At 36.6% G+C, this 72089-nt stretch overlaps 1 protein-coding gene across 1 annotated transcript; it reads right to left on the reverse strand.

Moving 5' to 3' along the window:
- Nucleotides 1–601: 601 nt before the first annotated feature.
- On the reverse strand, nucleotides 602–58162 carry MTPN (myotrophin). Its single transcript, XM_008526273.2, has 4 exons — nucleotides 57709–58162; nucleotides 22394–22507; nucleotides 21436–21519; nucleotides 602–3791 (listed from the first exon to the last, which is right to left on the reverse strand). The coding sequence occupies exons 1-4, from the start codon at nucleotides 57778–57780 to the stop codon at nucleotides 3705–3707; spliced, it is 357 nt and encodes a 118-aa protein (XP_008524495.1). The 5' UTR covers nucleotides 57781–58162; the 3' UTR covers nucleotides 602–3704.
- Nucleotides 58163–72089: the final 13927 nt, after the last annotated feature.

Here is a 72089-nt window from a genome sequence, read left to right on the forward strand (position 1 = left end):
TTTATTTTAGCATCTGCACACATCTTTACTATCATTAATGAACCATTTCAAAAGCAAACTACACAATAGTCTTAGGGTGTTGACAAGATTACAATAGAATCAAACTAATTTTATATAATCTTGTTCAGTTTTTTGAGGCTCAAAGTGATTTAATGTTAAATCAGAATTATCTGTCCTGAAAAGTACATCCTGAAACACTGCTCATGGTCAAGTGAGTTGGGAGAAGTGAGCCTCCAAGGAATGTGCAGCAGCTTAGATGAGCACACGAAGGGATCAGAGGTCTACCATGACCCTATTTTCTTTAACACCCATTCAGATTCCAGTGCTCTAGGATCTCCTGGCTACACCCTGCTCCCAGTGATGGCACTAAGCATCTACGGTAAAGCAAACTGTGTCAGGAGACTGATACAAAAGCAAAACTTCCCAATGAGTAGTATAGTTTATTTCAATTAAATCTTTCCTATGTCTTTTTTTTTCTAGAAGTGGGATACAGGAGGAAATTTAGATTAAAAGTTTGAGTCAGAGTACTGATAGAGTTGTAGAGAAGACTGAAGAAGGCACGCGATAGTAAATGAGGGAGAAATGCTGCTGACACGTTACCTGTAGCACAATTCAAGTTTATTCCATTTGTTCTTGCAACACAAAACTTAAACACAGTATTATTTAGCATTCTGATGTACATGAACCAGGATAATATGAGAAACTCAATTGTGTCAAAAGTATTACATTGTGGAAAAAATGAACTCAAATATATCAAAATGCACAAAGCACTAGTCTTCTTCCATTACTGCTTAGAAAGATAGGATTGTTTCTCCATTTACAAAATAGAATCAGGACAATTTAAATTTTTTAAATTTTGCATGCAAAAACACTGCAATTGCTTATGTAGGAGGGCACTCTCACCAGCTTCTTCTATACACAATCGAGTATACAATATTGCATGGAAGAAAACAGCAGCTCAGATGAAGTTTCAGGAAAAAAAAATCAAACAGGTACATATAGATTTAAAATCCATTATTTGGGGGAAAGAAATCAATGAATAAAGGGCCTACTTCCTTGCAGCTTCCACACGTTGCACCCACCTACCTCTCCTTCTTGCCCCACTGCGTTTAGAAGGTGAGCTCCGCATAGGAGAACTCCTTGAGTATCCGCAGGTGCTGTATTTGAACTAGAAGTCTACAGATACCAGTCTGAAGCTGCAAGGGGAAAGGTGTTAGAACACTAATGTAAACAGGTAAACCACCTGTGTTTACTCGATATAGTGCATACGAAATGACTGACTGAATACAAAACTACAGAACATGCAAGATTTTTTCTGAGATGTTAACTACTACTTCAGTGGAGAACGAAACTCATCTAACCTTTCACTAATGCATGTAGTACCAAAAAGCCGACATGGTTTTAGCTTCCTTTACTCAAAATATGAACATTAAGTGTTGTGAATTTCTCTGCCAAGTGGTTCAGAAATACATTATAAATAACCTAGTTAAAAAAAAAGAAGAAATTGTAAACCATCTTGGTCAGTCTATTCTATGTTTATGTTATTTTCTCAAGCAGTCGCCTCATAATTATGGGGTTTATGAAATGGCTGAGAAAGAAGAGGGAAGGCGAAGTAGCCTCTACTGCGTTACAAGGAACACGGGGATAAAGTGGACAGAGAATCACATGGTCTCCACAGCAGGGGGCTGCAGGAAGCAGACCAGGTTTAGGAATGTTAGGAAGATGCACTCTCTGCAATAGCCAACTGCAACAAAACACTTTGAAAGGAAAGGTAAAAACGGCAGAGGGTAAAACCCAAGGCTTTTCAATAGCGTTATGCCAAGACGTGAAAACAGAGATATCAAAACACCTCGTCACCACGTCGCTAGTTGCAGACAGACAGAGTGCCCTCCATCTTCAATGAGGACAGCTCCCTGTTCAGTTGAGTGATGTAATAAAGTACTGATTACTGACTTTTAATCCGACTGTAATAGGCTGCATTAAGACGGCAGAATTAGCCAAATATATCAAAGTATTTAAACCACCATTCTGTGATTGTTTTCTTGGACTCAGGAAACTTACAGGGTTACGCTAGTTCTAAGTGAAAAAGCCATAAAAAACGGGTTCATGGGGAAAAATACACACATACACACAAACCCACACAGCAACCAATCAGCAACGGATCAATAAGATTTGTTATGAGCCAGCTGATCGTTCTTGATACTAATTTAACCCTGCTGTAGAATGCTACGTTGCCTTAAAAAATCATCAATTCTTTATTATCTACCATCTGAATACAGGTCCCTAACCCACCCTCCCCCCTTTTTTAAAAATTTGAGGTACATTCAATTACTGCATGACGTGGCTAAGGAAAAACCCTAATATTTTTAGTAAGCTTATATGGATGGCAAGTTAAAGGAATCTTAATATTTTAAACGCGAGATAAATTTAAGGGGACATATTTTAATTAGTTGTACTGCTCATGAAATAAATGTTTAAAAATGTGTCGAAGTATTTTCTGCTGGTCATAAGAACACCATTTTAGGGCACTGTATTTTAAGAACACAATACATTTTGAAGGTGTCACATTTCACGCAATGCATGATATAGAAAAGAAACAAATATATTACGCAGGTGGCATATATTCAGCAGAAGCCTATCAACAACTCAGAGGAACCTGGTAACAAGCATATTTTTGAAGGGATGGGGTTAAATTTGTCCAAATAGTAAATGTCACCCCAATGATAGCTTTGGTGCAATAAGTAATCAGCATCCAAGCCGGGTGTGAGAGAAGCATTCCAAAGAATGTTCCTTGATTCTCCAAACGTAACCAAGGCCAATCCATTCAAATAGCAAATGAAGAAAATCCATAGGTACTAAGACAACTGTTCTCTCTTTATAGGATACTAACGGGCTTATGGCTATGAGTCTATTTTTAAATCCCCTTTTACTACCAGCAGGAGTTTGAAAGTGTTTCAATGTTATATAAATGTCTGAATCTAGAGGAGAAAAAATATGCATACTGGAATGATTTCTCCTTTAGACTTCCAAAATTTAAGATTTTATAAATAAAACTAGTCAGTTTTATCTAAAGACACATGAAACCCACGTGAAAGGGGAGAGGAAATCCGAAGTTCAGCCGTCCAGCAATTTGGGAGTGTGCCTCCTCCCCTCGACTGAGCTTCCACAGGGAGCTGAAAGTCACCGAGGGGGACTGGTCGTCAACCACAGGCAGCGCTCTTCACTACGCCGAGAGATCCCAACAGAGTGCGTCTTAAGGCAGAAGGCTACAGCTAATTGCTTATCTCAGCACCCTAAGTTTACATCACAGCAGCCACTACTGCTCGCACAGCTGGGGCTACCAAATATGTATAGTTGGCTTTGTAGAGTCAGATCTAATAAGTTAGCCAGGGAGCTGAAAACATCAAATGGTACTGGTATATTTTGTCTTTGCTCTCCCTTGGGTATAAAGTGTATATTTTACTGGAAATGGAAAAGAGGCTGACTTGATCAGGAATCCTAGTAAAAGCCTGGTCATGGTTTTTTCCTCTTCTCCAAAACATTGTTTTTTCTGGTAGTCTGATTTGTTATGAATTTCTCTCTCCCCTCACCCCTCTTAAAGTATTTAGCTGAAGAAGCTGGCAGATAGAGAGTGACAGACAGACAGGCAGCAGTGTGAGGCCACAGGAGAGTCATTCTTCCAGAGCTGTCAGCCCATCCGTCCATCACTGAAGAAGAGCTTTGATTGCCTGGTTGTCGGTGGCTTCGAAGGCAGTTAGTCCATCTGGACCTTTCACAGTCTTATCAGCACCCTGGAAAGGAAAGGAAAGGAAAGGAAAGAGCCTTTATCAATAAATGAGCCCACAACTGAGATAAGAGAACGGAAAACCAGCTTACTCAGCATAGACTAATGTTTACATAGAGAATTAAAAACTCCTGTACTAAGGGAGTCCATTCTATTGACTAAAAACCCCAAACAGTTGGCAAGGTTATGGATCAAGTTATAAAAATGCCAGATTATTTTTCAGGCACTAGAAAGTGTAAACTACAAACAGAACTTGCCAATAACATAGGCAAATGACTGGCTTTTATTTACCCTATTAAACTTTAAAAAAGAATACCCCTATGTGTATTATAAAAAAAAAAGGAAAATCACTTTTGCTAAAGAAGAAAGTATTATTTTGATGGCATTATTTCTTTCTTTGCAGCATTTCTACAATCCAGAACTTATAGACCTTTTATTCTAGACAAATTCCTAAACGTGTAATAGCGGTCATTAGACTTACAAAAACCTAGCAGTAAGGGACTGGGATATGGGCTAGGACAGGAGTGTCCCTACTATACTCTAGGGAAATACTCTCCGTTTGCGCTCAAGGCTTCCCTGGGAGAATGCTGTTCTGTTACTTCTGTTACATGTTTCTTACAACATGGCATTTTACTTCTGAGAATGCGTACATACACCTCTGTGTCTATCTATGTTTCCATCTGTCTTCCCTTATTAGATGAAAAGCTCTGTGGGAGTAGGAACTTTGTCCTATGATTAACCTTGTCCATAATATTCCTCACTGTGTCCCTGATACCTAGAAAAGTGCCTAGTGCATGGTAGGTGAATCTGCTCCCAAATCAGGTGTGAACCTCTTTAACTCCCAGAGACAGCAATGTTCCACCAGCTGAGGGTTCTTTGCGAGCTCCAGTCCAAACAGGATTTATTCATCAAAAAGCCTCTAGTGTCTTGCTCTCCTGCTCTTGCCAAATCTCCTTATTCTTCTGTTCCTAGGGCCTATCAAACGGTCATTAAACTTAACATAAATGGTCCTTTAGAGACCAACTCCACTCAAACTCACCAGTCTCTTCTCCCATTAATCTTCCTATGCTCTAATCCCATGGAATTTCTCACTATTCCTGAACACACTATGTGCCATGCCTTTATACATGCTGGGTTCCATATGGAATGCTTTACCCCCTTTCTCTGGCAAATCCATTCAACCATTCAACAAGTATTTACTGACTGTTTGATGTGTAGACACTGTATAAGAGCTTGGAGAATCAAAGAAAAACAAGAGAGAGTCTGCTAGTCCGGCTGGTGTGGGAGACAGACAAATCAATCAATATGACACAGTGGGAGGAGAACAATAATAGCCTTATGCACAGTGATGACTGGCCTGTAAACTAGAAGGGGATGTGGTAGGAGGGTGTAAGAAAGAAAGGCTTTCTGGATGAGGTGATGCTGGAGTTGACTCTTGATGAGTAACTATAAGTGATTAGGTAAACTGGAAGGACAAGATCACAGACATTCTAGGAAATGTTAAATTATCACAAAGGTCTCCTTAACATGACTATAAGTCTCTATTTCCTCATTTTCTAATTAAATTGAACTGTTTTATGGATGACATGGAACTCAGTCAAGTGGGAGAAAAATCTGAGAACATCAATGTACTAAGTCCTCCAACATAGGTTAAGTGACAATAATTGGCATCACTGTATTCAAAACAAATTCTTACCTATTTTGATAGCTATTTTTGACTAGCATTGTAAACTATAAGTCTGCATTAACAAAAAGTTAAATATCATAGTGAACATCTGTTGCTTTTTAGCTGCCAGAGCTCATTTCCCTTCTTTTGATAGCAGCATCCTAATTTCATTTTGGGGAATCATTTGTCCTTACAGTGTGGAGTTCTGGGACTATAACTCAAGGTGCCATGTACTTTCCTTGTCAAGTGTCACAGATTTATTTGACTCAAGCACGATGCTCACTTTTGGATTTTGAATCTTGATTGCAGAGATCAGGAGCGAGAACAAGAAGTTAGAGCTCATTATTTCTGTGGTATTACCTAGATGAGACGGTTGAGAAGTTCCTGCTAACTAGAGTCCTACAGTTGCTATAACTCTGGCCCCTTCTGAGTCTGGCTCTCCAGCTTTCCTGTTGACCCTATGACTAGGTTCAATATTGTCAAAACTTCCTTTTCTACTTGTTAGAGTCAATTTCTGTTATTTACAACCCCCCAAAATCTAGCTGATGAAATATGTTTAGAATTTATATAAATCATCTTTTTTCTAATTATAATACAAACCCATCACAGAACTCAGAATATACAGAAAAACATAAAGCTCCTAATTCTGTAAGCCAGATACAACTTACAACAGTTTAGTGTTTCTATTCTTTTGTTCTAAATATGTATATGTATGTACTTCTTTGAAAAATAAATGAGTAACCAAAAGAGAACTAGAGAGACTACATATCAGACAAAAGAAACTTTAAGAAATACTATGAAAGACAGAGGGACATTTCATAATAATAAAAGGTTCAATATTTGAATTTCAAAAAAACTAAGAAAACAATTCCATTTATAATAGCATCAAAAAGAATAAAATATTTAAGAATAAATTTAACAAAGTCAAACCACTTCTAAAAAAGAACTGGTTTTGTCAATGTGGATAACAATATTGAATGAAAATGACTTTTTGGCACTTGATGCAATTATCAGAGAACTTAAGCATATTTGGCCTCATCCTTTCCCTGAGGAACCATTTCTAATCATTTGTTATTAGTTCCAGTGCTTCTTCCCATGGCTCTAAGTAATATACTCGTCCTACTACTGGAGTTAACTTTAGATATTACCTTCTGACTTCCTGCTGCTGCTGCACAGATGGGGCTTTGGCTTACCACCACCACCTTTTGCAGACCCTCACAATTTCTGAAAATACCAGTTTCTGTTTCTTTATAAATTTAAATGATGTATTTATTTAACTCTATATTTCTTGTTCCATCAATTTTGACAGTACCTCATCTCTCTACTTTATAAGATACTTTCTCATCACTCCCTCTACCTCTTAACTTGCCAGCTTTTCTATTTTGTCAAGATTAACTTTTATATTCTGTTCTGTAAAAACTGTTTTATTCTTTTTTTTTTACCCCCTACAGTCACCACGCTGTACACTGCATCCCCAGGACTTAATTTATAACTGGAAGTTTGTACCTTTTGACTACTTTCACCCATTTTCCCCTGCCACCCACCCCCTGCCTCTGGCAACTACCAATCTGTTCTATGTTATCTATGAGTTCAGTTTTTTTTTTTTAAAAAAAGATTGCACATATAATAGAGGATTTGTCTTTGATTTATTTCACTTAGCATATTGCCCTCAAGGTCCATCCATGTTGTTATAAATGGCAGAATTTCCTTCTTTTTTTAGCTGAATAATATTCCTGTGTGTGTGTGTGTATCACATCTGCTTTATCCATGCATCTGTTGATGGACATTTAAGGTTGCTTCCATGTTGTGGCTACTGGTAATAATGCTGCACTGAACACGGGGGTGCAGATTCTGTTCGAGTTAGTATTTTTGTTTCCTTCAGATAAATACCCAGAGGTGGAACTGCTGGACCATACAGTAGTACTATTTTCAATTTTTTGAGGAACCTCCATACTGTATGCCATAGATGCTGCACCAATTTACATTCCCACCAACAGTGCACAAGGGTTCCCTTTTTTCTACATGTTTGCCAACACTTATTTCCTGTATTTTGGTAACAGCCATTCTAACGGGTGTGAGGTGATAACTCACAGTGGTTTTGATTTGTACTTCCCTGATGATGAGTGATGTTGAAAGACCTTTGCATGTACCTGTTGGCCATCCGTTCTATCTTCTTTGGAAAAATGTCTATTCAGATCCTCTACCCATTTTAAAATCAGACTTTTTTCTATTAAGTTATATGAGTTCTTTATATACTTTGGATGTTAACCCCTCATCAGATATACGATTTGCTAATATTTTCTCCTATTCTGTAGACTGCCTTTTCATTTTGTTGACAGTTTCCTTTGCTGTGCAGAACTTTTTAGTTTGATGTAGTCCCACTTGTTTATTTTTGTTTTTGTTGCCTTTGCCTTTGGTGTCAAATCTGAAAAATCATCGCCAAGACTGATGTCAAGGAGCTTACCGCCTTTGTTTTCTTCTAGTTTTATGGTCTCAGGCCTAACGTTCAAGTTGTTAATCCATTTTGGATTGATTTTTGTGTACGGTGTAAGATAGTGGTCCAATGTTCCCAATACTACTTATTGGAGAGACTAGCCTTTCCACATTCTATATCCTTGGCTGCTTTGTCATAAACCCACACATATATGGTCAATTAATTTATTTCTGGGCTTTCTTTCCTGTTACACTGATCTGTGTGTCTGTTTTTATGTCAATATATTGTTTTGATTCCTATAGCTTTGTAACATAGTTTGAAATCAGGAAGCATAATGCCTCCATCTTGGTGGTCCTTAAGATCGCTTTGGCTATTTGAGGTCTTGTGCGGTTCCATACAAATTTTAGGACTGTTTATTCTATTTCTGTGAAAAATGCCATTAGAATTTTGATAGGTATTGCAGTGAGTCCTGTTTTGGGCAGTATGGACACTTTAACAGTATTAATTCTTCCGATCCACTAGCACAGGATATCTCTCCATTTGTGTATTCTTCAACATCTCTCATCAGTGTCTTATAGTTTTCAGTGTACAGGTCTTTCATCTCCTTGGTTAAATTTATTTCTAGGTATTTTTTTTTTTGATGCAATTGTAAGTGGGACTGAGTTTTTAATTTCTCTTTCTGACAGTTTATTATTAGTGCATAGAAACACAACTGATTTTTGTATACTGACTTTGTATCCTGCAATTTTACTGAATTTTTTGATTAGTTCCAACAGTTTTTTGGTAGAGTCTTTGGGGTTTTCTATATAAGATCATGTCATCTGCAAAGAGAGACAGTTTTACTTCTTCTCTTCCAATCTGGATGCCCATTATTTTTTTTCTTGCCTAATTACTCTGGCTAGGACTCCTAGTACTATGTTGAATAAAAGTGGTGAGTGGGGATCCTTGTTTTGTTCCTGATCTCAGAGGAAAAGCTTCCAGTTTTTCCACTGTTGAGTATGATGTTAGCTGTGGGCTTGTCATATGTGGACTTTATTCTGGTTCCCTCTATACCTAGTTTGTTAGGAGTTTTTTTTTTTTTTTTTAACATGAATGTATGCTGAATTATGTCAAATGCTTTTTCTGCATCTATTGAGATGATCAAAGGATTTTTATCCTTCATTTTGTTAATGTGGTGTATCACACTGATTTGCAGATGCTGAACCATCCTTGCATCCCTGGAATAAATCCCAGTGGATCATGGTGTATGATCCTTTCGAAGCGTTGTTGAATTTGGGTTGGTGATATTTTGTTGAGGATTTTTGTATCTATGTTCATCACGGATATTAGCCTGTAATTTTCTTGTCCTGCAACATCCTTGTCTGGTTTTGGTATGGGGTAATGCTGGCTTTGCAAAATGAGTTTGCAAGTGTTCCCATCTATTCTATTTTTTGTGAAGAGTTTGAGATGGATTGGTATTAATTCTTTAAATGGTAGAACTTACCAGTGAAGCCATCTGATCCTGGATACTGATTGATTCTTACAGTTAAAATACATAAACAATGCTTAAATTACTTCTAGGTAAACACTGTTCACTGTAGCACCTAGCAGACTATTATGATTAGTTTTCTTTCTATTGTTCTGATATCGCAACCCTCCCAAATGACAGAATCAGGAGATCAACATCCACAGTGCCAGCCTGAGCTTTCCTAAGTCCTGTTCATTCATTTATCAATAACAACTTTTGATCCTATTTGCTATGGTTTGGTTAAACTGCTATAACAAGGAGAATCTAAAACACGGTAGATTAAACTGAGTTAATTTATTTCTCTCTTATACAACAGTCTAATGCTAAGTCTATCAAGGTTGGTAGGGTGGCTCTGTCCTGTGAGGTCATTTAAGGATCCAGGTCCGGGTTCTTCCACGTTACTGTTCTTATCTATTTGGCTAAAGCTAGCTCACCTCCACAGCTGCTTTCAGCCTGCTGGATGGGAGAAAAAAGTCTGCAGCAAGTGGCTTCACATTTTAGGTGATGATCTGGAAGTGGCACACATTATCTGAGCACATCCCATTAGCCCAAGCTTAGACACACAGCCAGAGCCACTGCAAGGGAAACTGAGATACAAGGACTAGATAGGCTGCCAAGTGCCCAACTAAAACTTGGGGTTCTCTTTCTAAAAGGAAGAGTGAAAAATGGACATGGAAGACAATCTGCAGCCTAACCTATACTGTCCTGAAAGTACTTTGTAATAAGTCACTAATGTCCTCTAAATGGTAAGTTCAATCAATGAGTCTTATTCCTAACTCATTATAGCACTAACTCTAACGACAATATTATCTCCAAGTCCTCCTGTTTGTCTAGCCTGCCTCTTCTTTCTCCTGCACCAACTCCCTCCACTCCCCCTTCCTCCCCTTTACTTTCTCTCTGGCTTTCTTTATACACTGGTATTCTCCATGCTTCTGTTCTGTGGCAGACCTCACTACTTGCTCAATATGCTTTTGCTTGATCATCTCATCTATGTTATGGTTTAACCTCCAACTTCTATCCTCATCCTGAACATCTACCCTGAACTTTAAGGCCATGTATTATATATATATATATATATATATATATATAGCCTCTGAGACTTATCTACTTTAAGTCTCACAAATATCTCAAACTCAACCTTTCCTAAAATGAATCCATAATCTTTTGCTACAAACTTGCTCTTTGTCTAGTATTTTCTATCATGGTAAAGACCACCACCATCTTCCAGAAAATGTGGAGAAACTATGCAGTTTTTCTTGTTTTACTTCCCACATAATCAGTCACCAAGTCTTCAGATCACAATTTTCTTAACATTTCTCACCTGTTCTTGCTACTGCTACTGTCTTGGTTCAGGATTTTCATATAAAGATTCTAATGCAATAGTTTCCTATCTTTTTTCATTTCTTACACCACTCCAATTCAGACTCCATATCTGGGTGATCTTGGTAAAATGCAAGTCTGATCATGCTATTCACTTATCTAAAAACCTTTAAAGGCATTCTCACAGAAGAGAATGAAGATAAATAACATAATACATAAGGCACAATCTGCTCACTACCTACCTCTCTAGTTATATTTCTTGCTAAATCCCTATTAGCCTATGTTGTAGCAGTGCTGAACAATTTTTTAGCTTACTCTAATGCATCATGGTCTCTCTTTATTGTCCCTGTGACTGTTCTCAAATTGTTGCTTCTGCTTGGATTGATGCCCTACCCTAATTCTCTATTAGATTCTTGGACATTAAGTTGCTAAGATTCAGCTCAAGTGTCAACTGCTTTATTAAGTTATATTTGTGGTACCTGTAAGGACATTCTTATTTATAACACACTATCCCCTTGACTACCAGGATCACACTTGACCTCAACTTCCTTCAGATCCATACTGTGTTACATATAAACTCTTACCACAGCAATCAAAACACCTGAATGCACTTCTTTTACATATCTGTCTCCCTTTTTTAGACTAAATATGAAGACAGCACGAACCAAGCTTATTAGTCTTTGCATTCCCAAGGCCTAGCACAGGGTCAATAACAGGCAATCAATAAATGTTTATTAAATTAATTGATAAAGATAGGGACTACACATACATGATAAGGGACTAGATGAAACAAATTATTCATAAAAGACAAATTACTGTGAGTAGATCAACAAAACATTGCCATTGTGAATAGGTTGCTCATTAGCACAATATATAAGATATTTAATTATTTTCAGGTAATTTCAACACTAAAAACCCTTCAGTTTGGCATCTGACTAGGATCAGGACTAGGCTCATCTGCCTATATTTAGAGCACGATTCAGGTGATAAAGTTTCCTGGAGGAGGAAAAGGTTGCTAGGGGCAAGAGGCCCAAGTAGATATAGGCTGTTTGTTATTCTAGGGAGTCAAAGGTTTAAGGCATTAAAAGTAATTTCTTGATGTTCAAAAGTCATAGTTTTAGGTAATCAAGTGATAGTAAGTTGTAGAATATGGGGAATGCTAAAAAGAAAAATCACCTTATGCTATCTCTGCCCTTGAAGAGAACTGTTTAAAATGTAGCTAAAAAGATAAGATATAAAAGCATGAAACAACAAGAATATATCTTTGTCTGCTGTTACCTTTATCTACTTCTTACTTCAGATAGTCCAATTCTGGTTTCTATCACCAGTTCTTAATATGTACAAATAGGTCAAGAATACTGGATTGGTAACATTGTAAAGATGAAACTCTTAAAAGTGTACCAAGATTATTTCACATTATCTTGACAAAAGGCTTTTGTGGTGAAGATGCTGATTATACTTATACTGATCAACTGTCAGTATACCAAGCAGCTTTGTTTCAACGCAACATTTATAAATTCAATAAAAAAAAAGAGCACTTGTAAATACTTATATGTACACAGACACACACACAATATGTCTTGATGCATTTTTTCATATATGGTGCTAGACACTGTTTTACAACCTTAGAATAAATATCACCATTACCTCAGAAATAAAAATTTAGCACTCATGGTTTGGAACAGTCAACTCACTTTTGAAAAGAAAGCAAGTTAGAATCAAATATAAAATGAATGCCTCAATGAATATAGTGCACTTCCTTTTTATCTGATATTAAATGTCTCATAAGGACACTTAAAATGTAAAGGAACAACGAAATCCTTTGTCCTCTCCCTTTAACCACCGAATTAACTCTTAGTTGTTACATTTTCTGTGAAGCCCTCCTGGAATTCCCAGGTAGTTGGCTCCCCCTTCTCCTGTATGCTCCTGCCATGTTGCTGATCATACCTCAAGGCAGAGCTTGGCTCACCCAATATCCAGTGCAACCCCCTTCTTTGCCTCTACAACAGAAGTTGAAAAGAAATTGAGTCCCTAGACTCCCTTAAAAGTACAGGCGGCCGTCTGACACAAATCTGGCCTCTCCCGTGGAAGACTTTCCTTTTCCAACAAAGCTCCAGGAGGAGAACATCCTTAGCTCTTTCCCCTTCTTCCTGCCCAAAACACAGACATGATGCTGGAGGTTCGGCAGTCATCTTGTAACGGCAGGACTGGGGAAGATGGGGAGAAGGGAGTGGGAATAGTGACGACACACTGTAGCCAATTGCTCAGCCTTAGACTGCGTACCCTCAGACATCTTGTTATGAGCCAGTTTCTTGTTTAAATCCCTGTAGTTGGAGTTTCTGTTACAGCTGAATTCCATCTCTCCTACAGCACTTCCTGTAGTCTATAATTGTCTGTTAACAGGCCTGTCTCCCCGAAATTAGGCTGAGCTCCATGAGGTAAGAGGCCTTATTATATTCATCTCTGTACCTTTAACACCTAGGATAATGCTTAGTATACGGTAGGTGCTCAATGAATATTTTGTTAAATAGGTGAAAAGAATTCACATCTGGGTCACAGTGCAGATGACTATTTAGTAACATAAATCTTACCCTTAGTGATCACATGCATCCAAATCAAAAGGAAAAACTACCTTGTCTCCCATCTTGTGTATGTGTGTACCACATACATATTACGATGTTTATCACTGTACTAGAAAGAAAATGGCACAATATTTATTTTGAATTAATTTATATGCATTTTAGCATAGTTTTGAGAAACTGTAAAGAACTCCATTATCTCATGATTTGGGGCCATGGTAGTAGGATAAAATGTTCAGAACCTGAAATTTTCAACAGTTTGAATATATGCTTAATATTACCATTACCAAAGAACTTACTGATACAATTCAATTTTAGAGTCTAGTAAAAACAGTGACATTAAAAAAAATCATTCAAATATCTACAGTTACACATATTGTGTAATTTTATTCACTGGTGCAGGATTTCACAGCATATTTAAGGCCATACTCAATTTACACATTGATACAGGAGACACAGTAAAGAGAATTTCTGAATACCCCATAGCGTCTAATACAATGCTCAACACAGGTAATGTTATATTCCTTATATTTTTGTAACAGTTTTGAGCTGTTAACATAATATTGCAGATATATCATCTCCTTCTATCTTCACAGCAGCCATGTGAAGTAGGCAGTGCTATCTCTATTTTTATAGAGATTCTTAAGCTCAGAGAGGTTAAGAAACTTGCCCAAAGTCAGTCAGTAAGTTAGAAAACCTAGAGCCTTCTGACTCCAAATCTTGTGTTCTTTGCTATCGTTAGTTAAAAATTACCTATGGTTTCCCCGCTAAACATGTTAGGATGAGACTCAGATTCTAGAACTTATTACCTTTAGATATTCTCAACTGTTTTGTGCCTCTTAGAGGAAAATGAAGAACTCCGTACAATTGTACATACTATGTATCATCTGTTGAGCCCTTTCAAGCTAATGAAGATTTTCACAGACATCCAATTCACAAGTCAATTCAACAAATATTTACCAAGTTTCTATTAAGTGCCAGACATACTTCTGGTGAACAGTTTTACTGGAACACAGCCACGGTCATTTGTTTACATGTTGTCTCTGGCTGCTTTTGTGCTACAACGGCACAGCTGAGTAGTTGTAACAGAGACCATGCAGCCTGCAAGGCCTGAAGTATTTATTATCTGGTCCTTTACAGAAAATGTTTGTCATCTCCTATTCTAGGGCATTAAGGTGAATGAGAGACTGGTTTTCTGCATATTTTCACCATCTAGAGGGGACAAAGGAAAGGATCACATAGGCAAATATAATTCAGTGTGGTAAGTACTAAAAACAGAGGGACAGACCATTATCTTCTTTGATCCTCAGAATAATCCTAAAATGTTAATACTATTAATCCCACTGAGTTCAGATGTTAAGTGATTTACTGGCTATTAAGTTTCGGACTAGGCCTGGAATCTCGCTTTCTAACTGCAATGCCCTGCTCCTCCATCTGCACCCCTCCGCCTCTGAACAACGTGCTAACCAGCCACCGGTGAATGACACACATGAAGGCTGGCATTTGCTGACAACTTGTACTTACCTGGTGGGCTAAGCGTTCTTGTTTTAATCTCTTTCACTTTAAAACAAAAAATTGATTCTTATAACCTCAATTAACTCTTGAAAGGCAGGCAGCCACCCCAACTTATTCACCAAACAAAAGACTAACAAATGAAGACACACACGGGCAATGAGACGTATTCTAAATTTCTTTTCATTTTATTTCTTATTTGCAAATAGTGACTATAGCTCACTTTTAGTTGATTTGTTCTCCTGCTACCCCTTGTGAAAATATAATTTTAACGTCTCTCCTGGAGTCATATCTAGCATCACTTCAAGATTTCACAGAAAAATCATCATGGAAATACGGGGATGGCATGGCATAAAGTATAAATGAGGCTTCAAATCACTTCTCTCCAAAGACACTCAGATATGAAGCTATTACATTATTTATGAGGTGGCAAGTCATAAGTGTTAGATGAAAAAACTTGTCTACATTTGAAACATTTTCATAAAACTTATCTTTCAGGGAGCCTTCACTCTTGGAACAAGTCTCCCCTTTTCTGAGAAATATACCTAAGTTACCTGCATCAATCCTAACTGGTCTTAGTATTTACTGAGAATTTATGATGAGCTCAGTATTGCAGCAAATGACTTGCGCATATTATCTCATTTAACAACTTGACTATACTGACAGGCAGTATAATGTAGTGGTTACAGACAGAGGCTCTGGAACCAAAGTGACTGAGTTTGAATTCTAACTTCCCTTCTTACCGGCTGTGTGATCCTAGCCAAGTTTTCTAACCATTCTGTGCCTCAGTTTCCCCAATGGTAAAATGGGGGATAAAAATCATATCTACTTCATAGTATTACCATGATGATTAAATGAGTTAATATATGCAAAGCACTTAAAGTAGTACTTATACACAGGAAATTAAATGTGAGCTATTTTATCCTCTCATCAACTCTATGCGATAAGTACTGGCCTTGTGTTGCATAAGAGAAAACTTAGGCTTAGATGTTAAGGACTTGGTCAAAGCCACAAAGCTATTAAGAAGCAGAACTGAGAACTAAACTTGGAGGTGTGTGGTGCCAGAGCACCCGGCACATGTCACTAACAAAAACGATCTAAGGGCATAAAAATGAATGAGCTTACAATGGACATATTTGTGTCCGAGACTTACGAAACATATCAAAAGAATATAACAATTGCTTTTTTCAGTTATTTAGATGGTAAATTTTGTAGCTATGTCAATTCTGGCAGCCCATTTAAGATGCAGTTTCTTTTTAAAATCAGTTCAGAAAGGCAGTGCTGAGTTCTGAGGGTCATCTGTCCTAAAAAATTTTGGAAACCAAACTTGCCCATATTAAATGGAACAGAAGTTGGGCATTCCAAGTAATCATAAAATGTGTGCTTGAGCACATTTAAAGCTATTTAGATTTTACTGGGGGTGAGGTAGTAATTCGAGTGAAAAATGTTGGTTCTACCTGCAAGCACACCTACTTGAATATGCTGAGAAGGGGTGACTGCCTCACCCATATCTCTACATATTCGATTCTCAGTTCAAGCAGCAAACTGCACCATAGACACTTGGAGGGTTTGACGATGCTGGTATTTGAGAGGGGTGCTCAAGTTTTACCATTAACGGGCTGCTTGATTCTTTTTCCTAATATAGCACAGATAATTTAGCAAAAACATGAATGTTATCAGCTAACATGGTTTTCCGTATTTTCTTAGCAGACTGATTTTTAGTATTTTTTACTCTCTAGTAATTGTTCATAAGACACTAAACATTTTGACTTACGTTTTTATAAAAGGCAGGCAGTTGAGGAAAGCTTTGTTCTGCATCTCACACATTTACCCTACTCAAACTAGGAGCAGTTAACTTACAGAGTGGTCTCAAACAGCTGAGTCACTACAATCAGCGCTGTGCAATAAGCAGTGGTTACACATTTTTGTTGTAAGGTTTCAGTAGACTGCCTAAGGAGATAAATTCTTTGACAAAGTGTGAAGCAGAGAAAGAATAGAAAACAAAAAAAGCAAAGTTTCCTTTAGACTTTTTCCTCTCAGATATATAGCTGAGAATGCTAAACATCACTAAAAACAAATGACAGTTTGTAATAACAATTTAAGTATGTTGTCACTTTATTTTCGTAATCTAAGAATAAAACAGTAATTACAATGTTTTAAAACTTTCTTTAACTTTCACTTCACAAGATTTTGATTCTCTCATGCTGGGGTACAACTTTTTCTATTTACTTAAAATAATTCTTTTCTTATAGGCTGTTGTGGTCATTTTCTTTTCTTTTCTTTTTTTTTTTTGAGGAAGATTAGCCCTGGGCTGACATCTGCGGCCAATCCTCCTCTTTTTGCTGAGGAAGACTGGCCCTGAGCTAACATTTGTGCCCATCTTCCTCTATATGTGGGACGCCAGCCACAGCATGGCTTGACAAGCAGTGCGTAGGTCCGCACCCGGGATTGGAACTGGCGAACCCTGGGATGCAGAAGACGAATGCGTGAACTTTTAACTGCTGCGCCACTAGGCTGGGCCCGAGTGGTCATTTTTAATAACAGTATATACTACGTAAGGGATGGAATGTGAACACACACTAGAGTAAATGCCATAGCTTATGTGTCCACATTCTAAGTACAGTAAGCAATCTAAAAGAGTGACAATACAAGTAAACATTGAAATATTTCACCTTTCCCCAGAATACCCTACACTGGATTATTTAGAAATGGTTGTCTTCAGGATTAGGGTAAGGATACTCATTAAAATTCCTTATTATTATATAAATTATAAAGGATTACATAAATTACAAGGATTTTAATAAGTATTGTTATAGAAATTTTTATATTAAATACTATATATACATCTAATTTAAATATTACAGGAAATGTCTAATATGATAGGGTATTAATCCTACAGGCAAACTACTATTATTTCTCTTAGAGAATTGTTTCTTTCTAGAAAGAAACATGCATTGATCTATTTCTTTCATTACTAGCTTACCAATGAAAAGTCAGACCAAATAGCTTTCACCTACAGAAATATCTATGTTCCATTTCTCATAACTGTCCCTGACAGTAATTCTGAAAAGGACTCAAGTAGTAGAAAGAACATGGGCATCTGAGTCAATCTTTGAACAAATCTTGATTCTATTATATTCTGTTTGACTTCAGATAGTTAGTTGTCTGAGACAAATGGTTTCCTTATCCATAAAATGGAGATGACTATACCTGTGTATTTGGGTTGATAGAAACTAAAGGAGATTATACAAACAAAGTGCTGGGTACATATTAAGATTTTCCAGATGTTAGTTTCCTCTTTTGCTATATGGACCATCAAGAATTAAATGTTTTAAATTCCTATTCGTGTCATAAACTTCATCTCCCATTGCATTAAATTAAAAACAAAACAAACTCGTCCAGTAAGTGATACAGCATATGACACAGAATGTGATTTCAAATATTCTAGCAATCTCCTTTCGTTTTGCAATTTTTCTTTTTTTCCCTATTAGCTGCGATCATATTGAGATTTTTAAATTCTCATTTATTTTCACTTTTTTCCTATGCTAATGATGTACCAGTTGGATACTATATTAGAAGTGTCAATGCATCTAGTAAACTTCTTTAAGTACTTTTAAAATTAATTCATAATAGTCTATAAAGATTCTACTTTTGATAAAAGGCAGAACAAATAAGATTTCATAATATAAATATTGATTATAATGTAAAAAAATGCATTAGAATAGCTTATTTTAGCAATTAAGGATTTTTGAAAGACCACAATCAATTTCCAAAAAAATCTGGCTAACCAAACTACGGACTAGCTATTAAAGAAGCTTATGTAATAATAAAACCTGGGGCTGGCCCCATGGCCAAGTGGTTAAGTTCGTGTGCTCCACTTAGGTGGCTCAGGGTTTCAGCGGCCTAGGGTTTCACTGGTTCAGATCCTGGGCATGGACATGGCATTCATTGCTCATCAAGCCATGCTGAGGCAGCATCCGCTATGCCACAACTAGAAGGACCCACAACTAAAAATACACAACTATGTACTTGGGGGGCTTTGGGGAAAGAAAGGAAAAATAAAATCTTAAAAAGAAAAATCAAAGTAATTTTGAAAAAGCAGCACTAAATTTTACTATGCTGATTTCATAAAGGTAAAAAAAATCTTTCATCTAAAATAAATAACAGCTCTACATGGTTACAATTGACCAGCCATCTCTGACTGTCACTTAGCCACAAAAATCAAGGCTCAGACATAAAAATCAAGGCTCAGACATAAATAAAAGAATGATATTATAGGCACAAGTAAAAGAAAAAATAAGCTAGTTAAAAGTCAAACAACTCAACTTACAATGAATAATTTAGCAACAGACACACATTTACAGAGACCTTTCTATGATAACATATTAGGGTATAATATACACGCAAATCAATACAGAAGATTTTTTCTCTAACAATGAAACCATATAACCACAAGGTCTCAATGACCTGCAGCATCATGTTTTGGGAATAAGGAATATAGAACAATGGTCTGGGTCCTCTATAGCACAGGAATAATTATTGTTTGTTTTGCTTGTCCTACGAGGAAAGACATACTATAAAGAAACTATATATAACTATAACTATATAACTATAACTATATATATATATATATACATAAAACTATCTCCATAGTTAGAGATATGCTAAAACGAAAGAGCATGTTTGGGGGCATTTTATTCAGTAAATGACTAGAGCTCCAAGCTAAAAAGGATCCCATGGAGGTTTTTATTTTCAGAGAATAAAACCCTTGGCTGGGTAGAAAAGGTCAGGGAAAGAGGGGGGAAAGAAGAGGAAGGAAGGAATAATTCATTTCTTTGTTTTTATTCTGACTTATGAATTTATTTTCTAATTGAGATATAACTGGCATACAACATTTATTAGTGTAAGGTGTACACCACAATGATTCGATAAACGTATATATTGTGAAACGATTATCACAGTAAGTTTAGCTAGTTAACCTCTATCACCTCACAACTTTGTTTTTCATGTGATGAGAATTTTTAAGATTTACTCTTAGAAACTTTCAAACATACAACACAGTATGGTTAACTGTTTCTTTTATTATACAATAAGCAGATAGGCTGAGACCAGGGGAATTAAGTTGATGCTCAGGAAGAGAGCTGAGAGACAAAAAGAAAGCAGATGCTGGTCACGTGGCTTAAGCCCAGGCTCAAGCTGCGCCTCAACTGTAGAGCTATATGAGTCGACAAGGTCTCTTAACTGTTGAAGCCCATCTGAGCTGGGTTCAGTTACTTGCAGTACAAGTAGTACTAACTAATAAAGTACTGGAATTATATAAATCTTTCATGAACTGTAAATCAATATTTGTAGCTGTGACAACCAGTTTTTAATAGGGTAAGCAAAAATATTCCCCTAGGGATGAAATTACCTGGCGGTTCTCAAAGGTACTTTTAAATCTTTTCATGAGTGTGTGGGAGGGATGGACAGGAAGGAGAAAGACACGACGCCTGGAAATCTTGGTGAGCACATCCTACCAGATTCTGGATTTACTACAGCGGCAACAGTATTTCCATTTATTTTGGCTTTTGGAGAACTACATCATTCTTATCAGTATGGTGTGTAGTATCTAAAAACTACTATTGCTATAAACCAAAAAAACTTCCTCAAATCCCCCAAAATGTGCAAAACCACCATCACCACACATTTAAAGAAATGCAGTAATTGTGTTTAACATGGAGCCATGGGTAAAAAAACTCTAGTTTTAAAAGACCTAAATAAACTGGTTTCAGAACAGTACCTTTAAAAAGTTGTCAATATAAGTGTTAAGAGACAATGTGCGACCTCCTTTCTCAATTTTCTCAATCTTACTAAAGCTTACTCTATGAAGCATAAAATCCTCTTCAGACTTAGTTATAATAAAAGCTACTATTTACTGAGAATTTATTATGTGTCAGGACTGTGGCAAAATGCTTTATACACATTTATTCATTTAACTTCTATTTCTTTCTTGCTTCTTTTAACAGGGCTTATTTTAAAATCCCAAATGAAATGTTATGAACAGCACTTTCCAGAGTACGGCCATGAAATGATAAGCCTGGGATTAATATTGGTGCCTTATTTTATGAAGATTTCTTGTCTTCCAACATTGTAAAACTCCAAATTTACCAGGATCTCAAGCACATCAAGACAGCAGATGACTTGGAGCGCCCTTACTTAAAGCAAACTGCCTCTAATAACCTTGGTCAGTATGTACTACAGAAAATGAAGCTTACGAATTTCAAGCCAGGGCTACTCAAAGTGTGGTCCATGAAACTGGTACCAGTCTGCAAACTGTTACTAGTCCAGGACAAATTTTCTACATCACTAAGTACAATGCTAGTTCAGCTAATTTGTTTTCTCATAGCAAGATATTCCCAATGAAGGAGACTTGATTTATATTCTAGCCCAAGCTCCTTACTCGTCAAGAACTGGTAACAAACAGTTTGTGGACCAGCTATTTTGAATAACATGGTTCTAAATCTCAGTTGTGGATATTGCCTCTAGTTTTCTGTCCTTGATGATACACAAACTTTAAATAGATTAACAAACAAATACTTAGTTTAAACAGTCATCCAGCAATGGAAACAGCAATAAAAATCAAATTCATCTCACCTTTGACAGAAGCAATTTCACACAGGAAACATGGCCTTCATAGACAGCAGACAGAAGAGGGGTAATATGATGTTTATCTGGAGCCTATGAAGTGAAAAACAGATATAAACTAGTGTACCCATTTTTCATTTCTTCTTTCTTTCTAGATCTAATTAAGGAACGCTTGTGACTATTTCAAAATGAGTGTTTACCTATTTGCCTTGCTATACAAAATGACTTCACAGCTCCAAGTTTCTAGTCGCCTGGAAAGCTGCCAGAGGCCCAAGCCTATAAGCATGTTCTCCCTGGGAACCAGAGGGAGCAAGGATTTGACCCCAGTCAAATCTTGGCTCTGCCACTTACTGTGTGACTAGTTACTTAACCTCTCTGAGCCTTAACTCCACACTATTGTAGAAATGCCAAAGAGGTCCAGGAAGGGAAGAGAGGGTAGAATATAGCCAATGAAGAGGTAAAAGACTGCCAGAACTGGACCAGGTGACATGGTGTCCTGTGAAATGTAAAAAGTTCATCTCACTTGCTATCATAGTTACTTAAACATTTTTCCAAAACTCTGAAATGCAGAAGCTATAAAAGCCAAGAGTCAGGAGATGACTACTCCTGTCTGACCACTTGCCTACTGACTTTTGTCCAAAAATCCAGTTTAGATTTGTCATATTGACTGCAGAGTCCTATGCTCCATTGAGTGATAGCCATCTGCTACCTATAGATAGTGCTAACTCTCAAGTTGGTTTAGTAGAACTTGAAACGGAAACTTCCTAACCTACAGTTTAAAAAAGTCAGTTTGTTCTGCTTATTTAAAAAAATCTGAACTATCTATTTCTAAGTTACAGGAAATTTAGTATAATTTCAGACTGTTGTCTTATTTAAAATGAGCTTTTATTTTACAAATCTATTAGAAAACAATTACCCAAAGCATCCAATAGAAATTTTTTCTAGAATGACAATGTTTTTTACATACATTAATATCTGCTCCTTTCAGCAGCAGAAATTCCAGGATTTCAAGCTGCCCACAATCTGCTGCATAATGAAGAGGCTTCCTTCCACCTTCTAGTGTCCGGTTGACATCTTCTCCCTAATAAGAGAAGCCAAGGGAAAAGAACATTTATATAGATGGTAGACTGAAGGTGGGAAATGAGACACCTGATATTTTTACTTTCTTAAAGTCTTAAGAGTTTCATGAAACAATTACCATTTCTGGCAAAGTGAAATAAGTAACCAAGAACTTGAAATTAGATTCTGGACAATAGTTAGCACACAGTATGATAGTAATTCAAATCATGATTAGTCAAGCTGAAAAACGATACACAATAATGCTAAATGTAATGAAATACATTACTGTGCTCTATTTCTAAGGAGTTCAATCAGCACAATATCAAGAAGTGGCCACAAAAGACTGGTGAGCTCAAATACTGAGATTTTACGGAGATCATATGACATATATTTTCATTCTTTAAAGAAAGCATCACTACTTTGATGGAGGTAGACATCACCACATAGTAATCAGTACCAGCTATGAAGAATTTATTTCATACATTCACTCATTAAACTTTTGCCAAAGCACTACTGTATGGCAGGCACTATGCACAGAAGGCACAATGGTGAGCAAAATCAGACATGGCTTCTGATTGCATGCAGCTCACCATCTAGTGTGGGGAGGCAGATAATCAAATAATAACATGATTAAACATATAATTTCAAAATATAACTGCTATAAAGGAAAGGAACTCAGTACTATACAAATACTTATCAGAAGAACATGATTACTTTGTTGATGGATAAGGGGGTAGGTATGGTCAGAAAATAAACTTAAGACCTCAAAAAATAGTTCTCATTCATTGAGGATTAACAGAGATTCTAACAATAACAAATACAACTACCCTCTCTACTGACCAGCGACTACAGGTTTGGGACTGTGCTACACACAGTATCTCTAATCTTTAAACCGTCCTAAAAGGAGAAAATCGCCATTTAATGTATGAAACGTCTGAAGCTGAAAGAGGTTAACTAACTTTTTAATGTGGCTTAGTAAAAGAATAGAGATCTAAACCCATTCTGTTTCTATACCACCACGTTGCTTCCAATTCAGTATTCACCCCTTCTTTAAGGAAAGTTCAAATTTTACAGAGCAGCAAAACATCTGAAACAATTTATTTTCTCAACTATTATATTATTCACTTATCTTGGCTTGGTCAACTATCCTGAATCAAGATGTTCAGAGCCCTTCATTTGGCCATTCCGAGCTGTTCTTTCAAATGTAATCTATATGGATATAGAAGGAAGGTGTATAACATGCTCAAGATCACTGGAGACTGGGTTAGAGCTCCAACTCTATCACTTAGTTATGGGACCTTAGACTACTTACTTTCTAAATCTTAGCTTCCTTATCTGTAAAATGGGAATATAAATAGTTATACCTCACTTTAGAACTTGAAAAGGAAACTTCCTAACCTACAGTTTAAAAAAGTCAGTTTGTTCTGCTTATTTAAAAAAATCTCAACTATATATTTCTAAGTTACAGGAAATTTAGTATAATTTTAGACTGTTTTCTTAGTATATGTTACTATATGTAACATAGTACCCGACACAGGATAAAATATTTAATAAAGGTTAACTATTATTTCTGTGGATTTCTTATGCTGGCTTATACTGGTTCTAAACAGCTATCCAAAATAGGCTTAAGGCAGGTTTTTGCACAACAGCTGAAATAAAGATACAATTTAATGACAAATTTACATAGTAAGGGTGATTTGGTGTACCACCTTAGTCTTTATTCACAACTGCATAAATGTGAGTCTTTGAGGGGAAGAGAGAGATTGCTTAAACAATTCACAGATAAAACTAGTTTTCCTTTCATTTTTAATATTAACTAGAGAGGATTAACTGGATAAGTCTGTTCAGTGAAGCAAAGCAAAGAATTACCTGTAGTAAGTAATCTATAAGATTATCAAAAAGATATTTTCCTGAATCAAAATATGTGACATCTTCCTTCCCTACTTCGTATGAGCATGCAAAATGCATAGGAAATGGAGCTGTTGTAAATTTAAACTTTCTCCTTTATCCCTGCAGACATTGCCTTCACAATTCTTATTTTAGCAGACAAAAAATGACAATACTGGAAAGGCTTTGTGTGACTGACAAGAAAGAAGGAATCCTCTTCTTCAGGGCCTTAGCAAAAGCAGTACTGTAGAGAAATTTATACTACTAAATGCCTGTGCTGGAAAAGCAGAAAGGTCTCAATGATCTTTGTACATTCCACCTTAAACTAGGGAAAAAAAAGGTATATAGAAATTTCTGTACCTTCTGCTCAATTTTGCTGTGAACCTAAAAATGCTCTAAAAAATAAAGTCTATTTTTAAAAAGCAAATTAAATCCAAAGTAACAGGAGGAAAGAATAAAAATCAGAGCAGGAACCAATGAAATAAGGAAAACAGAGAAATCAAAAGCTGATTCTTCAAGATCAATACAACTGATAAATCTCTAGCCAGGGTGATCAGAAAAAAAGTGAAAACACAAAGTGCTAATATGAAACTTTACAGAGTACCTTGCCACAAAGAAACTCGTAGGCCCCAGATGGCTGCACTGATAAATTTTACCAAACATTTAAGAGAAAAGAATAATTCCATTCTACACACTCCTTCAGAAAATGGGAAGCATCTCAACTCAATCTATGAGGTCAGCATTACTCTGATTCTAAAGTGAGACAAAGATCTTACAAAAACAACACACAGGCTAATATCCCTCTGAACACAAATTCTAAATGATATTTTAGCAAACTGAATGCAACAATATATAAAAAGGATAATATACCATGACTAAGTGTGGTTTATCCCAGGAATACAAAGTTCGTTAAATATTTAAAAAGTCAGTCAACACAATTCACATTTTAACAAACTAAAAAAGAAAAACCATATGATCATCTCATTAGATGAAAGAGCATCTGACAAAATCCAACATCCATTCCGATAAAAACTCAGCAAATTAGGAAAAGAAGGAAACTTCCTTGGCCTAATACGGGGCTTCTACGAAAAAACAACTAATGTCACACTTAATTGGTGACACCGTGAATGTTTTTCCTCTAAAAGTCAGAAACAAGACAAGATGTCTCTGTTCTTACCACTTCTATTCAACATTGTAGTGGAGGTTCTAACCAGTGCAATTAGGCAGGAAAAAAACAAACCAATTTTAAAAGGAAGAAGCAAAACTGTCTTTATTTGCAGATGACATGATCATCTATGTAGGAAATCCTACCAAAAACTACTAGAACTGTATAATACGTAATTTTAGCAATGTTGCAAGACAAAAGGTCAATATATACAATCAATTGCATTTTTATACACTAGCAATGAATAACTGAAAATCAAAATTAAAAATATTTACAATAGCATCCAAGGATATGAAATACTTTGTGATAAATCTAACAAAAATACGAAATACCTATACACTAAAAACTACTAAAAATGTTGAGAGAAATTAGAGAGGTCCTAAATAAATGGAAAGATACACCACCTTTGTGGGCTGGAACACTTAATATTGTAAAGGTGTCAATTCTCTCCAAATTGACATATAGACTCAATGTAATACCAGTCAAAACCCCAGCAGGCTTTTTGGGAAATTGACAAACGGACCCTAAATTTCATATGGAAACGCGAACAATCTAGAATAGCCAAAACAACTGTGAAAAAGAATAACAAGTTAGAGGGCTAACACTACCTGATTTCAAGAATTACTAAAAACTGCAGTAATCAAGAAAGCACGTTATTGGCGTAAAATTATAAAATATGCAAATTAATTTATAGTGCTAGAAAGCAGATCAATGGTTGCCTAGAAGGAGGGCAGTGGGAGTGACAACAGGAAGCAGGGATTACAAATAGGCACTTGGGGGTAATGGATATGTTGTTCAGTGTCTTGATTGTGGTCTCACAGGTATATAGATGTCAAAACTTATCAAATTGTACACCTTAAACATCTGCAGTTTGTTGTAGTTCAATTATACCTCAATAACATAGATTTTCCTGACATCATATCTTTGTGGTTCTATCCTTATGAGATACTAACAAATCAGTATTTGAGGTAGGATGAGGGCAGGGGTGACTAACAGTACCTTCATGAGAGACTTAGAGAGCAAAAGCTATTTGAGGTCAAGTTCCTTCACTGTTAGTGCTGAAGGGAAAGCTCTTGACTTCTATATCCTGTAACTCAACTAACTACATGGAATAAGATGTTTTAAAGTGGGATAAGAGAGGATCAACGTGACCCCTACTAGCTGGGTGGGCTTCAGAGATCAAAACCATTGTCTGGATTTCTGAAAAAATCTAAGTGGTATCCCAACTTCTAGCCTCATTTCGCCTACTCCATTCTTTACTCTGCAGCTACAGCATCTTCTAAACACAAAATATGATCACATCATTCCCTGTTTAAAAGTACTCTGATGATTATCCATTGCTCCTGGAGAATAAAGTCTGAACAACTTCACAGTTTAGAAGATTTGGAGTGATGTCCCCAGTGACTACCTTTCCTGTTTCAATTCTCACAGCATTCCTCCCTCATGTCCTCTGTTTAGTTAACTCCTACTAATCCTTCAGAAACAAGCTTTAATAAAACTTCCCCTGCAAAGTCACCTCTAACCCCCTCAACTTCGAGTAATGTGAGCCTCACACACGTGCCCAAAGCCCCTTTTATTTCTCTGTGTCATAACACTTATCACACTCTTACTTACTTTTGCATCTCCAATGCCTAGTATAGTTTCTGACACATACTAAACATTGATATAATACAAGCTTTTTGATTGAACAAACAGTGAAGTTGCTCAAACAACAGACTTGGAAGCAAGTCATAATGACATCTTCCATTTCAAACACACACTGATAATACATTAGTTATCTACTAAGAACAGCAATAACTTGAGATCAATGGTGTGTTTACCAATGAAGGGGGTTTGATTGAATTGAATGACAATTTCACCAGGTTTTTAGCAGTCTGGATAGGTGGTAACTTCCGTAGTGGTAGTGAAATAGGGAAGTAAGACAGTGCTGTATCTAGTTCCTTTCTCCCCATACTCCAGGCTTCAGGGACATCACTGGAGAGGAAGCCAGCCACTTATTCTGTAATCTTGATTCTAATTTCATGAAATATCACCATTACAGAGAAAAAAAATCTAATGCTAATTTTATCTCCCCAATCCTGTGGATAGAGGAGAGAGGCGCACAATCTCAATAGCTCCCTTAGCATTACACGGTAAGCTTACCATGTTTTCCTTTCTCTCTTGCTCTTCCACTTTCCAGAGACTATTTTAAATCTCTTCCCTTTTTATACACCTTAGACTTCTCTATCTCCTCCTTCCCTTTCGCTCTCAGCAGTTAACCTCATATGCTTCTTTACTTCAGACATGAACTCCCTCAGGAACTTACCACCATACCTTCCAGCAACTGACAAATCCTCTTCTCCCATCTAAAGCCAATCCCTCACCTATGTTTTGCATATCATCCTTTCTTGTTTTCTTAGAAGTTACTCCTTTGTTTATCCCTTTTCTTGCCTGTGTTTTCACCTCTACAGCTCTACTCGCTCCTTCTCATCAGCATACACCATTAACAACTCTTCCACTAAAAAAAGCAAACAGCAACACAAAAACTTCTCCTTAGACTCAACTCTATTGTTTAGTTACTATTCTCTCTCTTCCCTTTCATTGCTAAACTTTCCAAAAGCATTGTCTACATTTATATTCAATTTCTCACCTTCCATTCTAATCTGGCTTCCACCCTCAACACTGTTATCATAACCATTTTTGCTTGAGGTTAATGACCTCCATGTTGCAAAATGCAAAGGTTATCCGGTTATCTCTTAGTCCTCACCTCAACTGACTTCCCAATAGTGACAAAGGTGATCAGTCGTTTGTGTTTTAAACATTCTCTCTCGGCTTTAGTGACACCAGATTATTGTAGTTTTCCTCCTACCTCTCTGATTACTGCTTCGCTATTTCCTTTCCAGACTCATTCACTTCCACCAGAAGTTTAAAATAAATTTTTGGAATCTTGGCTATCAGATTGTCATCATATATAATTCAAAGTCGATAAATATGGTTATCCTTATACAGTCCTGTAATAATATCGATATAGAAATACACTGATTACAGAACTTCTGGGGGATAATACTTCCTTAGAGATAAAGTTTATATGTTTTTAAAGATATCATCGTGCAGTAGTATCATGTGTCACAGTTGGGCAGCAAGAACATTTTTGCCATGGTATGTGTGTAAATAATCAGGTAGGTCACAAATAACTCTGCACACAGCTTCTATTTACCATATACAGTCAAAGTAAAGCAGGTTGAAAACCTAACTTGTCATCATATCCTGGCTAGTCTAGCTTCACCTTTCCCTTTTAACAAGAATAATTTATCCAGGTTCATTTCACTCTCCTTTGTTTCACTGCAACATGAAGCCTGTTGGTTTTAAACACATAACATATTTTTAATATATTAAAATTGTTATTTTTACCATTTTTCTTGTAAGTTGTTTTGAACGATTCTTATTTTCTCTAAATATTGTATATTCCAGATATGTAATATATGTCATATTACAGATATGAAATAACACTATTACATAATATTTTCTGGTGAGTAGTTTAAATTAAATACACTCTATCCATAACCACTATAATGACCATGAAATGCTTTAGGATAGGTTGACTCCCGGTGCTTCTCAAATAAGAAGGGGGTTTTAGATTATGGTGGGAAGGAGAAAGTCTGTGTGAAATTCTACATCAAATGGAATCCAAGAAGAGTCTTAAGATTACTCTATATTCTAACAACTCAAGATTAGCATCTTCAGGTCTTCCCTGGTCCTAATAAGAATTATTCTTAGGGAAAAAAAATAAAACGAGTAATAACGCATGGCTAGTTTACATCAATAAGTTGGTGAATTCTATGTTGGGAGGAGAACCTAATTACCTAATTATTATAATATTATTTATTCCAATGCCAAAGCATGACATTTTAGGGCTAGACACTGGACAGGTTTTTCAACCTTTTGAAAATTAAATGACATTATTGGATATTGAGAAAGCTAGCCATGTTTCATTTCTCAAGTACCTTTTTTCTAAACAACCAAGAGCCTCAGCTATACTGATAAAGTCTCTTATTTGACTAGAAAGTTATTGGTATAACAGTCTACTTCTACCTTTAACATCAACAAATCAGCTAGTATTAATGAGAAATGACGGTCCTAGCCTTGTGCTAGGGACACCAAGGATACAAAAAAGTGGAACTGTGGGTCTCTGCCCGCAAGAACTTTATTCTTCACTGATAAACTAACTTGACAAAATATGTATTAATTGTATTACTCACTCACAAAAACATAAAATAGTCTGCGACACTAATTCTCTACTGAGTCCTTCTCAAACTTCTCCACTGAAGTGCTTCAAATAGGAAAGGAGAGAACACATGCTTCCCTGAGTCTGAAAGCAGAATCCTAAACAGCCAAACTAAAAATTCATACATATATCTGCACGAATATGCATACATCATATGTACATACGAACATATATGTGTTGTTTGTTTTACTATAACAGCCACAACCCCAAATCCACAGCTTTTGTTCCTCCCTCCTCCCCGTTCACGGATGCTTCAGGAATTTGGCCCATGTTACTCCAGGGTTTTGAGTAACTCCTTAGAAGACAGGTGACTATTAAAGAGCACAAGATTCTAAAACCCAATTCAGTCTCAACTGTTTCTGATGTTGTTGATATAGTACAATAACTGATTCTGTACCTTTCCTCTTGAGATCTACAGACCACTAGGCAATTCATGAACAGATTTTTAAAGAGTCTACAAATTCTTCTGCGTGTGTACACAATTTTCTAGGTAAAGAGTCCACGTCACTTTTCATCAGATTCTCAAAGAAGGCCAGGACCACTGAGAAGTTAGGAGCCCCTTCCTCTATTAGAATGCATTACCTAGCTATCTAAACCTCTCCTATCTTTCACGGCCTACTTAAAGTTCTACTTTTATGAAGAGAAGTGGTATTAAATAGTGCAAAGAACACCAGACAGAAGCCTTCATCTCTAGTTACCTCTGCTACTGCTCACAATGGGGAAGTAGCAAGCTTGGTAGGCCAGTTTCCTCACTGGAAAATCAGTGGTTGGAGTAGATGTCCTCCAAAGTCTGTTTTTAGTTAGATTTCGTGCTTTTTACTTTTATGGGTTAAAGGTATCTGGTGATCATGTCAATTTACAATTGCTCCCCCCGCCCCTTTTACATTCTAGACTGAGAAAATAGGGTTTCCTGTACTTTCTAGCTATGAAAATAAAGTAGCTCAAAAGCTTAGATGCTGAAAATGGCGACTACAGGACACAGCTTTCCACATAAAATGGATCAAGCAAGAAGATTTAGTATAAGAACATGAACAAAGTAAAATAATTATACATTTCTAAGTCAAAATATTTTTTTCTTTTAAATCTATTATTACTTTGAGTTGTTTTACTAACATGGATTTAAAAAGATAAAGAAACACGTATTAGACACACTACTTACAATTAGATTAAATTCAACAAACATTTACTGAACCTACCATGAGTCAGGCACTGTGCTACTTGCTTGCAATAAAATAAGAAGGGCTGGCCCTGACTCAAAGAATCTGCTGCCTTTCTGGGAAGCAAACATGCAAATAAACAAAAGCCATTTAGCTGAGTCCTATAAGATACAGAGGAGCCTCAATGAAGTGAATGCTCAACAACTTAATTGCTGGGAATTTATCTTTTATTGCAATTTAGCTTTTCATGTATTTATATTCTGTGTTAATTACATTTTAAGTCTTTAAGGGTCAGAGACTACATCTTACACTTGTTTTATTTCACCACTATGCCAAATACGGTACTTTTAAACCTCAATAATACTTTGTTGTGATTGCTGATTATGAAATCATATTATAGAATGCTAAATTAAGAAATTATAGTATTCAATAAGGTGTCTACTGCTTTGGAGAGTGTGGGCATATGCATACATGTGTACGTGAGAGAATTTGCTTAGAGAAATGAAAATACATTATGGTGTATGGAATTCCCATAGGCCAAGTGGAAATCCAGGAGGTGCTATTTGGAAAGTATCTACCACACAGCATTTTTGTGAGGCTTTACTGAAATAATGTAAGGTGCCTGGCATATAGGAAGCATTCAACCAATGGCAACTGCTATTATTAATATTATTAGGGGCATCAACAGGTCTCACTTGAATCTTTCTACCCAATTTCTCCACCTTCAACAATTCAACAAATGTAAATTAAGTAAATCAATATTCCTAAAGAGTAACACTGATCATGCCACTTCCTCACCTAAAACATTTCAACTGCTCACTTAAAACATTTCAACTGCTCTTGAACAGAAAATCCTCATCTTGACACTCAAGTCATCTTCAATTCAACACCAACTTAACCATCCCGGGCTTTCACTCTCATACATACACTGCTCCCAACACACCAGCGCCTTCCCACTTCTGGGAAACCTCATGTTGTTGCCTTTCTTTGCCATCATTATCCCACTTCCATTCATGTCTTGATCTAGTGAAATTCCACTTACCCCTCAAGATCTATTTTCTCTATAAAACTTTTACCTGATACTTTTCCCCCTGATACTCTTGATAGGTAATTCCCTCCTTTTAATCCTCACAGTTCTTGTTTATAGGTCTCTTACTACATTTACCTTTATTTAATTACATATTTAGTATTTACGTACTTCAATGAAAACTCCATTAAAGGGCAATGCCTTATTTATATATATCGGTGACTTGTGCATAACAGTCCAACTTAATGAATTAGTGCAGTCATTTATACTTTGTCACATCTTTGTCACACTACGTAACCTGCTGCTTACCAAAACAACTACCACTTCACAAAGAGGCATTTAAAAACATTATCAGAGTGTTTGAAAGTCAAAGAATCTTCAGTGTTGGAAAGAACTGTAAATGTCATCTAATTCAACCACTCATTCTGTGTTTGAATCCTTGCTTGTGCCCAACCTACAATTGAAACTCTCTAATAAAATGCAACTCAAGACCGTACTGATCGGTCCATTCCTGCTTTAAATGCTGAAAAATTCACAGTTTACTGATTCTGGTTCTATCCCTTGAGGACACATGGAACAAGCAGTCCCTATTTTCACATTATATTATTAATTGTGTTTAGCAGTCACATCATACTATAACTAAAATAAAATCTTTTCCATATGATTTGCTGTTATCCTGAACTTCAGTTACTGATTTTCTGAGTATACAAGTAGGGCCATTATATTAATTGCTATTAAATTTCATCTTATAATGGTCATTTTATTTTTCCAGGCTGCCAAGTTCCTTCTAGATTCTTATTAAAAGGAATTTGTAACTCCTCATCCTTCCCACCCTCCAGTTATACCTGACCTATCTTCACTATGGTTATCCAAGACATTTACTAAAATAGTAAATAAGAAAAGACTTAGGAATGAGCCCCATCAGTGTTCAGGAAACTTCCTTCAGTTCAATACATAAAGACATAGGTAGTAAGTTTGGGTACTACCATTCAAACAGTCTTGAATCCAGTTCATTACACTCTCCTCCAACCAGCCTTTCCCATCATTTCCCCAAGCATATCATTGAAACATCCAAATTTCAATGAAATGTTTGAGATTTCCTTTATCTAACAGTCTAGGAACTGCCAAAAAAGGAAATTAATATAGCAGGACTTATTTCTAAGTGATCCCTTCATAAATGTTACACACACCCCCATCGCTACCACACAGACACACACACTTAAAATATAAGATATTCATTAAATTAGATTTGGAAAATAAGAGATGTTTCTCCTAGTGAGTCCTGCCATCCAAAACACAATGATTATTACTACTTTGCTGTACGTCTGTTTAATTTTTTCTACGAAAGTAGTTACTTAAAGTTATAATCACACTATTTACATAACATATGAGATATCTTGCTATCATTCTTGAAAGCTACACAATATTCTGTCAAGTAGATATACCAGTTTACTTAAGTATTCTCCTAACTCTGGACACGTAGATTAATACCAAGTACCCTGTAACATTAAAGTTCTTATTTTATAGAGCATAATATCATATTTCATCAATTTCAAAGCACACAGTTTCCTGTGTTTTAACATCTCTGAAATTGTCACAAAATAGAAAAAAAAAATCTTACCACTTTGCCTTGGTGAGCGGGGAAAGGGCATTTAAGGCTTGATTACGTGCTTTGTAAAAACACTAACAGTCATTGCATATGCCTGTCTTTGCAACAAAAACTAATACGTGACTGGATCAAGATGCTAGAATGCGAAGTACAGAATTGGATTATGCTGAATTTGGAGAACATAAAATGGTGAAATTCACTGAAACCAATACTGCCAATATTATTCTCATGAAAATTGGGTGAGTGTGGCATCAATTAATATTAGTTCAGAAATTAAATATTATTATAGAAATTTCATATTTTTAACAATGTAATGAAGATATTAAAAAAATTAAAACCAAGAGGAACACATTAAACCCTAAAGCTAATACTAAATGTTTGGAAGTTCCGACCTCATCTGAATTGTGTCCACAAACTGAAAAGGAAAGCAAAGTGACCTCCAGTATAAGTAATATATGCTCAGGGAAACATTCCCTGCTATGCCTGTCCCAACGCGTGTGAAAACAAATAGAGAAAGACAACTCAAAAAAGCTCAGAAAACCAAGTGTATTGGCCAACTACTTGTATATTCATTAAGCTTGGTGTTACCGAAGGATACCCTTGTATCTATTTATACATTACCATATGGTACTGCTACTGCAGTAAAGATATACATACTCCATCACCATTCTATCCTTCTTCTTTGGCAAAAAATTCTGACTTTATTAAGGCTGGCAATGTGCCCAGCTACCACACATTTCCCAGCAACTCAGTACCTAGGGGTGCCAACAGATGAGAGCCCAAGTTGAATGGAGACTTTAGGATCGACTGGAAGGTATACTTCTCCCCTTATTCCTGTTTGAATATAAGGGTGGTAGCTGAAACCCCAGCAACTCTTTTGGACAATTAAGTGACCGTGAGGATGGGAGTGATTCACAAAGGATTGGAGGAGCATAAAGAGAGGAGGACCTTGAGTACCTTATACCATGGAGCCACCACACCAGCCGTAGATTGCCTACTTCTTGATTTCTTTTACAAGAGAGAAAAATAAACCCGTCTCTTACTCAGTCATTTATTCCCTTTGGGAAACAGTTATAAGATAAAAAGTTTCTTCTCCCTCACTGTTCTTCTTAGCTGCAGAATCTGCTTCCATCACAGGAAAAAAGTGATCCACCATTTCTTTACCCACAAAGGATCAACCACCTTACGCGGAGAGTCATAGAGAAACCTAAGGCACATTCCTGCTTGAAGCTAGAACTTTTTATATAGTGTATTAGAACTAGGCAATAGAGAATATGAAAGATCTCACATCAGGCCAACAAAGCACCAAGAAACTAGAATTCTTCTAGTACATAAGCAGGTGTTAAGTGTGGTCATAAGCAATCCTCACAGCCTATCTGTTTACACATCCTGAATCTGGATAGCTTTCCTCCTTTAAAGGATAAATAACAGAAGAGAAACAATGTGGGGTGTCTGAAAACTAATCATATAGCAAAAGAAAGAAATATCATGCTAAAAACTCAAGAAACTTTAATTTCAAAAAGCATGTAATCACAATAGTATCCAAAAGACATGTTTCTATGAAAAACAGATGTTAAGAAGAAAACAGGCTAACATGCAAAGTGAACAAACTGCGATGTAGGCTGATAGGAAAAGGAAGCTGGCTGAGAAAGTGAAATAGAGCAAGGAAATTAAAACTGCAATTGCAAAACTAAATTCTGCACCAAAGTCAGCAGAGTTAGGTAACACTCCTCAAATTTAAAAAACTCAATCAAATAAAGAATTGAGACCAAGCTTAAGAAATTCTCCCAGGACACTAAAGTGATAAAGAAATGAAAATGAGGGGCTGGCCCCGTGGCCGAGTGGTTAAGTTCGCGCGCTCCGCTGCAGGCGGCCCAGTGTTTCGTTGGTTCGAATCCTGGGCGCGGACATGGCACTGCTCATCAAGCCACGCTGAGGCAGCGTCCCACATGCCACAACTAGAAGAGCCCACAACGAAGAATACACAGCTATGTACCGGGGGGCTTTGGGGAGAAAAAGGAAAAAATAAAAAAAAAAAAATAAATAAAAAAAAAAAAAAAAAAAAAAAGAAATGAAAATGATTAAAAAAAAAAAAAAGATGATTCGTATAATGAGTGTAAAGTTCAAACTTATAAATAATACATAGCCAGAACAAAGCAAACTGAAATAGGTATAAAAGTAAATGGTTTTTTTTGAGCTCAAGAAAGACCTGAGGGCCAGCCCTGGTGGCCTAGTGGTTGGTGTGCTCTGCTTTGGTGGCCCAGGTTAGCTTCCCCAGCATGGACCTAACCTGAGTCCACTCATCTGTCAGTGGCCACACTGTGGTGGCAGCTCACATACAAAAAGCAGAAGCTTGGCAGCAGATGTTAGCTCAGGGTGAATTTTCCTCAGGAAAAAAAAAAACTTCTTAAAAAAAGGGAAAGACCTGAGACAGCAGATCATAAAAGCTCATTGTATTACAGACAAAATTCAACAGATTCCCCCATTAACATAGCTTTACAATTTGTTTTAAGGGATAAAACCAAAAAAGTAAAAAACATATCAACACTAAAGAAAATTAAACTAGCCTAGTCTCTTATTTTTGACCTCTCTATAACACTGAATTCCCCAGGACGAGAGAGAGAAACTATCTATAGTAATGATATCTGGAGAGGGTATGGGGATCAGGTATAAGCCTCTGAGGACAGTTACTGACACTCATACTAATTGGAGCTGTGTGAGGCGTCCTTTAAACACGTTGGAGGTAGGCAGAAGATTAAGAATCTCTGATCCACAGTTTGGAGAGAATAAATTATGACTCATGCATTCCACAGCAAACAAATCAATATTCATGTGTAAAGGTAGTCTTGGGTATCAGCAAATCAGAAAACATACCATCAATCCTCCCTTAAAGGTGGGAGTTGGAGGTGAGGAGCACCTTAAGACTTCTAGTGCAGCAATTCTTCAACATTTTAATCTCAGGAGCCCAAAGAATTCTTTGTTTATATGGGTTATATCTATGGGTATTTACCAAGTTAGAAATTAAGGTAGAAAACCTTTCAAATATTTATTCATTCAGAAGTAACAAAAAGAAATACATTACATGTTAAGATAAATGAGATTTTTAAAAATAAAAAATAACTATATTTCCACCCTCCAAAAGTGAGAAGGGTGGCATTGTATTACAGTTTTTGCAAATCCCTTAGATGTTTGTTTTAATAGAAGACAGCTGATTTCTCATATCTGCTTCTATATCCAATTTGTTCTGTCATATAGTTTTGGCCGAAACACAGTCATGCATCACTTCAAGACAGACACGCTCTGAGAAATGCGTTGTTAGGTGATTGCGTCATTATGTGAACATCATAGAGTGCACTTCCACAAACCCAGGTGGCATAGCTTACTAGACACCCAGGCTATAGGGTACTAATGTTATGGGACCACTGTTGTACATGTGGTCCATCGCTGACTGAAACGTCCTCATGCAGTGCATGACTGTATATGAAGAACATGTGGTCTCCACAGATACATAGTTGAACAAGTAAAAAATTTTTTACAGACTTTTGAGTCAATTATGGATATTCTTCTTTGACACAACACTAAAACTCAACAAGTGGTAGTGTGTTAAGTGGTTTATACTGTGGAACCTGAGGCTGTATCAAGGAACTTAGTCCGTCACATTAAAATCCATCAGTCTGCTTACAGTTTCAACGGATCTTTTATCCATGCATAATTTTGTAATGTCATGCATTGGTCATTTAGAAAACATTGGTTTACTGAGTCATGTAGATCTTCCAAATGTTGACAAATTTCTTTATATAATATCAATCACATTCACAGATATCACTTCCAATCTCATGAGAAAAGTCTTTAAGTACTGGGAAGCTGTCAAGTTCAAAATGGCAGACATAAATGTCCCCAAATCTGAATTCTCTCCAAAGATAAAATTTTACAATTGCCAATAAAACTTATCAGCTGTTTTCCTTGAACTGACAGGCTCACTAAATTCACTTTCAAGAAAATATCCGCCAAATATCCAAGTCTGAATAACTGAATTTATAATCTGTCAGTTGTTTCTTTCAAGTAAAAACAATGTTCCATAGAAACAGGCAGCTAGTTCAGGTAGCAATTCCAAGAACTAGAGCAGTGCTTTATGAATACTTTCCTTTCTTCACGTAGAATATTAAAGAAATGTACTCCATAATCAAGATGTTTTTAAGTGCTTCATGGAGGGCATTCTGAAGTGAAACCGGCCTATTATTTAACTACATGTGTACGGAGGTAAAGTTCACAACGACCAGGAGATGTACAGCTTGGGACCACTGCCTTGATGCATGCAGCAGTTTTACTCACTCTCGCTTCTGCACCATCAGTAAAAGTGTCATCACCGTGAAAAGAGCAAATAGAGTCTTAATATTATTATGAAATAGTTTTAACCTCATGGACCTCTTGAAAGGTCTCTGGGGCCCACAGAGATATACAATACTTTGAAAACTGTTGCTCTAGTGAAACAAAAGAGACGAATTGAAAATTAGAAGACAAGAATGGGGAGTTTTGACATAAAAGAATGATAAAACGGAAAGCCAAGTGAGCCTTTACTTAAGCAAATATGGTTAAGAGCTAGATGTAGATGTCAAAATAAGTCTTGAGAGAGAAGATATACAATTCAACAAATATATACAATCACACATTTATATAAAATAGAAACTAAATGAGGATATAAAAAACCTACCAGATTCTGTCAGACATAGGGTCTCATTAAGTGACCCCTTCACAACTAAATGCTGTACATGGGAAGCTTTTAAATAAATGATAGCATACCCTCTATGAAATACTATGCAGAATCATTTAAAATGAAAATGAAAATAGCTTATACTCCTTGAATGCTTACCATGTGCCAGGCACTGTTACAAGTACTTTCCAGGTATTAATTCACTTAATTATCACAAAAGCTTTAAGAGGTTAGTACTACTATTCCCATATAAGGAAACTGAGGCACAGAGAAGGTAACTCCTCCAGGTTGTGTACTGTTGACATGGGGAGATGACCATGCTATTGAGTGAATAAAGCAGACATGACCCCATTTACTTCAAAACTTAGAATACGCTTACATATAATCATAAAATTTTAGAGAATATATACAACAAATTTATTCATAGTCAGCTTTAGAGAACAGTATTATGAGGATACTCTCACTTTCTGAATTTCAATATTATATTTTTAAAAAATGAGCATGCTTTACTTTTATAATCAATTAAAGCAACACATATTTTTGTCTGGAAAAACTAAAATAAACCGAAGACAACTGCTTAACAAAATTTAGACTCAAATTTTTTTCTGATGAAATTTAAGTTCTAGTAAACCTAAAAAAGATGAATACTTTTCAAATCACGGAAGAAAAAGCAGCCAAGAAAATAAATTCTTACAGCTAAAAAAGGGCAAAATGAAAGTAAGTTTATATAAAGTAAATTAAAAGTCTAAAAAGCAGAAAACAAATTGATCAGTTACGTTAATAAATGTGAATAGGTTTAACTAACAAATTTAAAGATAAAGAATGAATCTTGGATTTTTTTTAAACAATAACAACAAAAAGAAAAGCAAACAAAAATCCAACGAAGTATGCCATTGGGAGACACACCTAAAAACAAAGCAATATGTGAAAAACACAAAAGAATGGGCAAAAATATATCATACACATATCTAAAAAACTAAGAAGGGTAATATTAATATATGACAAAGTAGAATTCAAGGCAAAGAAAAGTAAATGGGAAAAAGATGTTCATTTTACATTTAAAAAATGTATAAGTTAGTCATGAATCTTTATCTGAATATCAAGAAAGCAACTGACAAAAACAGCGTTGCAGTGAGGGACTATCACAATCATCTCAGTCTTTGGAAGGTAAAGATATAGGAGGCAGGATTAATAATTAATGAGACAATATATATCAAACTTTGGACTCTATGGAAACTACACTTTCTACTTTCACTGAACATTAACAAAACTTGATTGTAACAGACCAAAGAAAACCTCAATACATTCCACAGTTTAAAACCTTATTGAACCCATTCTTCAATCTTAATGCAATAAAACTAAAAAGTAATACCAAAACCTTCAGCACAAACGCAAAATAGAACAAAAACCAAAGGAACAGAGAACAAAAATAACGCATACACACACACACACACACACATACAACCAAACCAATACTATAATGTCCTAAATTACTGATGAAGCAAAGAGGAGCTCAATACTAGAATTACAGACTATTTTGAAAGCAAAGGTAAAAATATTAAGTTATTGTATTAAGGTAAGATTATTACTTATGGATAGAATTAAAACTAACTGAAAAACCAAGTAAGCTTGTGTAAGATGGTTAGTTAAATTAATATGAAATTACATGGCTTTTTAAAGTTTGCCACATTCTTTTACTTCACATTAGTCTTTGGAAACATTTAGAATTTTGCCTAGGTCTTGCAACCACAATTTTAGTAATTTTAAGTATACTAATTCTGATAACTTTTCATATTAGCTGAACGGTAAAGACAATTCTTCTAAATTTAAAAATCCATTAAAAAAATCTGTATAGAAACATCATTCAACCCACCTTGCTTCCAAAGAAAATTAACCTCAGAACATCTGAATTCAAAGATCTATTTTATATAGATAACACACACATATACACATACATACTCCATTAATATTTCCTTTAGAATAATTATTCCAAAACCTGACACCGTTCAAAATATATCCTTCTAAGTATTCAAAACAGAAACAAAGAACTAACAACTTACAGCAGTTTTAGGACTAACTGCAGAAAAGCTCTAAGCTTATTTTAAAAAATAAGTCTTAATATTTTGGGTCAAAGCCTAGGAGCCAAAGAAGTTGCTGAATTCATCTTTCATTTTAAACAAAACTGGCAAACTAATACCTGGCTCTGGTGGTATTGTGTAATGATCTGATTGCTTCCTCTTGAATAACAAATTATGAAAATAATAATACCTTTACCTTTCTACGTCAAAGGTAAAGAAGTCTTACAGTGATTTAAGTTAAACTATTATTTAATTATGAAGCTCGAAGTGATGAACAACTTTTTTACATGATAATCTCAAAGTGGCCTGGCATTTTTTATTTGATCTCCTTGTCCTTTATCACACCTTAGAAGTAGTTAAAAGCATCTAAGAACACCAAACACCCTGAATGCACTGGGTGACAAGAGTTAAATCCTATGATGATGTTACCTCCCTGCACACATTCAGACCTCTTTTCCGCCAGTTTGCTATTGCCAAGATGGAGGTGAACTGGTGGTGAACTGGAGGTGAACTCTGTCTCTGCTAACACCCTTTTACCTGTTCAGACTTTGTACACTCTTCTTTTCCTGCCATTTAGACTCCAAATTTTGCCAATAACTTTCACCTTGACCTGATATTCCTTAATCTGATCGTGATTTTGCCTTCTGGATAGAGGATAACTGCAAGCTGTTTCTATATAAACTCCTCTTCCTCTGATATACACAGCTCTAGATCTTTTATAAGACCTTGAAACTTTAAAGAGCTTGTCATTCTCAGTTATTTGGTCAGTCATTCAATCAACAAATACTTATGAGTTCCTACTAGGCGCTAGGCATTATTCTAAGTGGTAGAAATACAGAAGTGAACAAAAAGACAAAGTTCATCAGGTCAAATAAAAGCTGGAAGTCTCTCGGCATGAGCTGGACTATGGTCACTGTAGTTCTAAAAGTTTCTCTTTTGACAACAGGTTTGTGCTAAGTCATACAAACAGAAATGAAACTCTATTCCTCCTCCACCCCCTAATTCTTTTAAAAAATACTCATGTTCATGTTCATGGAATGGGAGTGGTTTCTGGAATCTGACAGACCTAGAGACAAACCCTGGCTCTGTCATTCACCAGCTTGGTTACCATGGGCAAATTACTTGAATTTCTTCAAATCTCATTTACCTCATCTTCAAAGACAATCTTTCATGGTGTCTTTTTTTAATCAAATTTTTATGACAATTAAATGAGAAAATATAGACAAAGCACTCAGCAAATAACCTAACATTAAGTGGTGGCCATTAGACTATCATTATTATTGTTATGTTTACTTTGTAACACAGGCCAAGTACCAGGTCTTTGGTTTGCTTCATCTGTATTCTAGGGCTCTTATTGTTCTAATCACTTATATGGCCCAGAGAGCAAATTTTCTACTTCACTGCAAGTACAGCTTCTGGAAGTTTAAGGCAAAGAAGAGGCAACAGCTTAGGTACACTGGTGGAAAAAAAATCATTTCAAGGGGCTTTGTGATATGAAGTGTTCTATCTTTAATATCCTCAGTCCAAATGCAGAGTAGGTCAGTAAGAGTCTTGTTCACTTAGTTTTTCTATTTTTCTAGATGTCTCACTCTTCCTTTCGCTAGATTTTTCCCAGCTTATTTCAGTCTTTGCGTTCCCTACCCTCCTAAATGGTTTTAATATGGAATAAAAACATATTTACAAATATGTGGTATGTTTTTAATAGTTTCAGATTTCCCAACCTTAACAGCAAAATCTTTTATATGCATCTCAAAAGTGCGGTTGGGTGGGGATATTTACAAGATCCAGTATGTCTTATAAGCCTCTACTATAAAGCATCAGGTTCATTTGAATAATAAACATTCAGATGGGAGAGCATTCTTTATAATACTTCTAAATGAAATGACCATCTGACTCCTGCAGAGAACTTTTTTTTTAGGTCTTTCTTCAAGTGAAAAGAAACAAGTAGTTCTCTTCCTTTAATCTCCAAGAGATGGAGAAGTTGCTGCAACTGAGTTCTAAGGCATAAGTACATACTGTACTGTCACAAGAAACCAGCGCCCTCAAAAGCTCCTTAACAAACAGCAGACTAAATTAGCATATGTGTGACCATTTTGTAGCACAGCATGTAAATTAATACTGGACCTCACTGATAGCAGAATGCAACAAAACTATTAAACTGAACAAATTCTGTATAGTTGAGTCAATGTCCCCAATAATTCATTTACAGCTAAGTATTATCTTTCCCCATTTCGAATTCAGAATTCCTTAAGACTGTGGTGTTTAGTATTTTTATAATGACAGATTCTTTTGAGAATCAGATGAATGCTGTGGTCCCTCCTTCTACGACCCTCCCTCTGTCCTCCTCTCTCCCCTGCCTCTCAAGGTTAAAAGTCCTTATACCTTAGGCTATAACTTTGCCAAAAAGAATCATATATTACTGCACTGGTGACATCAGTGGGTAAAAGAGTACCAGAGTTATAAATTACACCATAGTTATTGATTCAAATGCATAATCTACTGCTGAGGGGCAAAGCAAACAGAAAAGGTGATAATACTAAAATACTTTATCTGGAACTTTACAAAACAGAAAAAAAAGATGGCATGACAGAAAGGTAGAAGGTCTGAGAAGTATAAAATCAACTTGTTCTTACTCTACATATTTTCTACAAAGTCAACAGGAAAGATCTGTCACATAAAAGTCATCCAATTTTCAATATTATAAATATGAACTTATTTCAAAATAATGAACAAAAATAATACCCATAACAAATAATCATTTAATGAGCACTAGTTTAATAAACATAATATATGATAACACACCCTCATAAAACACTTTAAATTTGTTCTGAAGAATAGTTTCTTGTTACTAGTTAAAATCCATATTAGGCCAATCCTAACCAAAGTGATCACCTTCAAAAATCTAATAGATCAGTCACTTCAGACATGTTCCCAGTTGAGAGTTATTTTCACTGACAAAATTACTACAAGACACACTTGAATGGTAGTGATGGCTAAGTAGCTGGACAAAAAAAAAAATTGTTCACAGTAAAAACCAAACAAAACACATATACCTTGTTTAAGGATGAAAACTACAAAATAAAACAAAGTCCTATGTTTTTAACACAGTTACACAATAACTATGTATTTCTGTCTCTAGGATTCTTAACCTAAAGGTTCTGAGGTATACATTCAAATTATAGGTTAATTTTCATTAATTTACTCACCAATATCACACAGAACTAACGGAAGTCAAAGAAATAAAATGTGAGCTACAAAAATTTCAAGAGCAAACGTAATGATAATTCTTTAAGTTTTTTTAACCAATAAAGGTGTTAAGCATCTACCCTTCTTACTAACAAAAAGTTTTTAAATGGAAGCCCATGACAAGTAAGGCCTCAAATCTTATGGTAAATTCCCCCATCTATATATCTACATAGAACTTTTAAACTTTTTTAAAAAAATGACTAATTTAATCATTTAAATTAGTTTTATATAGCTGATTTTCTTATTAAAAGCACACTTTTCTTCTTTGAAAGGTTTAAAAGCAATTATTCACACTTCGACATTTTCTAATTGAAAATAGTGAAGTATTAAAATTTTTACCGGTGGTAAAAAATTTAAAATGTTAATTTAACAAAATGCATATATTTATATGAAGAAATACTACCAAAATTAAGAAAATCCATTCAAAACATAGTAGTAGTATCTCAATTTGGAAAAAAGATTAATAGGATCAAAAAGTAGCTTCATTTTGAAGAAATTAAGTCATGGCACCACAGTTGGAATTTATTCCTAAAATCTTATGTAGTCTGGGAAATATCTTGTGTCATGATCCAATGGTTTACATTCCTCAAGGCTGTATCTATAAATAAACCCATGATAGGGAGGAAGAGGCAGAAAGGAAGGAAAGGAGAAGGCAAGAAAGGAGAAAGAGAGAATAGAAAGAAAAATTTAATCCCTAAGATTTCTGGTGTGAAATCCGTAGAAATCTGTTGATGGGAAGGGGGTTATATATTTTCTTAAGATTGTTTTTCTGTTGCCATCATATGTGAATGATAAATTGAATATATTTTTTCATATCTTTTATTCTTGACAGAATGGTTTGTTTCACCGTTTTCCAGTATAACCATGAAAATAATCTAAAGGTAAGAAGATTTTACCCCTTGAAATTAATATTATTTTGCTCAGAAGCTTACAGACTAAAAAAGGAAAAAAAAAGACTTCACAGTTAATCATTTTAGCTAGGAGTGTCTTGCTCCTCATTTGCGTTTGCTAATTGTGACTATGGTGGGCATGGGAACTATTTCCAATCCTGGGTCGTTTTTTTCAGTTCTGAAAACTTCTATTCCTGTTTATCAGTTCAAATTGTATGTTCTTCCTGATCTTTTGCTGGTTCAATCTCAATGCTTTATCTACTATAATACTTAGTCTTCAGTTTTTTCCATCTATGTATTTCATTTGTAGTGCTGAAACACATTTCAATGCAAATGATGGGAAAAGAATACTCTTTCGGAATGAGTCAAATCAAATCCTGTCCTTCCATTTATTAGCTGTAGCAGCTCAGACAAGTTACTTAATTTCCATTTCCCTAACTATAAAATGAAGATAAAGCTTTGCTGGGTAGATGCTAAGGTTAAATTATATGCATATCTGAACGTATATTAATTTATCATGTAGGACCATATCTGGCATAAAGTACTCAAAATGAAGGCATTCTGTTCCCATTATCTTCCATTTTGAATCTAAAGGTCTATAGCATTGATTCTCCTCTATATTGCAACTAAATATGACTTTTTCTTGGCTCTTAAAGCAGGCTATCCTTTTTACATAGTTGTATTTTTTTTAACACATCTGTATAGTTGCTTTCTAGCCTTCTCTTTCACTTCTAGAGTTGGAAATCAAGCCAGGTCATGGGACTGGCATGAGGGCTGGAGAGAGAATGATTCTGGGATATTTTTGGTGAAAGATGACTTTTGACAGCCAAAAAGATTTTGTAGAATTCCCTTTCAGCTTAAGGATCTAAATTAGTTCCTGTTTGTACGTTTACAAGTAACGATTCCTAGTTTTCGGAATAATTCTAGGCCTCTTGCCTAAAGTTCATATTTACTATAGAGACTCTATGCTTTTGCTTTTAGAAAATTTTATTCAACATCTCTCCTTCTCTTCCCCCATCCAAACATGGCTTTCCATTCCTTGCTTTTTCTTACAGTTTAGTATCTTTAAACCATAAAGATTCCTAAACCATAGTTTTGGAAATTGCTGATCCCCAAAATAAGTTTTATATTTGACCATACATCTTAATTATTTTAGACCTCAAAAATGCGAGGAGAAAGAAATGAAATTTAGTTTATTAGAAAACCTAGTTTTTGTAACTTTAATGTTGTACAAGGGTGAGCAAACTATGACCCATGGACCAAATCCAGCCTGCTGCCTGTTTCTGTAAATAAAGTTTTATTAGAATACAGACATGCTCATTTGTTTACATATCATCTATGGCTGCTTTTGCACAACATCAGAGATGAATAATTGTGATAGGGACCATATGACTCACAAGGCCTAAGAGAGCCTTGGCTTCTTTAAGCCTCCTCTTAGGAAAGGATCAAAACAGAAACAACACCGCAAATATTTACTATACAGTTACAATGTGTTAAGCATGGCTTTGTTGAATTTTACATTCACTATCTTTTCAAAAATTAGATGAGGGGCCAGCTCCGTGGCCGAGTGGTTAAGTTCACGTGCTCCGCTGTGGCGGCTCAGGGTTCGGATCCTGAGGTGGCGTCCCACATCCCACAACTAGAAGGACCTGCAACTAAGATACATACAATTGTGTACAGGGGGGGTTTGGGGAGATAAAGCAGAAAAAAAAAAATTAGATAAAACATGAATTGAGTACGACTATAATTCCTATTTGCATATGAGAAAGCTGAGGTTTGATAAAATTAAATAACTTGGTCAAGGTTAACAAGTGCTAGGGTTGGGAGTCAAATCCAGGTCTCCTGCAATCCAAAGTGAAAGTATAGTCATGCGTTGTCTTGGCCTGAGACATGCATCGTTAGGCGATTTCGTCGTTGTGCGAACATCACAGGGCGTATTTACCCAAACCTACATGGTATAGCCTACTACACACCTAGGCTACGTGGTACTAATCTTAAGGGACCACCATCTATATGCGGTTCGTTGTTGACAAAAGCATCGTTCTGTGGTGCATGACTAATTACTCTTCTATATAGGGCTTTAAAATAAATAATAAAGGTGTTATCTAAGGACTTAGCTTGCAGCTAGAAAGCTTTTCATTTTATTGGTTTGATGGTTCACATGTTTTTATATTGTTATAAGTAATGTGGTATTACTTATAGGTTTTAGTATTTGTTTATTAATAACAATGAAAAAGCAATGATGATTTTTATTCCTCACAAGGAAACAAGCATAAAAACTATCTTTACTTTTACTGAGACTGTACGGTTTTAAAAATTCTTAACTGAAATTCTAAAATGATGGCCACGAGAGGTAACAAGTGGAAGCTGGTGTTATATTTATACAACTATTGTTGCTATTATTGTATAGGTACACCTTGTTTTATTGCTCTTTGCTTTATCCTGCTTCACAGATACTGTGTTTTTTACAAGCCCCTCCACCAGCAAAAGATTACGATTTGCTAAAGGCTCAGATGATGCTTAGCAATTTTTAACAATAAAGTACTATTTAATTAAGGTATGTACTTTTTTTTTAGAAATAACGCTACTGCAGGCTTAACAGACTATAGTGTAAACATAACTTTTATATGCACTGGGAAACCAAAAAGTTTGCATGACTTGCTTTATTGTAATATTTCCTTTATTGCAGTGGTCTACAACTGAACCCACAATATCCCTGAGGTATGCCTCTATTTCATAATTATTGTAGTAGTGTGAAAAAGTTGGACACAGTACACTGAGTTTAAAACAGACTTTGAAAAATTAGAGCAATTCTGAAGAAAGAAAATGAATGAAAATCATTTACACTAAACATCTGTTACAAGGAGTTATATGGGAAAACAACAAAGGAAGGGTTAGTTCCTAGAAATATCAATTCAATCCAGATTTAAATAGGCTAAATGGCAGATAAGAGACAATGTAATAAATACTGGAAATACAAAGATAATTTCTATCTTCAAAAAGCTCACAGCACAACAGGGGAGACAGGTAGGTAAAAGTTAATACGGAGTTCTTAACTGCAAGCAACAGAAACCAATTCACACTGATTAACAGAAATATAATGCATTAAACAAATATCAAAAGTAGCTCTCCAAATTGCTGGGAAAGTTGAAGAACACTCAGTAAATGGGCAGGAACCAAGGGGACTTAAAAGCAAGAATAAAATCAAAAGCTGTCACAAGGACCACTTGGGCACAGAAGAAATGCCACAATGGGCACACCACTACTTCTCTTTGGAAACTGGATGTTTTATCGCTGCCACGACATCCTTTACTGTGCCTAAGTCTCTATATCAGCTCCAGATAAAAGCACCCAATTAGCCATGTTTGGGTTATGGGCTCATTTGCTAAGCATGGGCACAAGAAAGCAATTTATTTGTCCTTTTTGGCTTTGCTGTGGTAGGAACCAGGTCTTGCATTTTGCCAAGATTCATAACAGCAGGGCACTCCTCTAACACAGGAAGGGGCTTCAAATGCCGTGAAGAACCACCTCCTAGAAGACAAATGCCCAGCTACAACACTGTATCTTAAATCGAGATCTGCAGGAATATTCTGGGGAGGCGAGTCTCTGAGTTCTCAAGTTTGAGAGGTAACAAGTGATCCACTACAACACATGCACCTTTGTTTTTTTAGGCAGTCATTAAGATAAAACTTTTTTGAACATTCAAAACATATTCTAAAGAGCAAGATTTGAGTCTCCAAAGCCACTGTTTTTCAAATTCAAGTCCAAGGACATGGCCATCAAGCCAGGAGCCCATAGCTGTCAAGTTTAAGAAACTTCTACACTGGAGTATAAACACATTAAGAAAGCTCTATGTTAGATACCACATTGGCACAAATGAGGGATTAACTGCACAAATAGTCAAGGAATGCCACACAGAACAAAAACTTTAAAAATAAGCAGAAATTTACCAAGAAGATGGGGTGGGGCAAAAAAGAATATTCCAACAGAGGTAACAGCTAGTATAAAGCACTTTATTAGAAAACACCTTCATGTAGTGAAAAAACCCTGTTCAGGTTCAGGAAAATTGAATTACAGTCCTAATCTTAATAAGCAGTATGATCTGGGTCAAGCCCTATAACATCTAATTTTCCTTTATCTACAAAATAAGGGAGGTGGACTAGATGATCTTTAAGTAGCTTTGCTTCTGGACAAATTTATGGTTATTATTATTAGTAACAATGGCTAACATTTATAGGCACTCACCATATGCCAAGAAAACTGAAACCCAGTTTACATATATTAAGTAGGTATTATTATTATTATCCCCATTTTCCCTAATTGAGGAAACTCAAGTTCTTAGCAGTTTAACTCATCACTCAAAGTGATCCAGTTAATAAGATGGTCAGGGCTGGAGGGTTTAATTCCAAAGTGAAGACGTTTAATCTCTACAGTATGGTTAAACAAACAATGAAATTTCAAATTCCCTAAGGACAGTGTTATAGCTTCTTTTATACTATGGGTAAAATGTTTATTATCTACAACCTTTTCTTTTGGTATCTAAATTTCTCAGATAGCCAAGAATTTAGACCTAAGTATCAAAATGTTATTTTATCAAAATCTCCATTATTTTATACAGGCAAATAGAAATCGTTCCAAAATATATCTTACATATCTCTGACTTTTTAAATAAGAGACAAATAGGCCAAATTTAAACTTTTCTTGAAGCTCAGGGTTACGTTTATACATATTAATTACTGTATAGGCCTCTGGAACTTTAAGGCAACATGACTCTTTGCCCCTTCATTTTCCTGGGTCAGCTTCTCCTGTTTTTGTTTCTTCTCTCATTGCTTTCAGTAATCATAGCTCCTCTCCACCCTTGTAATGTTTTATAGATTAAAAAAAAAAGAAAAAGTCAAGCTTCCAACCTTATCAGAACTATTTATATAGTAAAGATTCAGTTGTAAAAAATTACTTTCAGCCATATTTCTCATTACAAGGTGGCCTTTGATGTAGCTGTGGTCTGATTACCTAAACACAACTTCACTGTTTCAAATACTTTGATACAGAATATTTCCATAGTGCATTATATCCTCCTATCCTAAGATACTTCATAAAGAATTAAAAGCTAAAGCATTATGTTCTTCAGATCACATTATGTCAGCATTCCAGAAAAAAAATGTTTAATGCTTATGAAGACATGGGTTAAATGTGAGGTAGGTTCAAAAATGCTCATATTTTCTCTGAGATGATGGAAACAAGGAAAAAAACCTTAAAGGAACCCTCTTGCAAAAACTCTAAAGAAAACATAAGAGAGAAAGTGGCTCCATCCTACTTTTTCTATCCATACTAAAATGGATACTAAAATGGATAGAAAAAGAGCAAGAAATCTAGACACATATTGGAATTCTGTTTATGATAAAGATAAGAGTTCAGATTAGTAAAGAGGAATTATACAATAAATGGTGTGCAAACTGTTGAAAAACAAATGCAGAAACTATATTCCTATTTCATGCCTTACCTCAAAGTACATAAGGATCAAATGCCTAAAATGCAAAAAATGCAAAAAAAAGTAGTTCTAGAAGAAAGATAAAAATTATTTATAATCTTAGAGAGGAGAAGAAATAGGTCTCAGTAAACAGGACACAAAATCCAAGTCACAAAAGGGAGAAAAAGTGATATATTAAACCATGTAAAAACTAAACACTGCTGTAGAACAAAAATACAATAGACAAAGTCAAGAGACAAACTGGGAAAAATGTTGGCAAAGCATATTATAAAAAACGAACTTCCTTAGTTTATAAAAGGCTCAAACAAATCAATAAAAAACAGATCAACTACCTAATATATAAATGAATAAAAGACACAAACGAAATTTGGGGAAAATACAAACGCTAACAAAGTTCTGACGTTTGACTTCCTCATTATAAAAATGCAAATTGAAGCAACATATCATTTTACACCTATTCAAATGGCAAAAACCAAAAAGAGTGATGACGCCCAGTGCTGCTGATGCTGTGAAGGAATGAGCAGTTTCATGTGCTACTGAGTGTGCCTAAATTGATAAACTCATCAGGAGGATAATGCAGATAAAGCCTCAAAAGTTGTCAAGGTCTATATACAGAGGTAATCACAATAACGTTGTCTAATTACAAAAATAAACTGGAAAAAAATGATTATCATAGAGAACTAAAGAAATTATGGTATATCCATAAAATGGAATACTATGCACCATTTTAAAAAGGGAGGGAGGGAGAGATGGGAGAAAAAAGTTCAACATGGAACCTAAGATAAATTATTAAGAAATTTAAAATAACAAAGTGCAGAAGTATGTATAGACTTTTCCAATGTTTTCCTGAAATTAATCACATGAACCTGTTAAGAACAGTTTACTTTTCTGTCTTAAAAATACATACTAAAATCTATACTTTAAAGGAAGAAACCACCTGGGTAAGGGGAATGGGCAATGGGACACGTTGTTTCGCTTTATTTATTCAGTACAGCTTTGTCTTTTAAATAATAAGCATGTATTATTTTTAAATCAGCTTTAATTCATTATACTTTTAATTGCCAGCACTAGTGTAAGGATAATGTTTAAAATCTCAAAGCAAAACATTATATACAGCCTACAAACATCTTAGTGAACACTTGCCTTTCAATATAAAAAGATCTTCCTTTATTTTACAGTCAAAGAAAAAAGATTAAAAGACTAAAAAAATATCTATACTAAACTTCCTGTATCTGCTGAGGGTACCTATATCTCATACAAACTGATATACAGTAGTTCCCCCTATCTGCGGAGAATCCGTTCCAAGACCCCCAGTGAAAGCATGAAACCGAGGACAGTACCGAACCCTATATATACTATGTTTTTTCCTATACATAACACATCTACGATAAAGTTTAATTTATAAATTAGGCACAGTAAGAGATTAACAACAACAACTAATAATAAAGTTGGCTTGGGGACCATTATTAAGTAAAATAAGGGCGACTTGAACACAAGCACCGCAATACCCACAAAGTCGATCTGATAACCAAGACAGCTAGTAAGTGACTAACAGGCGGGTAGAGGATACAGTGTGGATACGCTGGACAAAGGGATGACTCATGTTCTGGGTGGGACACCTGGTGATTTCATCATGCTACACAGAATGGCGCACAATTTAAAACTTATCAATTGTTTATTTCTGGAATTTTCCATTTAATATTTTTGGACAACAGCTGACCACAGGTAACTGAAACTGTGGACAGCAAAACCATGGATAAGGGGGGACTACCATATCTTCTTTCTGACTGGGTCACCAGCCCTGCTGTAGAAAGGGCATAACACAGTGACAAATTTTTATGAAAACAAAGAAACTGATAATTCAAAAAAGAAAGGAAAAAAAGCAAACTGCATAAAACTAATAAATCCAGGATAGACTGAATTAGGACCTCTTTTAAATTGCCTATTTTATTAGCAAAGTGAAAAGTGATCCCAGTAAGTCTTACAGTTTCTAAAAATTAGAGTTCATACTTTTCTCAGCTTCAAGAGATCCTATCCTCTCAAACGGTGCACAATTACTACTTTTCAAACCTACCAGAGTGTCAAAGGTAGATGTAATTAGAATGGGGGTTGGAGAAGGAATGGAAACCAGAGAGAAAGGGAAGTTGGAGACCTGATGTATAGTGTTTCACAGCAAGTGAAACAGAAGCACATGTAAACAAGAGAGAACATATATCAGACCTGCTGGAGATCATAAAGGAGTACTTATCAATACAACTCTCAAGCATTTACCTCTACAAGAGTCAGATCCTCAAAATCTATCACAAAGCTCACCTCTAAGTAGTCTAACCGGATGACTACCGTTCCACTGTGATTATGTTTTGTTTTGTTTTGTTCAGGAAGATTAGCCCTGAGCTAACTGCTGCCAATCCTCCTCTTTTTGCTGAGGAAGACGGGCCCTGAGCTAACATCCGTGCCCATCTTCCTCCACTTTATAGGTGGGACGCCTACCACAGTATGGTGTGCCAAGTGGTGCCATGTCCACACCCGGGATCCCAACTGGCGAACTCCAGGCCAGCGAAGCGGAACATGTGAACTTAACTGCTGCGCCACCCGGCCGCTGTGATTATTTTTAACACTTATATCCTCAAAAATGTAAAACCCCTTGTGTTGTCTAGCATTACTGAGAAATGAAGGTCAATGGCACGCTGAAGAATAAGAGCAGGGAGATTCAAATTTGAAGTCAGAGAAACTGAGTTCAAAACTCAGTCTCACTACTCAAGAGTTTTATGACTTTGGGCAAGTTATTTAATCTTTGCCTCAGTCTCTTCATCTCTAAAATCTCTAAAATGGGGCTAACAATATTAACTAAGCTCACAGATCGATGTGACACCTAAATAAAATTATACCTGTACATGGCATCACAGTGCTCAAATATACAAAATTTTAAGAACAAACTTTTTGAAAAAATTGCTGTTTAATTTAAACCATCCTGAATAGAAATCTCAATACTCCAGTTAACTTTTGTTTCTTCTTAAGGCAAATAATCACAATTTAACTTTTTCTGTACTGTATAGGACCATAATTACAAATATACATTATAAGATTATGTGTGACTATAAATACAAAATGGTTTCTACACACTATCAAGCAATCAGTCTCTTAACAGACACACCTTAAGCGAAGATAGCCCCTGACGACATTTAAAGACAATACAGATGCTGTCTCTGTGCTAATTATTTCCAAATTGTTACAGTTAAATTTTTTTAAATTGTAGCCATTTTTCTATGTCTTTATTCATAGTCAGAGATAACTTGTTGTATTTGCCTCTTGCAAGCCCCTTTCTCATTTTCTTAATGTGCTGATGCTAAGCTACTGTGAGCTAAGAAACCAGATAACCATTTCAAGGCAGACTGATACGGTGAACAAAATATGGGCTGCAGATTCAGACAGCTCTGGGTTTAAAACCCAGTTATGATACTCTGTGACCTTGTTAAGTTACTTAACTTCTCTAAACTTCAATTTCCTCATCCTTAAAATGAGAGTACTATTACCTATACTGAAGCGCTGTGGTAAAAAGCAAATGAAAACTTACGTAAAAATCTTGCAGAATGCTTTCTAGTACCTGGCAATATAAGTCATCCTGTCAATGGTAATTATTATTATATAACTAATAAAGTAGCTGAAATGTAGCTAAGCTAAGAATGAAAAAGAATTTCTTACTTGGAACACATGCTTTTAATGTGTGAAATTCCTTGGCACCATACTAGAGATACAAAGATGAAAAAGAATATAGTACCTACCCTCCAGAGACCCAGAGCCTAATCACAGACATGTCAACCAAATCACAGCAACTAGATAAGTGAAACAGTAAAAGAAGTAGCACTCTGTCTGAAGTCAAAATAGTTTTCTGGAAGAAGTGATATCTAAACTAAGAAGATAAATAGAAGCTCACCAGGTCAAGGGTTAGGATGGAGGTGGGCAGACTTGGTCAAGTAGGATGAAAGAGTACATGTAAAGATATACAAGTCAGAAACAGCATGGCACAGGCTGGAGCAGAGCATGTATAGAGAGGGGAGTTCAGAAAGGCAGGCACAGGCCAGATCGTAACGGCCTGGGATACCAAACCAAGGAGGAGTTGGCCCTTTTAAAAATAAGTAATAGGGAATCACAAAAGTATTTTAAGGGCAGCAAAGGAGGCTGGGTGAAAAAAGATAACGCTCAGATTCACATTACAGAGAAATCCCTCCAGCTAAGTTGTGCAAGTTGACCAGGAAGGAGGGGAAAACCACAGTCAAGGAAAACACAGTCCAGGAGGCAAAGCAGCAGCAAGTAACCTAAAGCAGCAGCGATAAGAATGAAGAGTAAGGAATGGGTGAGAGAGACTAAGAAAGGGGTCTTAACAACACTCAGAAATTCAGGAAAATTCCCCAATTTCTAGTTTGGGCAAATGGTTAGGTCAAGACGTCATTACACAAAATGGAAACAACAAAAACAGTTTTTGAGAAGAAAATGTGAGTTCCATTTGGAATTTATCTGAAGAGAACTATCCATTAGGGAGTCCGGAGCTCACTTAAGGGCTGAATTAACGCCTTTGGGAGAAATTAACATAAAGGCAGAAATGGAAAACAAACACAAAAATAAGGTCACTAGAGGAAGGATATAGGTCAAAAACGAGCCGATGAATATCTACTGTCACTGCTCATGAATATTATACTTTCTAGCTTTCACTTGTTTTCCAAACGGACAAACAGAATTTTATGTAAGCGAGATGTTACTTATAATATATAGATGCTGAAGTTTCCTGAGCATTGTGTCCAACTTCTTCACTATCATGACTGGCTTGGAACCTGAAAGGTGCCCAATAAAAATGAACGAATTAACTAAACATGGTCTTTAGGTCTGTCAAGAGGCCAAACTGATGTTTTAGTATTATAGATAAATATTTAATATGGAAATAATCTAAATTTTTCTTTATATGCTGCTTTTTTACATTTAGAAACATACAATTTTCAATGGTTTGGGAACTCTAAACTGATTTTTTGGAGTTCAAGAACTCACCCCAAACCAACAATTTATGCTTATCCATATTTCAGATTTCTGAACAGAAGTCAGAGACAGGTAGAAAAGTACTATTATGGATTATTATGGGTTTTTACAAAATATTAATTTAAAAAAGGGAAAACACTAAAATGTTTCACCTACAGGTCCATTCTTCTATGTTAACAATGCGGGAGATCTTCACAGGAGTACTGAGGAGAGTATTTTAAAGTCTCTCACCCCTTAGAAGGAAAATTAGACAAGTCCCAATGTTTCTTTATGTATTTTCTTTCTACACAGTTACTCAGATAAATACATACTACATAAACTTAGAAAATAATGAGCGTTCATAAACTGGTGGATGAAAAGGTGAGTCAATGAATAAGCAGGAAAGATGGCTGCTGAGCAGAAGAAACGACAAGGACTCGAGAGTATGAACAGGCACAATAAGGGAGTTCAGTCAATAAAAACTGGAGTGCTAGTTTTTGATCGTTTTCATTTTTGTTATTTTTCATTAACAAAGCAAAGATACTTGAAGAAATTCAAGTTAATAAAAACTAAGAAAGAAAAAAGCTCAATGGTCTGTTCATAGGATTACATTACAGTCAAACCGTTTTGGATAAACTAGTTCTTAATACTTCCTTTTACTTTTCTTTGAATGTTTCTCCTCCCTCTCACACCCATCTTTTTGGTTAATGAGAGAAAGCAGTATGGTAGTAATAGAGAAAACACAAAATCAAACTGAACATAATGATCTAATTTAAAAACTAAATGAAAATAAATTAATCCAACATTATTGGCACATATCTTTACATAAATGTTTTTGTGTGAATGAGAACTCTGTACATAATTTATCTGCCTGAATGTGGACCTTGGGAACGTCCTACCAGAAATCTTGGTACCATATGCTTTCATAATTACATTTTAACTGTGAGAGACTCCAGTGGAGTAGTTAAAAGTCTAAGTTCTGGCTCTGTCATTTGTTATCTCTATAACTTTGGGTTTTTTTCCTTAAGTACCCTGCCTCTCAGTAATCTTATCTGTAAAATGGGACTAACAAAAGGACTTATTTTACAAGATTCACAAAGATGATATAAAATAATGTATCAGGAAGACACTATATAAATTGTGTTATTTTTGTGGCTGTAAGCTCAGTACTTACCAACTTTTCATATTTCAAGTACATCAAATAGCCTAGGTTCCTCCATAACAGAAAAACAAAGGCCCACTCGCTTCCAGAGTTCTGCAATGTCCCATCACTGAAAGTGTACCATGGACTGAAATGTTTCAAGTAATTTCCTCCCTTTAATCTTATACTGAAACATTCAATAAGTCAGGCTTCAGACCGCCACTAGCTGAGAAGGCAGTGAACAGCGTCCTAAAGATCCATTGCAAATAACAACTTAGCAGATAACGTGCATGCAAAAAGTCAAAATTGTAATGGTATTAAACACAGTAAGAACTATCAGCCGCTTGCCTTGCACAATCCTGCAAGTTTTAAGAAGTTCTGCTTCTGCTTACTTGCTTCCTAACACAGATCTCTGAAGCAAAAACAGAGCACCATACCAGTGGTCATATTCTTTGCAGAACCAAAACCTAGATTGGGTTCTCACACTTTTAGAAGATGAACAAGATGCCCTCCATGGTTATGTCCTTAAAGTTACACTTTTTAGAAGCAAGATGCCTTCCATGATTATGTCATAAGTTATACTTTTGGAAGATTTCTTTTTAGATTATGATCATATTAAAATCAGATGTTCTCTCATAATTAAGTTCTCTCATAATTACAAAAGGCACAGTGTCAGGGTCCAAAGGCAGGCCAGCTTGGAATTTTAAGTTTACCACTCTACCACAATGTGGGTTCAGTTTCACATTCTGGATTTAGGTTATAGACTAGCTTTCTTCATCATGATTTTACCCCCAAATATACTGTGACTAAACTGCATTACTATTCATTACACACGCAGCATTTCAGATGTCATCAAGGATAAAGATGGAGTAACTGAGGTTAAAACATGGTTGTCTGAAAACCACTCAGTTATCTTAAACACTCTCAGATGCTAAGTGACAATCTTACCACTTGAAGCAAACACGTATTTGTTAAAACAGGGGAGAGGAAGGCCACACCCAAAGTTAAGACTTCACAGTGGAGTGATACCAAGTGTGAGAATTTTAACTATTGCTATTTTGGGTACTCTTTTTCACGGTCAATGAACACTCTGAACTCATAACAGGCCCCAAGTTAAATAAAACGTTCCTCTGATTCTAATCACTTAGGTTACTTCCTTCAATAATGGGCAGGTCCAAGATGGAGAATTATCTCATTCAAAGAAAGATTTAAAGAACTCTAGCGTAGAAGAGGGCCAGACTCAAAGAATGAGTGTTCAAAAGGGCCGCGAAAAGAGCGGCTTACCACTCCTCCCTTTCCCCCCAGGGGTCAGGGCGGCCAGAGGAGCCTGACTGTATCACCACGGCAGTTACCCGACACAGGACCTGGTTATCAGCACCCTTCTTTCAGTTTAGACGCTGCCTGAGTCCCCTCTCTCCGCGTACCACCTCCATCCCGGATGTCTCTCCGCCCCCGACCCCCACCCCCACCCCTGCCAGCACAGCGCCCATCAGCCTCCTCAGCCTCATCTCCATCCCACCTCCGTGCTCTCCCACTCCACTCATCCCGCTTACCTTGGCCACATAGTCTTTCACCTCATCCAAGTCTCCGTTTTTCAGGGCCCACATGAACTCCTTGTCGCACATCACTGCAGCAGGGCGGGCCAGTTGGCCGGGCAGAAGACGAGGAGGCGGTGGCAGCGGCAAGCGGATGCCGCCGGGCGAGAGAGAGACAGGGCCGCGCGGACCCGGGGAGGAGAAGAAGGGAAGGCGGGGTAGGCTGCCAGGCGGGCGAGGCAGTTGGCCGCAGCGACCGTTAGGGCGGGAGAAAGAAAGTTCTTTTGCGGCCACCAGGCCCAGCAGAACAGGTTCCGCCTGGGCGAACAGCAGCAGGAGCGCTTACACTTCCGGTTCACTCCCCGCTAGGACCCTCCCCCAACTTCCTCTTCCTCTTCCCCCGGCGGAACGCCCCTCTCCGGACCCCGCCCCGACGGCCCCGCGGCGGAGCGCCCGCGTGCGCAGGCGCAGTGGCTAGGCTGGTTTGCTAACGGGTGGAGCGGGAGGAGAGAGCTGGGCCAGGAGGCCAGGGAAGGCGGTCGAAGGTCGGGAAGGGCAGACAGCAAGTGGAGAGATACAGTGTTGTAGAGGGGATCGGGACGTTTCTGCGCACCATAAATGGGAAAAACTTTTTTTAAACACAACCTTGGAGGGCGTCTTGCTCACCTTCCAAAAGTGTCCAGTAGGAGTGTTTGATTTGAATTCCTTCCCTTCTTTATTTTCTTTCCCTCCTGTCTCCTATCTTCCCTCCCTCTCTCCTCTTCCTCCCTTCCTCCGCTATCAAGCATCCCTTGGGCTCCTATTACGTGCCAGCCTCTGCTGGGCCTCAAGGATATAGTAAGACAGATGGAATAAAACAATTCCTGTCCTCAAGGAATTCTTGAGTACTCAAGACAATAGTGTGAATTCAGTGGGTCTATACAATGTATAATGTTCTGTAGAGGGAAAAACTTTAGTGTGTGCTGGGGAAGAAATTTTCCTCATCTCTGTGACAAGCAAATGATATCCAGGAATAGGAATTCTGTTTAATGCCATAGGGCAGAGCAAACCTAACTGTCCAGTATAATTTGTTTTTAAAATTTTGTGTTCATTTCGTTCTAATGATTTGAAGCTTCAGCACGGTTCTAGTGAAGTCAGTTGTACTCTTCAAAGAGTTTGGGGCATAGCCACCAGAAGAATTGTGCCTCGACCTTAATGATCCAGACATGCACACACGAACGTAGAGAGATCCAGTAAAAACTCTTTACTGAAACTGTTATATGTATATATAAAGTCTGTTGTTTATGAGCCACTAAACGAACCAAGCTACTTTACTATGCTTGCCATATAGTATATAGAGGCTGAGAACACAGACTCTGGAACCAGATTGCTTAGTTTTGAATACAAGACCCAATGCTTACTGATTTTGTGCCACCTCTGGCAAGTTAGTTAACCCATCTCTGTTTAGTTTTCCACATGTGTTAAACGGGGCTAACAATAGAGTTCAATAAATGTAAATTTTTTGTTATCATTTAGAAATAGCAAATAGAGATTTTAAATCAAAAGAAAAATCTCCAAATATCGAACGACTACCTTGATTGATATTCTCTTGATTCTGCTTTCTGACAAATAGAAATATAAATGGTGATATATTTCCGGAAACAAATCTCAAGGAGGAATTTGTTAGGCAAATCCTGGAGTCCCTATCTCTTCTCTAACTCACACTCTCACCTGTGTGATCTTTGAGTGAAATAATACTCACAGCTCTTGATTTATATATCTAGCCCAGACTTCTCCTTTGTGATCTCGTCTTATATTTAACTTCTTACCCATTTGAATGTCTCAAACTTAGCGTGCCCAAAATAGGATTTGGTCTCCTCTAGATTCTAAACCTAGTTGTTCCCTAGACTTCCCCATCTCTGTGAATGACACGAGTAACCACCGTATCACTAAAACCAAAAACATGGTGACGAAGATGCTCTCGTTCACCAAACTCAAACCAGGCTCCTCTGAGCCCTCTTCTCAATTAGGCCTCAAACCTTGGTCTATAAAGACTTGAACAAACACTAACATGGTTCCTAACTGCTCAAGGCCACATTCCTAAAATGACCCTAGTCCTCCTTAAAGTGCCAGCTTGAGAAAACTCAAAGCTGCCCAAATTTTGTTTAGTGTTTGTTCCAGCCAACGCCTGAGGATAGGGCCTCTGTCTTCCAGTCTCTATAGGAGGGTAGAATCCTAACTTGGATAATTGCCAGCTAGCAGACATAGCTGGCCCCATCACTTCCACTGCCTAACCTCCTCTATTTGTCACTTCTCTGACTTTGCTGAGCCCTACCTGCCCCCCTCCCTACTCCCTCATTCTCTCTTTAAAACACTCATTCACCTCTGTACAAATTGAAGTTGAGTTCAGTTCACACTAGGCTCTTTTCCCTATTGTGATAGTTATTACTGAAAAAAATCTGTCCTTACCACTTTACTAGTGTCTGGCTTTGTTTATCTTTGAAAATGGGAGTTGTAAATAACTCCTGCCTTTCCCAGTCTTTCCTTGTTATTCAATCCATTAGTAAATCCTTCAAAACATATCTTAAATTGTTCACTGCTTGCTATCTTCACTACTGACTATCACCCCTAGACACCCCTTCTCCGCCACTGTCATTTCAGTCTGCACCGCTACAGTAGTCTCCCAGCTGGTCTACCCATTTTCACTCCTACCCTTTTCCAAGTAATTTCCCACATAACCAGAATTACCTTTTTAAAACATAAATCAAACATGCACTTTTGTCCTAAGACCTTTCAATGGCTTCCTATTGCATTTGGGATAAAATCCTAATTACTTGTGATGGCCTTCAGGGCCCTCTCTGATATGACCCTGATGGTCCCTCCTGTCTCATTGCTTCCTTGGTTCCCACAGATCTCATCTCTCAGGTTCAGGAAAAACCAAGCTCATTCCAGCCTCGGGCCATTATGCTTGTTGTTTCCTGTCTGGAATGTTCTACTCATTCTTGCTCACTTCTTGTGCCTGTTGAGGTCTCAGTGCAAATGTTACCTCTTCAAGCCTCCCAGACCACCCACTTTAAATAGGTCCCTCAGTTCCTTTTACCATATAACCCAGCTTTTTCCGCCTTCACATCACTTATCACGAATATTTTCATTATTTTTTTGTCTATTTTGGTAGGTATTTATGGTGTTCAACAAATTATTTCCTTTTGTCTGCCATCCTGGACACTAGAGAGGATTACTCTTCCTGGCTTCCTTGTAGTTGAGTAATGTCATGTAACTAATTTTGGCCTATTAGTTGTGAGCAGCAGTAATATGAGTCACTTCCAGACTTGCCAATTCAAGACCCTTCAGAGCTCTTTTTCCCTCTGTTACAGCAACCAGCAACATGTGAGACAGCGGCGACACAGTCAGGCTGGGTTCCTGAGTGACCACAATGCGCAGAGCTCCCCTGCCGTCCCATGATGGACATGTAGTATGGAGGAAAATTAAACTCTTATCGTTTCAAGCTACTGAGATTTTGGTGTTTATTACTGCAGCAACACTGAGCCAATCTTCTGACTAATAGAGAAATTATTGTCAGAAGGGAGGTGTTAGTGGAAGAAAAACCTTATATAGATGGCATTGGCTTAGGGGCTAGGTGGTACATAACAAGGGAAGTGGTAGTAGAAGCTATGAGGATAATGACTCATAGTCACAGGAGTGAAATATTTGGCAAAGCAATCTCTTGTGATAGCATGGTGATGCGTGGAAGGCACATAATGTACCCTGTAAACTTGTAGCTCTAGGAGAAGAGGCTGGAAAATGGAAAGCTGGTGGCTCGTGTTGGTAACCATTTGGTGTGGGGGACATGTTTTTATTTCTTTTTCTCCAGCTTTATATAATTGACGTATAACATTGTGTAAGTTCAAAGTGTACCATGTGTTTATTTCTTATATGCACATATTGTGAAATGATTACCTCAGTATGGTTAGTTAACATAGTCATCACCTCACGTAGTCACCTTTTTGTGTGTGTGCGGTAAGAACTTTTAAGATTTATTCTCTTAGCAACTTTCAAATATATGATACAGTATTGTTAAATGTAGTCACCTTGCTGTACATTAGATCCACGTAATTTATTCGTCTTATAACTGGAATTTTGTACCTTTGACCACCTTCACCCACTCCCCTACTGGCAACCACAAACCTACTCTCTATATCTATTCAGTTTTTTTAGATTCCTCGTGTAAGTGAGATCACACGGTACTTGTCTTTCTTTTTCTGACTTATTTCACTTCACATAACATCCTCAAGGTTCATACCTGTTGGCGCAAATGGCAGGAATTCCTTCTTTTTGAGGGCTGAATAATATTCCATTGTATATGTATAAATGTATATGTGTATACACACACACACACACATTTTCTTTATCCATTCATCTGTCAATGGACACTTAGGTTGTTTCCTGTCTTGGCTATTGTAAATAATGCTGCAATGAACATGGTTGTAGAGAAATCTCTTCATATCCTGTTTTCATTTTCTTTGGATATATACTCAGAAGTGAAATTGCTGGATCATATGGTAGTTCTATTTTTAATTTTTGAGGAAGCTCCATACTGTTTTCCGTAGTGGCCGCACCAATTTACATTCCTACAAACAGTGTGCAAGGGTTCCCTTTTCTCCACATCCTCACCAACACTTATCTCTTTTTGATGATAGCCATTCTAACAGGTGTGAATGATATCTCATTGTGGTTTTGATTTGTGCTTCTCTGATGATTAGTAACTTTGAGTATCTTTTCATATACCTTTTGGCCATTTGTGTGTGTTCTTTGGAAAAATGTCAGTACAGAGCCTCTGGCCATTTTTTAGTTGGATTATTTGGAGTTTTTTACTAATAAGTTATATGAGTTACTTAAACATTTTGAATATTACCCCTTATCATATATACGATTTGCAAATATTTTCTTCCATTCCATAGATTGTCTTTTCATTTTGTTGATTGTTTCTTTTGCTGTGCAGAGCCTTTTTAGTTTATTGTAGTCCCACTTGTTGATTTTTGCTTTTGTTGCTGTGCTGAGAAGCCAGACATGGTATATTGAATTAAGAATATACAGATTATGACCTGGCTGAATGCAGAGGTACAAACTACAAAGGTAGGGGTGGCAGGTAGCTCCCTCAGCATCTGAGGTCCCACTTTGGGGAAGTGAAACCCATGAAGTCGTTTTGATTGAAGACACAGTTTCAGGGGACCCATGCAAAGGAAGTAGAGTCACAAGATTTGTTACTTACAGATCCCAGAAGCAAAAGGGTGCAATGAGCCAGGGGAAGGGTGGTCCTCTGTCTCGGGTCATAAGCGAGCAGGAGATAAGAAAGCAAGGTAGCAATCACCTATTACTTATAAGGCAGTTGGGGCAGAGGTCACTAACTTTTCTGGGGCTTAAGTTGAAGTGGTTATTTAAAAATGTGCCCCGGGAAAAATAAAGTGGGAATTTATGACTGGAATCCTAAGCTCAGGTCCTTATCTAAACATTCTGACTCTGGGTGTGAGCATGTTATTATACTGTAAAATGCCTAGGCAGCAACTCAGAAAAACAAAAGTTGTTTTTCTAGAGAATTATTCTTCTCATCACAGTTGCCTGAATTTTTTGGTGTCATCTCGAAAAAATATTGCCAAGACCAATGTCAAGGAGCATCTTTCCTGTGTTTTCTTCTAGGAGTTTTATGATTTCAGATCTTATATTTAAGTCTTTAATCCATTTTGAGTTAATTTTTGTAAGTGGAATAAGATAGGAGTCCAATTTCATTCTTTTGCATATGGCCATCCAGTCTTCCCAACACCATTTATTTAAAAGACTATCTTTTCCTTATTGAATATTCTTGGCTCCCTTATCTAATATTAGTTGACTATGTATGTGTGAGTTTATTTCTGGGCTCCCTATTTTGTTCCATTGGTCTGTTTTTATGCCAGTACCATACTGTTTTGATTACTATAGCTTTGTAATATAGTTTGAAATCAGGAAGTATGATGCCTCCAGTTTTGTTCTTCTTTTTCTTGATTGCACACAAGATCTTTTGTGGTTCAATACTAATTTTAGGATTTTTAAAAAATGCCATTGGAATTTTGGTAGGGATTGCATTGACTCTATAGATGGCTTTGGGTACTATGGACATTTTAACAACGTTAATTCTTCCAATCCATGAACATGGGATATTATCCCATTTGTTTGTGTTTTCTTCAATTTCTTTCACCACTGCCTTATAATTTTGAGTTGTATACGTCTTTCACCTTCTTGGTTAAATTTATTTTTAAGTATTTTATAGTTTTTGATCCTATTATGAATGGGATTGCTTTCTTTGTTTCTTTTTCAGATAGTTTATTGTTAGTGTATAGAAATGCAACTAGGGGCTGGCCTGGTGGCATAATGGTTAAGTTCGTGCACTCCATTTCAGCAGCCTGGGGTTCACCAGTTCAGATCCTCGTCGCAGACCTAGCATCCCTTGTCAAGCCATGGTGAGGTGGCATCCTACATAGAAGAATTAGAAGGATGTACACCTAAGATATATGACTATGCACTGGGGCTTTGAGAAGAAAAAAAAGAGAGGAAGATTGGCAAGAGATATTAGCTCAGGGCCAATCTTCCTCACCAAAAAAAAAAAAAAAGAGAGAGAGAGAGAGAGAGAGAGAAACGCAACTGATTTTTGTATGTTGATTTTGTATCCTGCACTTTGCTGAATTCATTGGTTAGTTCTAACAGTTTTTTGGTGGAATCTTCAGGATTTTCTTTATGTGAGATTATTTCATCTAAAAACAGAGACAATTTTACTTCTTCCTTTCTAATTTAGATGCCTTTTATTTCTTTTTCTTACCTAATTGCTCTGAATAGGACTTCTAGTACTATGTTGAATAAAGGTAGTGAATTTGGGCTCACTTTGCTTAGAGGAAAAGCTTTCACCATTGAGTATGATGTTAGCTGTGGGCTTGTCATATATGGCCTTTATTATGTTGAGTCAAGTTCCTTCTATACCCAATTGCTGAGAGTGTCTATAATGAAAGGATGTTGAATTTTGTCAAATGCTGCTTCTGCATCTAGTGAGATGATCATATAATTTTTATCTTCCATTCTATTAATGTGATTTATCACATGATTGATTTGTGTATGTTGAACAATTCTTGTACCCCAGGGAGGAATCCCACTTGATCATGATGTATGGTCTTTTAACGTACTGTTGAATTCAGTTTGCTAGTATTTTGTTAAGCATTTTTCATCCATAATTCATCAGGGATATTGGCCTTTATTTTTTTTTTATTGTTGTCTCCCTTTCTGGCTTTGATATACAAGTAATGCTGGCCTTGTAAAATGAGTTTGAGAGTTCCTTCCTCTTGTAATTTTTGGGAGAGTTTGAGAAGGGTTGGTATTAACTCTTCTTTAAGTGTTTGGTAAAATTTACCACTGAAACCACCTGGTTCTGGGCTTTCCTTTGTTGGGAAGTTTTTGATTACTGATTCAGTTCTTCTTACTCATTGTTGATTTGCTTAATTTTCTATTTCTTCATGATTCAGTCTTGTTTAGGTTGTATGTTTCTAGGAATTTATCCATTTCTTCTAGGTTGTCCAATTTGTTGGTGTATAAATTGTTCATGGTAGTCTCTTATGATCCTTTGTATTTCTATGCTATTTGTTGTAATGTTTCCTCTTTTATTTTTAATTTTATTTGAGTCCTTTCTCTTTTTTTCTTGCTTAGTCTAGGTAAAGGTTGTCAATGTTGTTTATCTTTTCAAAGAACCAACTCTTAGTTTTGTTAATCTTTTCTATTTTCCTATTCTCTATTAATTTGTCTGCTCTAAACTGTATTGTTTCTTTTCTTCTGCTAACTTTGGGCTTAGTTTGTTCTTCTTTTCTAGTTCCTTGAGGTGTATTGTTAGGTTGTTTATTTGAGATCTTTCTTTTTTCTCGGTGTATGCATTTATAGCTATAAACTCTCCTCTTAGAACTGCTTTTGCCACATTTCATAAGTTTTGGTATGTTATGTTTCCATTTTAATTTGTCTAAATGTATTTTTTTATTTCCCTTTTGGCTTCTTGTTTGATCCATTGGTTGTTCAAAGTTCTGTTGTTTAACTTCCATATATTTTAAATTTTTCAGCTTTCCTCCTATTTCTCATGTCATACCACTGTGACCAGAAAAGATATTTGATATGATTTATATCTTCTTGAACTTGTTGAGATTGTTTTGTTGCCTAACATACAATCCATCCTAAAAAATATTCCATGTACACTTGAGAAGAATGTATATTCTGCTGCTGTTGAACAGAATGTTCTGTATATGTCTGTTAGGTTCATTTGGGTATTGGTAAATATTGATTACATGAGATACTACAGGATAAGATAAATTCAGAAAATAATTGTCCAGCTTGCAATAAAAAAAGAGAGAGATTATAGAGTCCAAAAATTTGGAGACTTGCACAGTTGGAAGATACAAATGATTCTCATCCTCCATCAGTAAAAAACAATACTGAGATGAGCAACAAAAGCTGATTAGAATTCTTTGTGTCAAGGATCAAATCAAGGACATGACTGTCACACTCATGACTAAAACCTCTGCATTGATTAAAGTGGTGTCCAGTAAATCTTTTCGGTTGGATAGAATGGTACAGGTCTTCCCATTGACAAAGGCTGATGGGTTCAAGGTGCCCACGAGAGAGAAACAAAAGAAAAATTTGTGTCTCGGGAAGTACAATGGCTGTGACTATGGCACATGGAACTCACTTGAATCAAACATAGAAAGAGATGACTAAATGTTTTAAGAGTGGGGCCAAAATATCCACCAGTGAATGCTGTAATTCATAGCATATAATGAGACTTAAAATGACCCTTGGGCCTCAATCTTCTGTGGGCAGGAAGTAGTCTGAGAAAACTGCCCCAAATCTAAAGAGGACATATTCTCCAGTGCTCACTTAATATAAGGACATAGAGGATAATGGAGAAGAACTCCCCTAGAAGGTGGAAGGTGGAGCTAAGAACCATAGAAAACAGTGCAATGGAGGAGGGGAGTCTGCCATGGATCAGAATTGAAGCCTAATCAAGGAACATTCCTAACCCTAGTGCAGAGGACCCTCGCAAAGTCTGCCTGGCAGGATTCCAAAATTACCACAGATTAATAATTGCTATCTATATCTCATTCTTCTCCTTTTCAAATGGGCATGTTTATGGTGGTTATCCTGATCCTACTCTACCATTATATGTTAGTTATGCTGGGAGGGGGATGGAGATATTTTGTTTATTTGTTCATGTCTCCAGATGAAGACTACTGACTACTGTGAGATCCTGGACTTTGAGTTTGATACTATGATAGAACTTTTTGGGTTATTTCCCTGGAAGAGAGTATGCATATATTTTGCATGTGGGAAGAAAGGTAAACCTCATATCTAATGATCAGAAAGGCCAACCCTTGTAGTTGCTGGTCTTGCCTGCTCATGCTTCCCCCTTTGGGGCACTTTATAGCCCCCTAGTGTTTGGGTGGGGCCATATGACTAGTTCTGGCAAATGACTTGTGAACAAAAGTGATATAAATCACTTCTAGGCCAAAACAGTTAAACATTTAATTGCCATCGTGAGTTCCTCCAATGCACTCTTTCCAATAGGGTGACAACCCTCAGCCTGAGTTCCTGAGTAACAATGAGAAGAAAATTCCCCTGCAACTGGTGAAAGACATGTAGCGTCAATGAGAAATAAATCTTTTGTTTTAAGCCACTAAGATTTTGGGTATTGTATGTTATGGCAGAATAACCTAGCCTATCCTGAGTAAAATACCTATTTATTGGTCTGCCTCTTGCATTAGAAAGTAGGCTTAATGAAGCCACGAATCTTGTCTATCTTGCTGTAAGTTATATATAGATATTTATTACTACACCGGCTCATAGTAGGTGCTAAATAAATATTTCTTGAATTAACAGAGTGAATTATCTTAGCATAATTAAGGACCTTAATGATCCAAGATTCATTCCTGAAAAGACAGTCACCTCACTTTGCATGGTGATGAGCCTAGAAAACTCTGACAAGCAGGGTCTAAATAATTTTTGAAAAGAATTTTGAGGTCTGCTTCAAAGTACACAAAAAGAGAATAATCTTAAATAAGGCCATGACAACTTTAACTGAGGCCATGTTCTTTTATTTCCATATTACAAAAGTAGTACATGAATGAATGCTTATTTTGAAAGTTTTAAGAAAACATCATTGCATATAGAGTAAAAAATGAAAATACCCTTTATTGCGTCTCTGATCTTCCCCTTATATCACCTGACTTACCTTCCCATAGGTAAGTGCTGACAGAACAGTGTTCAGCAGAACTGGTGAACTATGCTATGTACTTTTAATTTGAGATAGTAAAACTGTATAAAAATGGATTTGTAAGAATATTGTTGTGATTTATAACAAGAAAATATATTTGGTCTTCATCCCTGATTCTGGTACAAAGCTCCTAAAACTCTCGGAATTTCCTAAGTGATGAGAGCTATAAAGTATCTTTTGTTAAGTTAGTGAGGTGACTTTTGGACCCATCTAAGGATGGGGGCTGTTTGCCAGGAGAACTGACTATGTGATTAGAGGGTTGGAACTTTCAGTCCTACCCCTTGACCTCCAGGGAAGGAAGAAAGGCTGAAGATTGAATCACTCACCACTTGCCAATGATTTAATCAATCTTGCCTATGTAATGAAGCCTCCATATAAACCCGAAAGGAAGGACTTTGGTGAGCTTCTGGGTTGGTGAATATGTGGCGGTGCTGGGAGAGTGGTGCACCTGGAGAGGGTGTGGCAGCTCCGTGCCCTTTCCCCATGCCTTGCGCTATGCATCTCTTCCATCTGGCTGCTCCTGAGTTATATCCTTTTATAATGAATCAGTAATCGAGTAAATAAAGTGTTTCTCTGAGTTCTGTGAGCTGCTGTAACAAGTTAATTGAACTCAAGGAAGAGGTGGTAGGAAGCTCCAATCTATAGCCAGTTGTCAGAAGGACGAGTGACAACCTAGGCTTGTGACTGGTGTCTAAAATTGGAGATGGGGGAGAGTCTTGTAGACTGAACCCTTAACCTGTGGAATCCGATGCTTTCTCCCAGTAGATAGTGTCAGAATTGAGTTGAATTGTAGGGCATCCACCTGGTGTCCTGGCATTGCTTGTTGGTGTGGGGAAACCCACACCCCCATATACACACATGGTGGAATTGGGTGCAGGACCCTTAATTTTGTAGGGTCTGTGTATAGACACACACACAGAAAAACATACCAGAAAGAATCAAATATTAATCATGCCATTCTCTGAATTGTGGGAGTGTGGTTGAATTCTTGCTTTCTTCCTTATACTTTTCTATATTTTCTAAGTTTTTTGTCAACAAATATTAATTTAGGAATCAGAAAAATAAAATTATTTTTCTTGTCATATATGTACGTAGAGCAGAACTTACATCCAATTCACTTGAAGGAGTTTAGTTTCAGTCATTGTGATAAAAAGTTTATAAAGTAAAGTGACAGGAAAGAGTAATAAAGTGGACATAGCTCTACCAGATATTCAAACATGATAAGAATTTACAACAAATAATTAATTCAATAAATATTTATTCAGTGCCCAACACTGTTTTAGGAATCAAGAAGAGAGTGGTGACTAAGAAAAATAAGACCCCTGTTCTCATGGAGATAAATATCCTAATGGGAGGGACAGATAGTAAACAAGTAAATGAATAAGATCACTTAGGTAGTATTTAGTGCTATGAAGAAACTGAAGAATGATGTTATGATAGTGAATGTTGTTGGAGGGGGGCAATATTAGCTAGATAGGAAGGTCAAAGGAGGCCTCTCTGAGAGCAGAATATTTGATCTGAGACTTCGAGGAGGAGTGAGACACTCAAATGTCTGTAGGGAGAGCATTCCAGGCAGAGAGAACAGCAATTACAAAAGCCAAGGCAGGTATAGGCTTGGTAGAATTAGGGATTGGGTGGGCCAGCTGGTAGGAATGTGTAAGAGAAAAGTCATGGTAAGTCCTGACAATAATGTGGACTTGCTGAATGTGTTGTAGGGATTTTCTTGGACAAGAAAAATGTATGACCTATAGAATATTACTGATAAACTGTTCAAAAGTGGTAAGAACAATGCAGTGCTAAAATGGCATTAACATCATACAGAAAGTCTAACAAGTCTAAAATTCAATTTTTCATTTCTCTTGCCTCTCTGAAGTTCTCCTTTAGATTATGTGCCTCATATAGATTCAGTGTCATGAACAGCTAAGACCCTTATAGGTAGTTAAACAATTTCAAGATGAAGTTTCAAGGAAGCCCATTCTTCACCATGCCCTGATTAGACCCTCCAAAATTAATGCATGATATCAGCACTGAGTTCCAGGCAGCAGGTGCTGATGAGGGACAGTCCAAGGAAGAATTGAGCCAGAGAGGCCACACAGAGGGCCATGTTGTGTGTCCATGTGTATGGGGCTGGGTGGTGGCCATGAAGCTGGGAGGCCACAACGTTTGGCTGGGCAAACAACTGGAGTGCTTGAGTATGGCGCTAGAGCTGCCTAGGCCCCTCCACTTCAAAGGATCTAGATTCATTTTTAGAGTGGAGTAGGCTAAGCTTAAACAGCCTCAACCATTTTAGGAAGATAGTGAGTTAACTTGACCAAACAGAGATGTTTAATTTAGAAATAAGGGGAGATTCTGACTTACTGTAGATGTTTCTCTGTGAACAGAATTTACTCTACTGAGATGTTTGAATTTCTTCTTTGTTCTGAATTATGTTTCACTTTTCATATTGAATTATTAGAGGATAATTTGTTTATATGGTTTATAGAAACAAATATGTTGTTATAGACAAAATACAATGCATTGGGCAGTATGCTGTTTTTCCTTTTATTAATCCACACCTACGTGGATTCTGGGGCCAGGCACCACTGCTCACATTTGGCAGTCCCTGAATTTTAGGGCACATCCCTGGGTTGAGATGACTAGTCTCTGAGGTGTTAACTTTGCAATCCTGAGCTTATAATGGAAAAGCAAATGTCACACTGCCTCAAGTGACAGCAATTTCTGAAATGGATCCTTAGGGAACTAAACCAGACTGGATGGATAAAGAGACAGAGATTAGCTTACAAAGTCTGCCACATTGAGTTGAGTTCATGACACAACTTAAGACCTCTTAAAGGAAGAACTAAACTCTCACTGGACTATTAAACAACAATCTGCCTTCAAGAGCAGGCAATAAATTGCCAGTGCTGATTACAGTAACAATATGGAGACAGTGCTAAGTCTGATCGTATGCATCAAGAATAACTTCCAAAACCATGCTTGTAGCTGGAGGGAAATGGATTTTTTCATTCAAGATGGACTCATTAAAATGTCTGCATTTATGACATTGCTGACTATAATAATCCTGAAATGTCTTCCTTTGTATGTATATACTTACTAAAGAATAGACATGGGGTAAAGGAATCATATTTTATAAAACTGAAAGGTGGGTTACTAGAAATGCTAATGTGTATATAGTTAACACCTATAATTCGCTTTGTCTTGAATAGACTCACTCATTTCACAGTCTCTGAAGTGGTACGTCACACTGCTGTTTCAGGGGAGCAATATGATAAGGGGAGAGAATGCATTTCCTTGACCTGCTCCTGGAAAGGCTCTCTGCTTCATCAACAGTCAACTCATTAACACCTTCCAGTGCTCACGGCCAAAGCACTGGGATTGTCCTTTACGCCACTCATTTCTTTATAGCTTTCCTTTTGAGGTTTGTTTTCCCACCCAATGTTGGAGCATACAGGCAGTGGAGAACTAAAGTTCTTTGGGAAAGCTTCACACGCTTAGATCCTGCAGTGACTGTATGAATAATGAGCTCAACATTGCAAGGCCCTCTAAGGTAGATGGAAAGAATTTGATTATTTCTGCTAACTTTAGGGAAAGTTACTGAGGGAAAAAGAAGACAACAATTCAAACTTCCATGAGCTGTGTGTTTTCAGAAAACATAAACTAGCCAAATCATCAACAGAAAAGTCTTATAAATGTTAAGACTAATGAAAAATATTGTGTGTCAATATGTGTGACACATTTATGCTTATTTTTTATGGCTTGGAGTATATTTCTGTTTTAAAGATTCTAGAAGTTGGTCTTCTTTCTTTGATTTATTTGATGCCATATTTTTTTCAACCACAAATCATAAGATTATTCTTATAAGAAAATATGACATCTTATGATGATTCATCTTGTTTTCAATCCCCAGGCACCATATAGTAAAAATCCTGAACCATCTATAATTTTTTTTCTGCCAGATTTGGGGATGGTCCAATTGCAGTGTGACTCCGTCTCTACTTTTCAAAACATGTGACTTACATAGATTCACTGTCTATATGGGTAGGAGCAAGCGTAATAAAAATGCAAGTTATAGGTATGCTGATTTTGTTGCTAA

This window comes from Equus przewalskii, chromosome 4 (genome assembly GCF_037783145.1).
Source record: "Equus przewalskii isolate Varuska chromosome 4, EquPr2, whole genome shotgun sequence".
Taxonomy (NCBI): domain Eukaryota; kingdom Metazoa; phylum Chordata; class Mammalia; order Perissodactyla; family Equidae; genus Equus; species Equus przewalskii.

Bases quoted from the DNA above. Each gene is read 5' to 3' on its own strand.
- MTPN (XM_008526273.2), bottom strand. From the start codon at position 57,780: ATGTGCGACAAGGAGTTCATGTGGGCCCTGAAAAACGGAGACTTGGAT. The intron at 22,508-57,708 runs GTAAGCGGGATG...TTCTCTTATTAG, and splicing joins TGAAAGACTATGTGGCCAAG to GGAGAAGATGTCAACCGGAC. The intron at 21,520-22,393 runs GTATGTAAAAAA...TTCACTTCATAG, and splicing joins TGAAAGGAGCAGATATTAAT to GCTCCAGATAAACATCATAT.